This window comes from Hippopotamus amphibius, chromosome 15 (genome assembly GCF_030028045.1).
Source record: "Hippopotamus amphibius kiboko isolate mHipAmp2 chromosome 15, mHipAmp2.hap2, whole genome shotgun sequence".
In the NCBI taxonomy this organism is placed as follows: Eukaryota; Metazoa; Chordata; class Mammalia; order Artiodactyla; family Hippopotamidae; genus Hippopotamus; species Hippopotamus amphibius.
Window position 1 is genome coordinate 15715733 of NC_080200.1, and position 68533 is coordinate 15784265.

The following is a 68533-nucleotide window of genomic DNA, read 5'->3' on the forward strand; positions in this document are numbered from 1 at the left end:
ATTAAGGATCTCAAGATGAAATTTATCCTGGATTTAGGGTGGGCCTAATAAGAGAAAGGAGTGTCCTCATAAAAAAGAAGTGGAAGATTTGAGACAGAGAAAAGCCATGTGATGTCAGAGGCAAAGACTGGAATAAGGTGTTCATAAACCAAGGACTGCAAGGGTTGCTGGGAGAGAGGTGTGGGATGAATCGTGCCTTAGATCCTTCACAAGGAACCCTGCCGACACCTTGATTTCAGACTTCTGGGTCAAGTTTCATGGTTTAAAGCCACCAGTTTGATCACTCTGTTATGACATTCCAAGGAAACTAATACATTTGCCTATTTATTTTGTTTACCGTCTGTGTCCCCAGTGGGCTCCTAAGACTCGGGAGGGCCAGGAGGTTTGTCTGGTTTATTCACGTCTGTGTTTCCAGGAGCAGACCCATAGTAGATGCTCAATAAATATTGCACACCTGTGTAACAAGTGCTCAGTTTGTGCCAGACGCTGTTCTACCTGCTTTCCCATGGCTTAACTCGTTTCCTCCTCACTGCAACCTTCTAGAGCAGACACTATTATCATGCCCATTTTAAAGGGAGGCAAACTGAGGCTCAGAGGGGCACAGCCGGGATTCCAACCTACCAAAAGACGTGCCTTGGATAATGATCAACTGCAATAATGAGAATCAGAAAAGGAGCGGCCCGAAGGGAGACATTAAGTACATGCCAATAACAACCGAGGCGCTTCCATTTCTCCATTTGGAAACTGGAGGCAATAACTGGCTTTGCCCACAGCGCGGAGCCGAGGAGATTCGAGAGGGTTTCTCCTGCGCATGCACCCTTACCCACAAAGCCTCTTGCGCAGGCGCACATCGCTCCGCCCCTTTTGCAGCACTCACGGCGGCACTTTACGACTCTCCCTTACTGCTCTGGAGAGAACACGGCCCGCCCCGCCCCTCGTGCTTAGTAGGCCCCGCCTTTCTCTGCGTGGATTGGCTGTCCTTCCCACGAGCCCTGCTCTGACTGGCTCGCTTCGCTGCCACTCCATTTCAGCCTTGTGGCGCGCAGCAGGGCGGCTACCGGCGGGAACGTGAGCGGCGGCGGCGGTGGCGGAAGTGGCCGGGGAGCCCGGTCCCCGCCGACACCATGGTGAGGGCAAGGCGACGGCGGAGCCGGCCGCCAAGGGCCCTCGGGGCGGGTACTGGGGCAGGGGCGATGCGGAGCGAGCGTGCCATCTGGGCCTCAAGTCCTGCCCCCCGGCCCGAGACGGGGGGAAACTGAGACCGGAGAGGGCAGGGGCTTCTCTCAGGACACTCTGCACGTCGATCTCAGGGGAACTTGGGGTTGGACGAACATGTAATCATAGTATAGCAGCCTAGCCGCAGTCGTCCCATTTTTCAGGTGGGGAAACTGAGGCCCGAGAGAAAGGGGACCCGCCGAAGGGCCCAGTAAATGCAGCAGCGTGACTTTGGGGGCAGGGAAGTTACCCCGAGTGCATCCGACCCAGTGTAACCTAATAGATTGTAAAACTAGAGCGCCAGGAAGTAGGGGGCCGGTGTGCATTCTCAAGTTAATCCAATTTAGGAAATTTGGGGGCTTGTAAGGCCCTTAGAGTGCTAGCCGCACAACCTCCTGTGCTTCTCTTTCTCAGGCTGAAAAACAGACCCAGAGAAGGGTTTGCTTCTCCCTGGGTCACACAGCATGTTGTTTAGAGGGAGCGGGGGGCATTCTGAGCCAAGGATGCACTAACTGCATCCTCCCAGTTCACAGAAAGAAAAACTGAGGCCGTAACCGGAAGCCTCCCGGGGCCATGCTGCTCACAAGTTGTGGAAGTTGTAGATCTGAGCCACAGAGTGCCAAAGACAGGGAAATGGAGGCCCACACAGAGGAATTGAGAGCTGGGAGCCCCTTAGGAGAGCACCCTGCCCTTCAGCATCCGAGTTGCTCTGAGATGGTCGCTGCACATTTTTCAGAGCTGACCATGAGGGCTCACTAAATTCTCCTGGTCAGCATAGGGATGGAGAGAAGGGAGCAGGTTCCTCTCTGTTGGAGGGTAGAGTTGGTCTGAGGGAATGGGCAAAACTGGAAGACTCCATCTTTTAAGCTCCATGGAGATGGGATCTTTGTTTTTTATCCGGAGCCTAGAACAGTGTCTGTGCGAAGTACGGATTCATTCATTCAGCTGGTTCCCACCTTCTGAGGACTGTTCAGGAGAGGACTCGGCACGTGACACACTGCCTGTTCCTTGTGGTCATGGCAGGGCCGGAAGCAGAGGTCTGGGTGGGGGAGTGGGTGGTCTGCAACAGCTTCCTGAATCAGGAGCTTCAGGATACCATTAGGTCTAGTCCTGGATTGGTCCGGGCCTGAGGGCCAGGCCCCAGGCGTTCTGAGAAAGGCCAGAGAAAGGAATTTGCTTGCCTTAAGCTTTTGCAGGATGACTCTGTCTCCCCCTGAACTGGGTGTTCGGCCCTCTCCTATCTGCCCAGCACCTTCAAGCATCTTCCATCCCCCCACCCTTGCCGCCGCCCCTTCCCCTTGGCTTTTGAGTTCAGCAGGATCCTCCCCTTCCCCTCACCTCTGTCTCCAGCACAGTTTGGGGACAAGGACATAGAAGATGGCAAGATGTAACCACTGCTCCAGGCCGTTGCGGTCTTGAAGGGCTGTCTCAATGCCACCTCTCCCTATCTGAGCCTCTCCTTTCCTTGTCTGTGGGGTGGGGCAGGAATCCCCCCTGCCCTAAGTGCCTCCCCGGGTGGTGTGTGCCGTATTTGCTCAGCAAATATTTACTGAGCCCTTCTCGTGTGCCTGGCCCGGTGCTCAGTGGTGGACAAAGTCCACACCCTCTGAATTTTCCAGTCTAGCAGGAGGCTTGGCGTTTCCAGTCTAGCCAGGGAGACATAATAAATAAACAAGTTAATTAGAGACTGGCTACGTCCTATAATAGAAACAGCAGAGGGTGGCCCAGGTGGAAGCCTTGTTCCCTTGAAGGGGTTGTAATGAGAGGCCTGGCTGAGGGAGCCGCCGCCGGCCTGGGGAAGGGCACCCCCGGCAGAGGGAACAAAGGTTGGCCAGCAGCACGGGGCGTGGTGTGTGAGGAGCAGAGTGGGCCAGTTTGCTGGAGCTGTGTCAGGCCCGGCTCTGTGTGGCCCGTCTAGGGAGCGGGTGCGCTGGGGAGGGTTGTGAGCAGGTGCCAGTCCCATCTGTGTTGCAGCTGTACCCCGAGGGCACACTGCCAGCAACAGCTGAGGAGGCTGTGGGTCCTCCAGGGCTGTGCTGCCGGTAGCTAGGACAGGATGGCTGCCCAAGAAGGACCAGTCTAGAGGCTCTGTATGTCAGCAGGGGACATCTGTGGGTCCCCTGCTGGCAGGAATCAGCCTACTTTCCCCGGCTTTACCGGGACCTTGCTCCACGTCCCTGGGCAGGTCCCTCCTGCTCTAGCTGCTGGTGCCTCACCTAGAGGGGCCTTGGCTGTACTGCTGCGGCCTCCCTTCACCTCTCAGCGCTGAGTCTATCTTCATCCTCACTTTCCGGGGCTAACCTGGCCCTGTCCCCTTTCCAGTGACCTGGGAGGAGGACCTAGGTGTGTCATCGCCCTGGTCTGGGTTCCCATTGTGGACACAGGGAACAGCCTTGCCTGGGAAAGCATGAGGCGTCTCCATTGTAAATACCACCTGGGCGTGTGGCTCCCGCATGCGCGTCTGAGCCTCCGGCTCTCCGCAGCCGGGCAGCATCACACAGGTGCATTCCAGAGGAGAGGGCCAGAGCTGCAGGTTGGCCACGTTGGGACCCCAGCCTGCCTGCCCACCCTCCTCGGAGCAGCTGCCTCCTCTCCACGTGGCCCCTTCTTCCTCCTTATCTTGCCCTTCCAGGAAGCCAGTGCAGGAAGTGGGCTTGGGCCTGGCTTCCTGCCACCCCTGGATCTCACCCCCACCCCGGGTGGCTCTTAGGGAAGGCCCGTGGGATGTGAGAGTTCCTCCCCCACCACGCCCTTCTTCAGAGAGCCGTCCTCTGGGGGTGAGGGCCTTTTGTGGCCTCCTGACAGGGAGGCCTCACCGTCTCCACCACCTGGAAAAGCCACTGCCCCCTTTTGGAGTGTGAATTCCAAAGTCACTGGGGCAAGGTATGGTCCTTGCTGAGGCAGTTTCCCGTCTTGCGGGGTCCTAGGTCTAGAACCTTCACCTAGCTGTCCTGGTAGGCTGTCATTGGACCCTGGGCCCAAGCACTGCCACCTGAGTCACCCTCCCGGAGACCCTGAGATGGGCCCCAGCGTATGAGTCAAGATTTGTGTTCCCAAAATGAAAAGAACTGATTTTTTCCCCCAATTACGCTATATGTTTTTTATAAAAAAAGAAATTCAGTAATGATGGGAAAGAACTGTCCTGAAAGTTCACGTTATCTGAGGGAGTTTTTAAATCCCATCCTTTATCTGCTATCACTTGCAGTCACCACAGACTTTTTCTGAAACGTTTCTTCCTCTCACGCGGTGAATTCCTCTCTGAACACCCAGCTCAGATGTGGCCTTCTCATCGGGAGGCCAGTTGCACCTGGGCCAAATCGCTCTTGGTTCAATCAGGGCTGCTGCCTGAGGCGTAGGCTCAGTGTGAGCTGGCTTCGGACAGATGGGGTCAAGCCAGGCTCCGTCTCTCGCTAGCTCTCTGGTGCTGGGCATGTTCCTCATCCTCTAAGCCGCAGTGTCCCCATCTGTAAATTGGGTGTGGTGATAACCGTCTACCATGCTGAAAATGACAGGTCTAGCTAGAGCTGCATGCATTAGCCTGGATGTATCTCAGAAACATCAGTGGAGCAAAAAGATGCGAGCAGCAGCAGGACCGGTGTGCTGCGATGCTGTTGATAAGCACGGAGGGCTGTGCCCGGTCCTGTTAGGGATGTGACTCTGTAGCACGAGCTACAAAGAAATGTCCAGAGTGCTCAGTGCCAAGACCGGAGCGGGCAGCTGCCTCTGGGATGGTGGAGGGTGGCGGAGGTTTTTTGTCTGAGACTTCCCTGTCCTAAACTGGGAGGCAGGCATGTGTCCTGGGGTTGGGCAGAGTTCAGAGGCTGCAGTTCTGTGGAGGGATGTGTGCTCCTGGGGTCCCAGCCCTGTCCAGAGGCCGGGGCTCCACAGTGCTGAGGAAACATAAGTCATGTGTTTTTTGTTGCCTTTCAGCTTCCCTTGTCGCTGCTGAAAACGGCTCAGAATCACCCAATGGTGAGTATGTGCCGGTCTGGGAGGGTGCGTTTCAGCGGGGACCGGCCCCAGGACAGGGACACTGGGCGAAGGGTGAGGTGCCTTCAGCCAAACCCGCCTCCTGCCTGTCCACGAGACAGGGGCTCGTCCTCTTCTCCCTCCCACATGTGGCAGGACCTGTGTCATTTCTGTTTCTGATCAAAGTAATACAGGCTTACTAAAAGGATCAAATACAAGAGATTCAGAGAAAGTGCTCCCCCCCCAAAAAAAATCCCCTCCCCAACCCCTGCCTGTGTCCCGTCTTAGGGACTTTCCTGACGGTCCAGTGGTTAATTCCCCCTGGCCTGGTCTGGGAGCGAAGATCCCACATGCTATGTGGGGCAGGCTCCCTCCCCCCAAAAAAGGGTCCCCTCCCCAGAGAAAGTGGAAGCCCCTCTTCATTAATCTTCCCAACAAGTTAACTATTCTTCAGTGTATACACGTCTAGACTTCTAACGTGTGTGTAAGCATGAATGATTTTTTTAAATGTGGATAGTTTCATGCGCTGTGCCTTCCCTAAGCTGCTTTTGGTCCTTTTGTGATACAGTGTGGTATCTGTCAGTAGGTTCTGTGGTCTTTCCTCTTTTTAATTCAGATATTAATCACATACCATACAGTTCAGCCTTTTCAAAGCGTACGACTTAGGGACATTCAGTACATTCGCGATGTTGTGCAGCCACCACCTCTGTCGTTCCAGAGCAGCCCTGTCGCCCTGAAAGGTGACCCAGTCTCCATTAGCAGCCGCTCCCAGCCTCTGGCAACCACGAATCTGCTTTCTATCTCTGTGGAGTTGCCTGTTCTGGACATTTCCTGTAAATGGCATCACATACCATGTGGCCTTTCGTGTCTGGCTCCTTTCACTCAGCATCATGTTTTTGGGGTCTATCCACAGTGTAGCGTGTGTCAGAGCTTCATTCCTTACGCCCAGGTGATATTCTATTGTGTGGATGTGTCACATTTTATTTATCCATTTGTCCACCGATGACGGACATTTGGGTTGTTTCCACTTTCTGGCTGTTTGTGAAGATTTTGGCCGCCAGGAACATCCGTGTCCACATTTTTCCGTGGATGCATGTCTTCATTTCTCTTGGGCAGATAGCTGAGTTGATTTTTTTTTTTTTTCAAACCAGAAAGTGATAATTGTATAAATCACGTTTTAAATCTTAAAATGGTTGCCCAGGGAAACAGGCAGATTAGCTGGAAGATGTCTGCAAGCCCTGCAGAAGGCAGCGGGAGAGCGCGTGACGTCTGCCGGGTGGCCGTCTGGGGACTCGGCCACATCGTCCTGCAGGCTCACCAGGATCTCACCCTTGCCTACCTCCCTGTCACCCACCAGCAGGAACTTGAGCAGGAAGTTACAGGCACAGACTGGGCCGCCACTGGCGCTCGTGCCGGCACCCATGCACAGCCCGCAGAGCAGAGGTGGGCCCAGTGGAGAGTTATTTTTTATTTTTTTTTCTTTTTTGATTGTGTTGGGTCTTCGTTGCTGTGCGTGGGCTTTCTCTTGTTGTGATGAGTGAGGGCTACTCTTGGTTGCAATCCACTGGCTTCTCAGTGCTGTGGCTTCTCTTTTTGCGGAGCACAGGCTCTAGGCTTGTGGGCTTCGGTAGTTGCAGCACGGGGAGTCAGTAGTTGTGGTTCGCGGGCTCTAGAGCTCAGGCTGAGTAGCTGTGGCGCATGGGCTTAGTTGCTCCGAGGCATGTGGGATCTTCCCAGACCAGGGATCCAACCTGTGTCCTCTGCATTGGCAGGTGGATTCTTAACCACTGCACCACCAGGGAAGTCCCTGATTTTTTTTTTCTTTTAACTTTTTATTTCATATTGGAGTATAGTTGATTAACAATGTGTTAGTTTCAGGTGTACAGCAAAGTGATTCAGTTATATATGTATCTATTCTATTTCAAATTCTTTTCCTATTTAGGTTGTTACATAATATTGAGCAGAGTTCCCTGTGCTATACAGTAGGTGCTTGTTGGTTATCCATTTTAAATATAGCGGGGTGTACATGTCACTCCCACACTCCCTAACTATCCCTTCCCCCCACCCATCCCCTCTGGGAACCATAAGTTCCTTCTCTAAGTTGATTCTTTTTTAAGTCTCAGCCTTTTCCTAGCAAAAGCATGTCTTCCAAATGACGTGCTTTTCCCCAAACACATCAAAATAGACAAGTAATTATCTCAGTGAAAAAACAGTGTTTCCAGACCACCAAAGATCACACGATCACGTGGGTGCCATCACTGGGCACCTGCCCCCTGGGGCGCCCGCCTGGCCTCTGGCCTCCCTGTTACCCTAATTTAAAGATGTGTGTGTGTGTGTGTGGCGGGTTGGGGTGGGTTGTTTGTTGCTTTCTTCCACACATAAGAAAATGGTTTCATCATAGAAATTATACGATGCCCAGCAAAGCATATCGAGAAAGCAGAGTGTGTCTCCTGTAAGATGCGCCACTGGGGGCCTGGGCGCCGTGTGCTGTGGCCACTGGGTCCCAAGAGGAGCCGAGGACGTGTCTGAATGAGGCCCACTGGTGGTGGCCTGCTCTTCGGGGTAAGTCTGCACCTCCCTTGGGGCCTGAGACTGACGGGGGGGACCCGTGTCTCTCCAGTTGGTGGAGCTCAAAAACGGAGAGACGTACAATGGGCACCTGGTGAGCTGTGACAACTGGATGAACATCAACTTGCGTGAGGTGATCTGCACGTCCAGGGTGAGTGTCCCGTGCCCTGAGTCTGCACCTGCTGCCTGGGGGCCTTCCGGCGGCGGCGCCGGTCTGATGGGCATAGCAAGTGGGGGGCCGCGGGGCCAGGAATGCACACTTGGACCTGGGGCTTTACAGAGCCTCAGCGTCCTCACTTCCAGGTGGGGTAAAAGCCCTTCCCTAGGCGTGTGGGAGGAGTGGGAGGGTGCGTACCTCAGCCTGTACCACAGCTCATCCTGCCGGGGCAGGGCCAAGGGACTGGGCAGGATATGGGGGCGGGGCAGACAGACAAGGCTCCTAGTCTCTCTAGTGCCCTGGACTTTGCACCTGTGGGGATGCTGCCCAGCCGGTACTGCGCTGCTCCCCCGTGCCCCACCCCCGGGTGCCATGCCTGACCAGTGAGGACTTGGGCCTGGGGGGTGCTTCTGGCTATAAATCCTAGCTCTGCAGGAAGGCGTGGCCTCCAGGGCAGGCCCAACCCTCCTTGTCAGCCTCTGCTGCTTTTGGTCCTGGCTGTGGACGTTGCCCACCACACGGGCCACGGTGGCGTGACTGTGGGATGTCCAGGCCACCAGGGGGCTTGTTTCCCCTGAGGTCTGAAACCAGGAAGTGCAGGGCCAGGGCTGGGGAGAACGTTCCCCAGGGTCAGAGGCCTTCCCCACCTTGGGATGATCCTCAGCGTGACGAGGACAGTGATGAAGGCAAGACTCTCCCGCCCTAATCCGTACTGGGTTCTGCTGGAGCTTTCCTTTCACCTTGATTGTGGTCTCCATCCCCCTGCCCGAGAGAGCCTCCTGTGTTACAGGGAGGAAGCTGCTGGGGGTGTGCAGGCAGGGCCCGGCTGTCTTGAGCCATGGGCAGTGTGCCCCCAGGGCTCACTGCGCCAGCGTACGGCAGAGCACAAGGCGGCCGCTGTCGCCCCTGGTCTGTCCTCCTAGATGGTTCACACCCCAAAGGGCAGACAGAGGAGCGTGACCCCCTCCCCTCACCTGCTCGGCTCTGTGACCTGCTCCTTGGGACCAAACTCCTGGTGGCAGGTGGCAGCGTTTCCAGTGTGGCTGTGGCAGACGGTGCCGCAGTGCACAGCTGAACACATGTCCTTCTGCACACGGGCGACAGGTCTGTGTCCACTTCTGATACCTAGAACCAATCACTGGGTCTCGGAGCAAGGTCGGCCCGGCCTCCACTGCCAGCCAAGACTGGACACGTGGCTCCCCCTGGGGAGTCCCCCTCTGTGACCTGGCAGTTGGGAGGAGAGGCTGGTGTGAAGTACTGTCTCACGCAGGCCATCCAGCATCCTCATCTGTAAACAGGTGATGGCAGCCCCTCCTTCCCTTGGGCAGCGGGTGGCTGAACACAGAGACCCCCGGGGCTGAGAAAGCACGGGAGAGCAAGGGTCGGGAGGCATTTAGCTGCCCCCATGGAAAGCACAGGAAACCCTGTTCCTACAGGGAGCGTGCCGGGCTCGGCCTGCCCTTGGCTGAGCGGCCGGCTCGGCCCCTGCCCTGAGCTTCCACAGAATCACTGTTTCTGTCTGGCTGTACTTTGCATCCCCACGGACTTGGCCCCTTGCCTGCCCTTTCTGGGAAAGGAATGCTCTGCGGCCTCTTGGGGTTCCTGTGTGGGTCGGGGGCTCGCGTGTGTGTCCTTGGGAAGAGTTGGCCCTCAAACATCCCGCCTGTCCCTGCCGAGCGCTGCCGCTGGGCTGTGCCACATCGGCCCAGGCACTGCTGATGAGTGTCAGGCAGGAGGACTGGGGGTTTCAGGGAGGCTGGAAGCAAGGCCCGTTGAGGGCTGGAGTTAGCCAGACACGAGAAGGTGGGAACAGCGTGTGCAAAGTGCTGGGGGCCAGAAGCCCACTGCGTGTGTTCCAGAAAGTTCCATCTGGAAGGCACATCGAGTGCACCGAGAGAGGGCAGCCAGGGTGGGGCTGGATCTCAGGCTCTCTGGAGCCACACTGAGGAGTTCGGACCTCGTCCTTGAGCCAACGAGGCCCTGATTGGGATCTAAGCAAGGAGATATCTTGCTCTAATGTCTAGGGGTGTGTGGGGGAGGGCTTGCCTAGGCGCTGGAGAACTAATTTGATGGAAGAGGCCCTGGACTCCTGCCCAAGGGCACCAGGAGGTGGGGTGGAGGGAAGGCCTTGTGCTGGTCACAGGTGGGGGGAGACAGCATCCTCAGAACTGCAGGGTCGGCACTGCTCAGCAGTCTGCCATTGTCCAAGCCCCCTTGTCTCTCTAGCTTCCATTAGCTCCCCTGAAAACTGGCATCACTGGGAGCTGCCCCTGGCCCAGACCTGCCTCCCGCCCCACCGCACCCCCCAGGCCCCCGGCCCGGCCCTCTTCACCCAACACACACGGTCTCTATCCTGCTCACCTGTGTCCCATGCCCAGCTCAGACCCTGCCACGAGAAACCTGTGTGAATGAATGAGTCGGGGTGTGTAGAGAGGGCTCCAGAAGGCAAGTTCTGGAAGGCTGGGGTGGGAGAGGAGCGGGGCTGTGGCCGCAGCTGGCACGTGGAACAGCCTCACCCCTCCCTGGGCTTCCGGCTGCCTCCCACACCCGAGGACAGGCTGAGGCTATGGAGGCTTCTGTCATGGGTGAAGCACGGCCGAGGGTCTGGAGAGAGCCTGCCGGGGGGGCGGCCCCTCCCGTGTCCTGTCCGGGACGAAGAACTTCACAGCCTGCAGGGGCGGTGCCAGATGCAGATGGCCTGAGGGCACAGCTGCTGCCCCGGCCATCTGCACCCGCTCTGCAGAAACGGTCACCCCCACCCCCGCCACAGATCTGACGCACACCCCCTCTCTCGCAGGATGGGGACAAATTCTGGCGGATGCCCGAGTGCTACATCCGTGGCAGCACCATCAAGTACCTGCGCATCCCTGACGAGATCATCGACATGGTCAAGGAGGAGGTGGTGGCCAAGGGCCGCGGCCGCGGTGGCCTGCAGCAGCAGAAGCAGCAGAAGGGCCGCGGCATGGGGGGCGCCGGGCGAGGTAGGCCCTCCTCTCCCCCCTCCTTCCCTAGCAGGCTGCCGGGGCCTCCCCACTGGGGGGCTGACTGCAGCATGTGGCATCCGTCCCGGCCCAGTGTTGACATTCTTGGCTGGTGCCGTCATGGGGCCGAGGGCCTGGCTCTGAGCCCCTCCCCCTTGGAGCTGGGGGTCTGTGACTCACGGGGCTCCTCTGTGGAACAGCGGATGCTGCTGGTTGCCACCTGCCCCGCCCCAGGAGCCCAACCTGAGGAGTCCAGCTGAGTCCTGGTGGTCAGCGCTGACCCCTGCCCCCCGGGCCCTCCTGCCCCTCAGTGGCTCTGTGCTCCCTTAGCTCTGGGTCCAGCCCAGTGAACTAACGCAGTGCCCCGTAGACCTGGGACGTGAGCCCTGCCTGTACTTCCTGGCAGGTGTTCCAGGCACCTCGCCCAGGCTCAGTTTCCCCTCTGCAGCGCCCGCCTCACCAAACTGCTGGTGAGAACCCCAGCTCCGGGCCCGGCATGGGACCCTTCCCTGCTGTGACTCCTTTATACAAAGCCAAGGTCACGCCTTTTGGATAGATTCCCCCCACCACCCTGAAATTATAAATCTGGCATAAAATTAAATTATGCAGTCCGCTGGGGCCTGAGCCTAGAGGCCATCTGCAGACCCCGCCCTTCCCTCTCTCCCTGGCCTGGCTCCTGTTCTTGGAGGGACCTGGCTTTGTCTCTTCCATCTGGAAGGGCCTCCTGGGAGCCAGGCCCCGGGGCCCACCTTGGGGACTCACGGGCAGGGCCAGGAAGGACACAGGAGCCAGCCCTGAGCTGAGCCTCCCCTGACAGAAAGGAGCCAGAGGGAAGAGGGCAGGAGGGCACCCCACGCGGAGGGTAGCCTGGGAGGAGGGTAAGCAGGCCGCGAGGGCCCCAGGACCTGTCCCCAGGGCGAGGCTTCTCACACGGCGGCCACCACTGTCGAGTAAACTGCCCGAAGGAGCAGGGAGGGTGGAGAGAGCGGCTCGCTCGGGGCCCTCCATGGCAGGTGGACATCTCAACAGGGGGCCCCGCATGGCCAGGCAAAGCTGGTCTTGCCCCATGAGAGATGAGGTCAGGCAGACCCTGCCGGCATTGGCTTCTGTCCCCCGAGGGGCCCCTGCATGTGTGTGAAGGAAGGGGACCTGTGTGTACATTTCCAGGTCCCCATACTGCCCTGATCCTTCTGGGACCTCCCTGGGTGCAGGCGTGCCCTCCCTCCTACTACTCACCTTCCCCAACAGCAGTGCCGTGTGCTCCATATAAAATGTCTTTTGGAAACAGCCCCACCTCTGGCTGCAGAGGTCAGAGCTCAGGAGGCTCCCCTGCCCCTACGCTGGGCTGGACACACAGAAACCCTCCCCAGTCACTTCTCTGCTGGGCCGGGTGCAGGTGGTGGCAGAGCAAGGAAGGCCCGGGTGCCCTGGGCTGAGTGCAGGCCTGTTCTAGCTCGTGTTCCCCCCCACACACACCCCCTCCTGGAAGCCCTCCGGGCTTTGTCCTATGGTGACCGCCCTCCACCTTGGCCCCCGGCCCTCTCTTCCAGGAAGCCCGCCCCAAGCCCCAATATGACTTGGTGCCAACCTCTGTCCTGCCTGGCATCCTTTGTACCCCAGGGGGGCCTGCTCTGGTCCCTTGTCACACTGAGAATATTCTGGAGCACTACCCATGCCCAGCCCTGTTCAGACACTCCCCCCCAGATTCTCAGCCTGCCCTTCCCACTGGAGGTAGGAGCACTGCCCCCACTTTACAGAGGTGAAAGCTGAGGCTCAGAGGGGTTAAACAACTTGGCCGTAGTCTAAGGGTTCCAGTTCCTGGTCCCAGTCCACAGTGGGTCTCCCAGTCTGGCTCTGCTGAAGCCCCTTTCCTCTTGTCTCATAGGTGTGTTTGGAGGCCGGGGCCGGGGCGGAATCCCAGGCACTGGCAGAGGTCAGCCAGAAAAGAAGCCGGGCAGACAGGCGGGCAAACAGTGAGCCTCCCCTCCGTTCCCCAGAGACGGAGTCGCCACCACCGAGCATCTGCTCCCACTCCGGAGGCTGCATTTCTACTCTCCGTTTTATGAGTCTGTTCAGAACAAAAAGAAGAGGCAGGTGTCGGGGGAGGACCCCCTGCCTGTCATCTTGTGATCCTCCTCTTTTTTTGTTAGCCAGCAGTTCTACAGTTGGAAATGTTATTCTGTGCTTCTGGTTTTGTGAAGTTGCAGCCAACTTGATTCCTGGAAGATTCTGTGTTTAATGCATCTTTAAAGCCCTCACTCTTGTTTTAAGGGCAGGCATTTTCCAAACAGGTTTGTTTTGCATTTTGTGTTAGATCCCTGTGTGGCGAACAGACGGGAGGTTTTTATTTTAAGCTGTTTGCACTGAGACTGACAGGCTGCCTGGAGAGTTTCCTGAAACACGGACCCCAAAATTGCCTTTTCAAAACGAATCCAGGGGAACGTATGCCTCAGAAGCTGTTCTGGGGGACGACGCTGGGCCCTGTTCCTTCGCTCCCTCTCTCCCTCTTTGTGTTACAAAAATAAAAACAAATACAACTACAAACTGTAAATCCAGAATTCCTTTTGAACCACTGGGTGCATCTAGTAGGTAGTGTCCTCAGGAAATCACAGCCCCATGCAAGAAGTTTCCTTTTGCACCCTGTGGCCTCTCACTGAGGGGAAGCATTTCAACGGGACACTGGTTCCCATGTCCCTCAGCAGCCTCTCACAAGAGGTGGAAGGCAAGACTGGGGTCTGGGCAGTAGGGGACTCCCCCCCCCCCTTTGTGGGGGAGGGAAGTTCCAGGTGGGAGCCAGGGGGACACCCACACCGCCTGGCCTTGCCACCAGGGTTCTGCCCTCCGACTCTATTGCAAGCACCATTCACACCAGTGTTCACTGAGAGAGAAGCTGTGACAGGCAGCTGCCTCGAGGAACACATGAGGAAGGCTTCCGTGAACCTTTTACCTCTTCTTCAAGTCAGGGCGCTGCCTGTCCAAAACTCGGTGATTTGCCTGAGACGCTGAGCCAGCACTTGTGAAAATGCTTCCGGTGACCTGGTCTGCTGACCGATATTTCTGGGAACCACAGGGACAGCCTGGTGTTAGGAGGTCGGTTCCTGTGGGTGCGGGTTCAGCATGTCACTGTGTTGAGACCAGTTCTGAAAGGTGATTGGAAGAAAAGGTAAGTGGTGCCTGTAGCACTCCAGTTATCAGATCTGCGAAGCGCAGGCTTAGCTATCTCAAAGATCTCTGAATGTAAGATTTCTCAGCCAGAACCTATCTAGAGAATGCGGTTCCTGCCCGCACCCCCACGCCCATCATTGCTTCTTCCCCCTGACTTCCCTCTAGGGACCTGCTGCTGCCTGAATCCTTGCCTGACCCGGGTCCTGAGAACCCACCTCCCTCGACAAAGATGTGGGCTGTGCAGGGGCCTGGCTGACAGGAAGGGAGAGAAGGAAGGGTGGGGAGGAAAGGGGCTGTTGTTCACAACTCCCCTCCCCCAAGACCCTGGACGCAGAATCCCATAATGGCCTCTGGGGCCTTGGTCTGGGAGGCTGGGTTTCCCCCTTGCTGGGAGCGGGTTGTTTCTGATGAGACTTTGATGAAATACGGGGCGGGGGGGGGGGCGGGGGTTGCTCTGGGTCGGATGTCCTGCGCGGCTGCGAATGGGAAGCCCTTTAGAAGCCCCACCCCTTCCTGCTCTTCGCGGTTTGGTTTTTCTTCCCTTACGCAGCTCTGGACCTAGAATATGTTCAGACGTTCTTAAGGGCCCCTTCGCAGCTCAGGATCTTGGGTCCCCCACGCGCCCCGTCTCGGCGCTGGGGCGCATCCCCGACGTGCGTAATCGCGGCTTCCCGCCCGCGCCGCCAGCCGCGCCAGCCGACCTTGACCTTTCCAGCCGGGCAGCCCGGGCTCACGTCCCAGTTCTCTCCTTGCCCGCTGGTGACGTGAGCCTCCCCTCCCCCCAACCCACCCCCCGGCCCTGGCCGCCTAGGTGCCCTGGGCTTCCGGAAGGCGCTGTCCTCCTGAGCTGGGTGTCAGGACAGCCCCGTTTTCCAGTCTTCTTCCTGGTTGGTTTCAAGAAACCAGCCTCAACTTGCTTCAACAAGAAGAGAAACCAAAAGTGCCCCCCTACTTCCCACAACTCGGCCTCCTTCTTTCTGCCCCTCTGATGGTCTGTCCGCAGGGATCTGAAGCCTCGTCATCTGACTGCTGCGTGACCTGCAGCCTGCGGGCTACCTTAAATGTAGGTGGTTACGTGTAGGTGGTTCCCGTGGAGTTTGCTCCAGCTACTTTAAGTCAGGGAGGCCCACACACCCAGGTGTGACTCATTCTGGGGCCAGCTCCACCTGGCCAGCCTGGATGGCCCTGCTGCCTCCACCTGGGGCCATGAACCCATTTCAGAGATGTGGATGCAGAGAGCAGCCTCAGTCAGCCGCCCTGCAAGGTGGTGGTGGTGGTGGGTGGGAGGGCGTCTTTTGCTTTCCTGTGTCAACCCTGCCTGCACACACTTTCCGCGCTGATTCCTCCTCTGCTGGGCCTCACCTGCTCTCCAAGAGCACCTCCCCTGGGAAGCCCTGCCCCCGGCCTGCTGCCTCCCACTTCCTCCAAGGCAGGCGTGATGGCAGGTGTCCTTCTCGTCCATCCACCTGGACCCTGGGGTCTGCATGTCCTGGCATCAGTGGCATGTGTGTCCTGACTGGCTCAGCACGTGTCCTGGTGTCCTCTGACATCCCTCTGTGGACAAAGGGCCGCTTGGCCTGTGGGAAGTACGGGAGATGGTCTGATGTCCACTCAGATAATCTCAGTGGGAGAAGCTACTTGCCGCAAAGGGAGCAGAGGGCTGGCCGGGGGTGGAGGAACTGGGGTCACAGCCCCATCCCAGGTACTGGATGGAGACTCAGCTGTGATTTAGGCAGAGTGACCACCATGGTGGCCCTTACCTTCCATGGGGGTGAGCTGGTGAAGACATAAATTCAGAGTAGAAAGCAGGGGTGGGGGGGGAGATGGTCAGAGCAGACCAGGGGGTGACATTTGACAAAAGGGTTTGAGGGAGGCAAAGGAGCCTGCCATCTGGGGGAAGAGCTTTCCTGACAGAGAAACAGCCTGTGCAAAGGCCCTGTGCCAAGGGGTGACAGGAGCAGAGTGAGAGGACAGGAAATGGGGCGGCTGCAGGCCCTGCGCGAGATGGGAAGCCACAAAAGGTTCTGGAACAGACTGAGGCAAGGGTGAAAACCGAAAGACAAAGAGGAGGCAGTGGTGGGGGCTCAGCCCCAGGTAGAGGCTGCAGAGGTGGCAGGAGAAGGGACGGGGTGCTGTGAGGGCCCAGGCTTGTTATTTTGCAGGAAGCTCAGGATGCTGGGGTGGGACCTTTGCGAAGAGTAGAAGCAGGACGTGGTCAAACCAATTCCCAAAGGACCAGAAGCCTCTGGCCTCAGGAATAGAGCAGGGAACAACAGGTAGAGGGAACAGCAGGTGCACATTCCCTGAGCGTCCATGGCCTGCTTGGGGAGGGCAGAGAGGATGAACACTCAGGGGCGTGAACTAACAACAGCCTAGCATGTGCCGGGCAGTGCGCATGTGCAGACGCAGAGAGGTTGAGTGACCCTCCCCAGGACACACAGCTCCAGAACCTCCTCTGAGCTCCTCCCTCTGTCCCCTCCTTGAACTTGGAGGATCCGTTTACCTTCTCTCAGGTCAGTTGTGTCAGGTGTAGAATTAGGAACTGGGGCAGGTGAAGTTGGCACCTGCTTTAAAATTTACTCCCTTGACTACGGCCTCAGTTGAGGGGCAGGGTTTGAAGCACACGGCGCGGGCAAGTGTAACCCCACTGCGCTTCAGTTTCCTCGCTGGTCAGCAGGGGCGGCTGGTAGATGCACAGAACCAGTGCTGCACACGTGCTTTTTTTGTTTTTTCCCCAACCAGGGATCGAACCCATGCGCCCAGCAGTGGAAGTGCGGAGTCTTAACCACTGGCCCACCAGGAAAGTCCCTCGTACGTGCCTGAAAACATAGGTGAGGCGTCTCACCGAGCCCTTGTAGAGTGTCTGAAACCTCACCCGGGACTCTCTCCATAAGCCATGGGGTTCGTGTGAGTGGCTCGCTTTCCCGGGGGACCCGGGCATTGGTGCCACGCTGCAGGGAGTGGCCAGACCACTGTCCTCTGTGCCCTGGAGGCCTGGCACCAGATGTCTGGCCCTGGGCCAGGGAGCTGTCACTTTACAGGCCCCGGGTCCTGCCCTGAGAGCCCCCTCCTGGTCTGGGCCCAGCCACCCAGTGGTGACTCACCCCCCCCCCCCCCCACTCCGCCCCCTCTGGAACCAGGCACCGAAATAGTCACCCGTCTCACTCTCGGGAGTGGCCGTGGAAATATTTCAGGGCTGCTCTCAGCGCCTAAAAATACTTGGCGAGTCCTCATGCATCTTCCCCTCCCTCATTCCCGTCTCTGTTCCTTTGAAAACTGTCCCTGGACGCACCCCCGGGGCCGGTCCCTCCATGCCACACCCCTCCAGCCTGTTCAGCGTCTCTGGCCAGCAGGGCTGTGGGATGTCCCCAAGTGCCCAAGTCCATGTGAAGGATGGCGTGGTGGCCTCCCTCCCTCCCTGTTGCCATGGAGAGACTCGACAAGGTTCCCCAGAACTCTCTGGAAGGGCGAAGTCTCCGTTCCTGGAGGGGGGGGCAGCCAGAGCGCAGCAGCACCGTCCAAGGAGATCTTCATTACTCAGCAGTTTTTCTTAGAAATTAGAAAATGGAACTTGCTGTGTGCGTTCATGACACAGTCCCCTAGGACTGGGCCCCCCAGCTGGACTGCATTCCACTGCCCCCCCTGCCCACTTGTTTGGGACCCCATGTAGGTTATAGATCCTTCTCCCTCCCCCAGGGGAGCAGACTGTCCCCTCCAAGGGACCCAGATATCCTTGATGTCATCCCAACCACGCAGCCTCCCAGGCACACTCCATCCTAACCACCAAGCCCGTTGACCTTTCTTGTGGCCACAGGAAGGTGAGGGAAGCAATTGCAGCCAGACTGTGGCTTGGCCCACTGAAGTGTGATCCAGCTTCCCTGTCACCTGAAGCCTCCAGCTAGCGGGAACAGCAGGTGCAAAGGCCCTGGGGAAGGTGTGTGCTGGGTGTCTTGGAGACACAGCAAGTTGACCATTATTGCCTAAAGTCCACACTTTATTCAGATTTCCTTAGTTTTTACCTAATGTCCTTTAAAAAAAAAGTTGAGGTAACTAACATAAAATCCACCGTTTTAAAGGGACCAATTCAATGGCATTTCATATAGTCACAATGTTGTGCAACCACCACCTGTATCTAGTTTCAGAACATTTTCATCACCCCAAAAAGAAACCCCACACCCACTCCCTCCTCCTCAGCCCCTGGCAACCACTAATCTGCTTTCTGTCTCTATGGATTTGCCTGTTCTGGACATTTCACATAAATGGAATCACACACTATGCGGCCTTTTGTGTCTTGCCTCTTTCACTCAGTGTAATATTTTTAAGGTTCATACATGTCATAGGGTGTATCAGTGCTTCATTCCTTTCTTTGGCTGAATAATATTCCGTTGTATGAAAGGATCACATTTTGTTTATCCTTCATCAGCTCCTGGACATTTGAACTGTTTGTTGAGTGTTTAGCGGGCACAGTTCTAAGCACGTAATCTCCACCCTCCACTATAAAGTCATACTGTGATCACCATGCCCATTTCACAGTTGGAAAAATGAAGGCACAGACAGGCAGACAGTCCCCCAAAAGAACCACAGACCATCTCTTAGGTCTATATACTCTGCGGGTAGAGAGATAATCAGGAAACCAAGAATTAAACAAGATAAATAACAGGTGAGGACCCTAAGGGTCTTCTGGGCAGAGAGAGCAGCATGTGCAAAGGCCCTGAGGTAGGAATGAGGTGGTGTGCTGGAGGGTGTATGAACAGAGGAGTGGACAGATGGGTGGGTGGATGGATGGATGGACAGACAGATGGACAGGATGACAGGTGGATGGAGGAAGGAAGAGCTGGCACTCAAGTCAGTGCAGTGAGAACACTGTCCTCCACTTTCTAGCAGGTGACTAGATGGAGGTTGTGGAGGAACTTATCCAGCTGCCACAGGGCCTCACTCACCACTCTCTAGTCTCAGAAGATGAGTGGAGTGGAGTGGAGGCTACAGGGTGGGGGTTGGGGAGGGTGCTGTGAATGCAGAGGCGGGCGGTCGGGTACCAGATGCTGCTACCTGCCTCTGCCTCTGAGTCAGCATCACTATGGCAACGCGGGCCCTGCCGGATGCTCCTCCGGGCACATCCCCCATCACTGTAGCCACTGTCACTGCCGCCTCCTCGCAGGGGGCAGGGCAGAGGGGGCAGCTATTTTCCCCCAGGCTCAAGGACCCTGATGCCCACCTTCTCCCATTTCCATCAGCCTCTCTGTCTCCTAAGCCACCCCCTCCCTGCAGAGCTTGCAGCCAGACTGGGGGTGAGGAGGCTGAGTGAGGGGCCCAGGGGGGTTGGGGAGCCAGCCAAGAGAGAGTCACTGGGCTCTGCTCGGTAGGGGGGCTGCAGAGTGTCTCATGAGGGGGGCACTGGTGAGGGAACAAGGGTTGGGTGGCTCAGTGACAGCAGCGAGCTAAGGGGTGACAGGGAGACAGGCTGAAGCAGGGAGCCACAGAGCGTGTGAGGAGGCCAGGGTGGCATTACAGAGGGCAGAAGATGGATCCCTGTGACCCTGGGCAGCCTCTATGCCCCCTGTGCCGCCCCTGCATCCTCTGGAACGTGGACACTGGTGGGGACATGGAGGCAGGGACGGTAGTCTCGGGCTTCACCTGGGCTGGCAAGGGCTCCAGCTACCCCCCACTCCAGCTGCTGATGACATGGACGCTCCTGTGACATCCCCCCTCCGACCTCTACCTTCTCCCATCTCCCCTTCCTCACCCCACTCCAGGCCTCTTCCCTGATTCTCTCCCCACCTTGCAGTCCCACCTCAGGGCCTTTGCACTTGCTAAGCGAGCTTTCAGGCACATCCTTCCCTGGTGCCGCCTCATGGTGCCCCTCTTTGTCTGCAGGTGTCAAGGACTCTCTGTATTTCCCTCTCCCCTCCTCCCGGTGAGATTTCTTCATAGCTCTTGTCACTGCCAGATATGATATGACCTATGTTTTCACTTCTTCCCACCCCAAGAATGTGGGCCCCTCTCAGAACCTCAGTTTACCCAGCTCAACAATGGCAGTGGCCAGCATGCCCAGGCAAGGGGAAGCCAGGCAGTGAAATACCAGTGTCTGGGGCCTCTCCACTTGACCCAGCGCTGCAGGGACAGGGTGGGGACTTGGAGTGACCTATAGCTCCCTGGGCAGTTCAGGCCACAAAGCCCTGTCAGAGGTCAGGAAGCAGTGGGTGAGGCAGGCTGGGGCCAGATGCCAGGATCAGGGATCCCGCTCCGTGGGCCTCCTGGGACAGTTGGGGCCTTCAGGTCCAGAGGTGGCCTGTGACTCCCTTGTCACCACACAGATTATTCCTAAAGCCACTGCGTCCTCACTAGCTCCAACTGTGCTTGCTGCCCTAGGAGACAGTCACTGTATCTTCCCGGTATGGACTTACAATGTCACCTTCTCTTCATGCCAAGGAGACTGAAGACTGGTTCCAGTCCCCAGCCAAGGGCCGTGCATCCCAGTGAAAAATGTGGCTTGATTTCAAAACAATCATGCGTCTCTTCCCGTCTCCTGCCTTCTCTAGCTGGTTTCTCTTCCCACCTCTTTTCTCTCGGGTCTCTGTCTCTGTCCTTCTCCACCAGACTTTGCCTCCCTCTCTCTCCCTGCATCTCTGCCTTTCTCCCTTTGTTTATTTCACAGTCACTATAACTCCCTTTTTCCCTCCCACTATTTGTCCGCTTCAACCCCGCTGTTAGGAGGCCCTCAAGAAAACGGCCTTGCCCAGAACCTTGGGGCCGGCCCCTTAGCCTCGATCTACCCATTCATCAAATGGGCTTGTCCTAGGACCTGAAGTGCTGGGCGCAGGGGAATTCGGCAGCGGACATTTCCCTCCCTCCCCGGCTGCGACAGCACTTCAGGGCCCGGCAGGGAGGGGTTAACCGCGTGCCGTCCGCCTTCCCCCAGCCCTGCATTTAATTAGCGGCCCCGCGGGGCGGCCAAGCCAGGGCCCGGGTGGGGATGGGGAGGTGGGGGCGGGGCGGGGAAGGGAGGGAGGAGAGGGGGCGGGGGAGAAGTGGAGGGGAGGAGAAGAAACGGAGGGACGAAAGGGGGCTGGAGGTTAAGGAGGGGGACCGGGAGCCAGCCGGGGATTCGAGTCCCGCCCGGCTAGTGTCCCCACCTCGTACCTCGAGGCTCTCGGTTCCCTTCCCCGCCCCTCGAGGTGGGAATCCCCTTCCAAGCCCCTCCCGAAGGCCGAGCCCGGCGCTCCCAGTAAATGTCAGCTCTCTCCCCATTGTCCGGTGGAGGAGACTGAGGCCCACGTAGATGCGGCGACCAGCTAGGACAGAGCCCGGGGCCGCCCAGCGTTGATTTAGGCCGTTTCGTCCGCGTGCTGGAGAACAAAACCAAAATACCAGTTCGTCCCAGCCGAGCCAGGCGACCCCGGGGGCGGTGTCGGCCTGGGAGAGGGTGACCGGGTGGGATGGGGACGGCCGGGGGACGAGGGGCGGGAACCCGGAGCCCGGAGGCGCGGAATTTTCCCAGTTAGGCCACGCCCCTGCCCGTGCCTCAGTTTCCCCTCGTGCGCACTGTCGGGGAACGGGCCCTCCCCACCACCACACCCACGGCCTCCCGCGCGACGGGGGCGCGGGCCGGGGGACCAGAGCATCCGTGTCTACGCTGCTCCGCCTCGCCTTGACGTGGGTGCTGACGCCACCCGCCCCCTTCGCCACTGAGTCCGGTGGCCGCGCGGGGTTAACTCTTGCGCTGCCGCCCGCCGCGCCGAGACCCCCCCAATAACATTTCTCTCCACCACCCTCGCCACAGGAGGGGCCAGGCTGCCGGGACACACGTGGGACAGGTTCTGGGCAGCCCAGCCGCCAGGCGAGGCGGGAGGCCCCGTTCGGCATCCAGATCTTTGTCTGCGCCTGGAATGCGCCTCCCTTCCCAATCCTCGTCCGTGTTTACTGCGACATCCCTCCCTTCGGCCCGGCCCTGACCCCTCCAGGGCTGGGCGTGTCCTTGTCCGGTTGGGTCTCCACGCCCCGGGGCGGTGGGGGGGGCTCGTCAGGCCTGGGGCGGGGACCTGTCAACCAGCAATTCGCTGTTTCAAGGCTGAGTTTCTTGCCCCCGATTTTTCACAAGAGAACCGTCGAAGCCTAGAGAATTTATAAGGCACCCAGCGGCGGGCCGTGCAACCCTGGCCGAGCCCCAGCTCGCGCGGCTCCCCGGCCCCCACCCCCGTGGGGGGCCCTCGGTTCCTGCCGCGGGGGAGGGAACACTGCAGGCCCCGCCCTGCCCCAGGGGAAGTGAGAATGGGGGGCCCTCCCCCGCATCCTCACCACTTCCTCCCGGGGAGAGGCGGCGGCGGAGGGGGCTGGGGGGAAGGGGGGGAGGCGACGGGGGAGGGAGTTCAGGGGAAGAGCCTCCGGTTCAGAGTAGGGGTCTCCCTGCCCCCACGCCGAGGAAGGGCAGGACTGGCTTTAATGTATGCAGCTCCTCCCCTCCCATCTGCTCCTTCCTGGGGGGCCTCTTCCTAAGCGACCCAGACTCTGCCTGCTCCTCCCGACCGTGGGGGCCCCCGCCGCCTGCTCCCTGCTCCTTCGGCTGCCTGCCTCACCCCAATTCGATTTACACCCCTACGGGGTCTGGATCCTGTAGGGCAGCGGACCAGGTGCCAGCCCACGACTCCCCACCCCATAGGCCTGAGGTCCAGCCCCATCTCCTCTCTGCATCAGCCCAGCTCCCTGAGCCTTGTCTGCCTGTAGAGATTCAGCTGGATTCCAGTCTTCCCTCCAAAGATTGGACCCATGCTTTGCTGAGAGCCTCAGTTTGTTCATGTGAAAAATAGGGACAGGTGTCCCTCTTTGTGGTGCTGCTGTGGGGCTTTTAAAGAACACTGTCGAGAGTGGGTTTCGCATTCTGGCAGCATGGAAGCATCTGCTCAGTGCTTCACTAACTCATCCACTTATTCATTTAATTAGTTATTAATGTATCCATTGATTTACACATCCCCCCTCCCCAATCCCAGGCAGCTTGGGAAGGACATCAGGGGCCCACAGGACTGTGGGTGGGGACAGACCCAGGGTCCTGAGGCCTTAACCAACCTGAAGCCTCCTTGGAGAGGTCCCTGGGGTCCCACCCCTAAAAGGCCTCTGCCTGCCACCCCTACCTCCATCTGTCCCCCCAAACAGGTCAGTACCTCGCAGGGCCTTGGGAGGATTCCAGCGGATGCAGGCAAACCCCACACATCCTAAGTGCTCATTACCAAGGCTGGGAACATTATTGAGCTCCTACTGCGTGCTGGGGCCCCTTCCTTGGGGACGAGAATGCTGTGTGGGTCCTTGTCGCCCCTCCTGCTCTCTGGACACACATGCCCCACTCTTCTTGATTTGGGGCTTCCCTGCCTTTAATGCTTCCTGGATACTGGGATATTCGGGGTCCAGGACTGGCCCAGAGTGTCCCTAAGGAGGGAATGCCTGAGTTTTGCTCTCATTTCATCGTTTTTCGGTTTCTTTCTATTTATGGCAAGAGAAACTGGTTTTCCATTCCTGGTGGTGACTCGGAGCTTCCCTTCTGAAATGTATTTACTGAAGTAGAAACAGAAAAGGGGTCGACTTAAAGGAAAAAATCGTGACATTGACCTAAGGCTATGTTATGGGGTGGTGGCTTTCCATCCTCCACGAGGGTCTGGTCAGCTCAGAGGTGATGAGGGATGGCCCCAAACCCTCACGCAGCACCCAGGCCTTGGCATACAGCAGGTTTCAATGGAGGGTGGTAGGAGGGATGACTGATGGTGCTTGAATCTGGTCAAAAGCAAAAAACAAAAACAAATCAACTTCTGAAGTTGGTCTTGTGAAATCAAACTCACCACCCTCTGACCCTCAAATCTCCTGGGTCCCTAACGTCCACCTGTGAAAGGGCCTAACCTGGGCCTGGGTACACATCAAGTGTACATAAAATGTGCACTGGGTGAGTGCAGGAGTCCTGTCTGCCCTGGGGGTGGGGGTCAGGGTGGCAGAAGACGTTATTTTCTTGTCTGATAGCCCTTCCGGGCTCACTCCGGGCCGTCAGTCAACAAATATTGGACCTAGCGGCTCTTGTGAGCCTGCGGGAGCCTGGGGACACCACGACCTCGGGGAACAGTCAACAAGGCGATCGGTCATAAAGTAGGCTCTGCCCGGCGTGCATCTGGTGCCGAAGGGGACTGACGGTGCATCAGTTTCCCCGTCTGTAAAATGGTCTTGTGTGGCTGCAAAGAGCCAGAGGGCGGGGGATGAGTCCTCTCCCAGCGGCCTGATAAACACCTGCACTGAAAGAAGGAGGTGACTGCGGTCCTTGCTCCAGGCGAGGGCGGAAGCAGGGCAGGAGGGGAGGGGTCGTCGCCTGCGTGGGTAACCCGATCCTCAGGAATGCGCCGGGGCCAGCCGCGTCCCCAGCCCCGGCCGGCGCCCTTCCCCCGGCCGACCCGCGGGGTCCTGACACCCAGGGATGGTCTCTGCAAGCTCCAGCCCCACCAGCCCTTGGGTCCTAAGTGCTGGGGGACCATCCTTGGCAAGACTCTCTGCCCCAGGACCCAGCCGCTTAACTCCTTTGGGTTTCCTGCTTAACTGTTTTTCTTTGGGGCTTTCTGTTTTATTAAGTAGATTTTAGGTCTCTGGATCTTCAAATGAAGACTAGAGATTAAATCTAATTGCAGGTTGCAATGAACAAGAAAGCAAATCTCTTCGCGCTGGAGAGAGGGCAGAGCCGCGGAGACTTGACCGCCCGCGTTATGTTCAGCCTCTTTTTGGAAGGCAGGGGTGGGAATGCGGCTGAGGCCTTGGCTGTGTGACCCTGGACAGGTCGCAGGCCCTCTCTGGACGCTGCTCTGGGAAGTGGGATAATGTCGCAAGACCTAAGAAGCTGCAGACATTGTAAAAGCAAAAATGAAGAGCCCAGACCTAGCCCTGTTACCATCTGGTCCCTCAATCCCATCCACCAGTTCTGCTGCCCTTGAGATAAATGCCATCTAGGTTTCAGTGGAGGCATCTCCACTGCCAGCCTTGTCTTCCTTCTCTCCCTCTGGCTCCCCCTGGCTCAGTGAATCCAGCCCCTCTTGCTTCTCTACTGTCTATCAATGTGGCCAGCAGGTTTCTGCCCCTGGGCCTTTGCACTTGCTTTTCTCACTGGGACACTGCCCTGAAATTATCTCATGATTTGCTCCAGCTCCTCCTGTACTCAGCATCACCTCCTGGGGTGACCCTCCTCGAGTACTCAGCTCTAAAACACTCCCCCCTTCATCCTCCATGAAGGAGGTCCCATTTATTCTCCTTGAAGCTGTGCTTGTCAGCTTCCTCCTTCAGACTGTGTGCCTGAGAGGTTGCCGGTGTTTGTGTCATTCATGTGTGTCCCCATTACTAGGCGCACCATTGGTGCTCAATCAATGTGTGTGGAATGAATGAATGAATGGGAGTTATCCCTAGTTCACTGCAAGGGACTGGTTGATGGATTTCACGCCTCCCTTTACCTGCCTGAGGAGCCCCCAATCTGGGAGGAGTAAGCTGGACACAGCTGCCTCCCAGCTCTGTGAGGTCAGCGTTGGTCCAAACAGAGGAGCAGGACTGGGGTGTTCCCGAGGGAAGAAGGAGAGGATGGGGAAGGGCATTGGGTCACAGGGAACAGCAAGTGCACAGCAGAGGAGACTGAGGGGGGTAGGTACTGGATAGTAGGGATGGCAGAGGCTGGTAAGGGCAGTTCCCCACACTTAGAGGCCAAGACAGGTCTTCCCCCCCCCACCTAGCCCCAAGGACCCTCCTCCAGAGAGCCCCACCTAGCCCCAAGGACCCTCCTCCAGAGAGAATCAGACACAGAGAGTGGACAGGGCTAGGGTCTAGAGGAGTCCTTGGAGGCATGGTTAAGGAAGACTTCTTGGAGGAGGGAACACTGGAGGTGGTTTTGAAGGATGAATAGGAGTTTGCCAGGAGGCGAAGGAAGGGCACTCCAGGCTGAGGGTACTCTGAAGAATTGCAGTTAAGTTTGGCTAAATGATAATAAAGCAGGGACTTCCCTGGTGGTCCAGTGGTTAAGAATCTGCCTTCCAATGCAGGGGATGTGGGTTCGATCCCTGGTCAGGTTACTAAGATCCCACGTGCCACAGGGCAACTAAGCCTGGGCACGGCAATGACGAGCCCGAGCACCACAACCAAGATCCCCTGCAGCCAAATAAATAAAATAAATGTATAAAATACTTTAAAAATGGTAAGAAAGCAAAACAATTATAGAAAACATTTATTGAGCCCTATTGAAATACTTCCAGTAATCGTCACAATACCCCATGAAGTAGGTGGATTATTTGCTCCATTTTCATAAGCAGTAAACACAGAGAGGTAATGTGCCTTGGCCTTCCTGTGCCTCCATGTCCCACAGCCTGTCTGCTGGTCAACCTCTGAGCTCAGGCTGGCCCTGCCCACTGTTCACCAGACCATCCCTACCTATCAAAGTTAAGGCCCAAGGTCAGGGTGAAACCCTCCTGCCTTTGGGGAGAAACATGGCCTCATCTCCCATCTCCTTCAACCTAGCCCCACTGCACAGGCCCAGAGAAGGGTCCTAGGGCAGAGCTGGTTACAGGCTGGGGACTGCATCCACTCCATTTAGGGGGTCCCTTTGCCCAGGTTGGGACCCAAGAGGACAGGTCTGGAGAGCACAGAGACCCATATTCTTGGAAACACAGACACATACTTTCACACACACACACACACGCACACGTACACAGATCTATATGCATGGATCTACACGGGCACAGACACCCACTCCCATGTGTGAACACATTCGGGTACACTGACCCACACAGGAACACACACAGACACATGTGGGCACAGACGTGTGTGTACGTAGACACACACCCATACCCCTAACCTTCTGCCAGCCAGGCCAGGCCTCTTGCTCATGGTGACAGCTTCCCTCACGGCCTTCTTGCTCCACAGCCCAGTTAGGGGCAAGGCCAGGTGAGGAAGGGAAATAGAAGAACAGGTGCTCACGTCCACAGGCCAGTCAAACAAACTGAGGCCAGAAACTGCCACGGCAACCCCACCCGTGTTCTCCTTAAACACTGGCTACTGGGTACTAGGCCCCATGCGGGAAGCTGGGGACTCAGCAGGCTCAAGATAGACAAGGTCCCTGCCCTCCTGGGACTTTTGATCCATTCCATCGTTCTGGGTGGTTCTGAAGATATAATGGAAACAAGGTGAGTGGGAGGGGCGTCTCGGGCCACGTGTAGGCATTGGGGCAAGGGAGCACCAGGCTTAAGGCAGGGCACCTGTAAAGGCCTTGCGGCAGCAGGGACTTGGGAAAACAAAGCTAAGAGAAGGTGAGGGTGAAAGGTTAGAGGGGGTCACCAGAAGGAGCAAAGGAAAGTATGGGGCCTCCACCAACTGGTTATGGACTGGGTGCCATGCTGAGTGTGGTGAGAGCCATGGAGGGGTTCCGTGCAGGCGCTGTAGGTCAGATCCAGAAGTCCCAAGGATCCCCAGGGAGTGTGGGGAAGGGCCCCTCCCACCTCCCACCTCCCACCTCCCACCTCCCACCTCCCACCTCCCACCACCCACCTCCCACCTCCCACCTCCCTCATACCCCACCCTCAGCCAGCCTTTATGGAGGCCCATTAAGCCTGACCTAACAGTCATTATAATAGTAAAAAACAGGTAATAATTACCGGCTGGGATTCCTGCCTTAACAGCCCAGTCCGGGAGTCACCGGGGTACCCACAGGAGGGCCTCGCGGACGCAGAGATAAAACGTCGGCGGCTGCCCAGGGGCACGGACGCCCGGGTTCTACCGGATGGATAAGAGTTCAGGCCTGGACACAGCTCTGGCCCCGAGGGCAGGTCATTTCCCCTCGCAGAGCCTTAATTTCCCGTCTGAAAAGTCAGGAAGTCGGACTCCCGCGCTTTAGACCCCACCCCGTGAAAAGGAGCAGGATGAAAACAGTTCAAGCAACTTCTGGCTGGAACCTGCTCTCCCCTCCCCAGTCTTTCTGGGGCAAACACACCACCGGGGACTGAGGTGGGAGTGGGGTGGGGGTGGGTGAGGTGTAAACAGACCTGGCCCACACCCGCATCGCGCCACCGGGCACAGCTGCCTCAAGGCCCGCACAAAGCCCAGCTAGAGGCGCGCTAAGGGAGGCACATTCGGCATAGTAGAGCGGGAGGCGCCTGGGAGTTATTTATCCATCCGGAGCCCCATCCCGCTCCGGTCCCGGGAGGTCGGCCCCGCCCCCGCCCCGCCCCACCCCGCCCCGCCGGGACCCTACGCGCGGACGCGGGGCGGGGCCTCGGAGCGGGCGGGCGCCGGGTGGCCGGGCCCATCACGCCACCCGGGACGTGCCTTGGCGGGAGGCGGCGCTGGGGGCATTGGTTGTACACAGCACTCCTGGGGCGGAGTGACCGGGCCGGGTGCGCTTGCCCGCCCCCATGACGTCAACCCACAAGGCAGCGCGCTGTTGTGCCGTTTACCGCGCGTCACCCGGACAACCGCAGTCGGTGGGGGTTGAGGGGGGCGTCAGTGCCTTGGCCCCGCCCCTCCATGCAAATGAGCGACGTCACTCGTGCCCAATGGCGAGTGGGGACAGTGAGCTCATCGCGCCGGGCCGAGGCTATAAGGGGGCGCGCGGGTTGCGCGGCGCAGGAGCCGCCGCCAGCGGAAGGCCGGGCGCAGCGGCCGCGGCGGGAGCAGGGCCGAGCGGACGGGGGGGCGCGGGCCCCCCGGGCGGCCGCGGCCACTCCCCCCCCCCGGGCCGGCGCGGCGGGGGAGGCGGAGGATGGAAACACCCTTCTACGGCGATGAGGCGCTGAGCGGCCTGGGCGGCGGCGGCGGCAGTGGCAGTGGCAGCTTCGCGTCCCCGGGTCGTCTGTTTCCCGGGGCGCCTCCGACGGCGGCGGCCGGCAGCATGATGAAGAAGGACGCGCTGACGCTGAGCTTGAGCGAGCAGGTGGCGGCAGCGCTCAAGCCCGCGGCCGCGCCGCCCCCGGCCCCCCTGCGCACCGACGGCGCCCCGGGCGCGGCGCCCCCAGACGGTCTGCTTGCCTCGCCCGACCTGGGGCTGCTCAAGCTCGCTTCGCCCGAGCTCGAGCGCCTCATCATCCAGTCCAACGGGCTGGTCACCACCACGCCGACGAGCACGCAGTTCCTCTACCCCAAGGTGGCGGCCAGCGAGGAGCAGGAGTTCGCCGAGGGCTTCGTCAAGGCCCTAGAGGACTTACACAAGCAAAACCAGCTGGGCGCGGGCGCGGCCTCCGCCGCCGCCGCCGCCGGGGGACCCTCTGGCACGGCTGCGGGCGCCGCGCCTCCCAGCGAGCTGGCCCCGGCGGCGGCCACACCCGAGGCGCCTGTCTACGCGAACCTAAGCAGCTACGCGGGCGGCACCGGGGGTGCGGGGGGTGCTGCGACGGTCGCCTTCGCCCCGGAGCCCGTGCCCTTCCCGCCGCCGCCACCCCCAGGCGCGCTGGGACCGCCGCGCCTGGCCGCGCTCAAGGATGAGCCGCAGACGGTGCCCGACGTGCCGAGCTTCGGCGAGAGCCCGCCGCTGTCGCCCATCGACATGGACACGCAGGAGCGAATTAAGGCGGAGCGCAAGCGGCTGCGCAACCGCATCGCCGCCTCCAAGTGCCGCAAGCGCAAGCTGGAGCGCATCTCGCGCCTCGAGGAGAAAGTGAAGACACTCAAGAGCCAGAACACGGAGCTGGCGTCCACGGCGAGCCTGCTGCGCGAGCAGGTGGCACAGCTCAAGCAGAAGGTCCTCAGCCACGTCAACAGCGGCTGCCAGCTGCTGCCCCAGCACCAGGTGCCCGCGTACTGAGCCCGCGCGCGGGGCGCATGCGCGGCCCCCTGCCGGAGGGGCGGGCTCGCGTGGGGGGGGGGGCGTGGGCGCCCCGGACTCGGAGAGGGTGCGGCCCCGGGACTCCCCCCTAGAGGGTGCCAGGACTCGGAGAGGGCGCCTCAGACTCGACAAGCTGGACCCCCTGCTCTCGGGGGGCGAGCGCATGACCCCCCTCCCCCGCCCTCGCGCTGCCTCTGTCCCGGGCGCGCGGCCACCCAGTGTTGCACAAACCCGCGCGTCCTGGCCGCCCCTTTGTACACACCGCCGCCGAAGGAGGCTCCGAGGGGGCGCAGCCTCAAGCCCTGCGTTTCCTTTTCTTTTTACTTTTTTTTTTTCTTTTTTTTTTTTGACTTTGGAAGAGAGAAGAACAGAGTGTTCGATTCTGCCCTATTTATGTTTCTACTCGGGAACAAACGGTTGTGTGTGTGTGTGTTTTCTTGTGTTGGTTTTTTTAAAGAAATGGGAAGAAGAAAAAAAAAACAAAAAAACAAAACCTCCCTCGTCTCCTTTCCTCGCTCTCGCTTCCCCTCCCCTCCCCGTCCATCCCTCCGACACCCCCTCCTCCCGCCCTTTTTCTTCTGTTTGTTTTTTGTTTTGTTTTGTTTTGCTACGAGTCCACATTCCTGTTTGTAATCCTTGGTTCGCCCGGTGTTCTGTTTTCAGTAAAGTCTCGTTACGCCACCTCGGCTCTTCGCCTCCTCCTTCTCTTGCCGGGGCCTGACGGGGTGGGCGGGGCCTGACGGGGTGGGCGGGGCCTGGCCCGGTCCCCTTCACCTCCAGCCTGCTTTGCCTTCTGCCTCCTCCCTTGCTGGGAGGAGGAGGGAGTCGGCGTCCGGCAAAAGCCGGCACATCTGGCGCGCTGCGAGCGCCATCTAGGCTCCTGTCCGGGTTGGGCGGGGGACTTAGGGGTTTCCAACCTGCGTTTGGAACTAGCCATCCCGTGTGTGTCCCCTTTGGGGAGGAGGGACTGCGGGAGAGAAAGGGGACAACTCTAGCACGAGGCAGGGAGGAAAAGGCAGAAACTTTAACTTTACGGGCTTCTGTTTGCCTTTTGTAAAATGGACAGAGCGGTGGTAAACTTGTCCCATAATGTTGTGAGAGTTAAAGAGTTTGTTTACAGAGCAGTTGTTGGCTTACAGGTGGTACTCAGTGTAAACTTGTATTATCGTTTGTTTGGATGGGGAACCTTAGTCTCAGGACCAGAAGGAAGGTTGGCACGGGTTGGATCTGAACCAGGCAGTCTGCCTCCAGGACTGGAGGTGCGGTTAGGTTCTGGGGGGCCTCCCTTTTAGGGCAGTGACTTGGAATCCTGGATTTTTCAAGTACTTTCTGAAATACCCCTCCTCCAACATCCTGTTCTCCCATTTTGAAGAAACTAATGTTCAGAGAGGTTGAATGACTGGCTTGAGGTCACACAGCCTTTTTAGGAGACTGTGCAGGGGCATTTGGACCTTGGGTTTCTCACCTCCAGGGCCTTGACTGCCAGGTTACCCTCTTTCCCTGCCTGCTTTGGCCTTTGCTGTTGTGGGAGCAGAAGAACCTGGACCTTGGGCTTCTGCCTCACTTGGAAGCCAGAGGACATGAGCATTTGTGGCCAAGGACACAGGGCAAGTGAGTTTTGATCTCCAACTGTGTACCCAGCCGTGCTAGGGAAGGTGGGAAAATCATGCCTGTTTTACAGGTGAAGAAACTGAGGTGCAGACAAAAAAATGCCTTGTGCCCAAAGTCCCTTGGCCATCAAAAGAGTGGGGCCTCACCATGTACAAGTTCCCTTTTCTTCCGGATCATCCTGGCTGCCCACTTTTCAAGCTTTCAAGAGCTGCTTTTAACTATACTACCTCTCCTTGGTTCCACCTTCAGGCAGACGTTTCAGGAGAGGGGCCCAGGATGAGAAGAGGGCTGATGTTGAGGTTGGGGTGTCCACACAGAGGAGACCAAGAATCGTGCTTGGGGGGCAGAGCTTCACTCTTCAGGAGACTTGAGTCCCAGCTTGGATGCCTATTTGCCACTGTAACCTCAGCCAAGTTCCCTCCCCGCTCTGGCCTTTACCTCATGTGCTGTGAGAAGGATGTGTTGTTTCCCGGGTCCAGGTAACATGTCTCAGCTCAGAAGTTGGAAGCACTCATGAGATGAACAATAAAGAAATAGCATTCAGGCGAGGGGCACTCTGTGTAGCCCCCGATCTGTAGGGAAGGGGAGGCCCAGAGAGGTTAAGAGATCTGCCCCCCGGATATCCCCTGAAATGTTTTTACTCGCAGCACTTCTTGATACCAAATGAGTGGGTTTTTCCCCCCCACACCAACCAAGTCTTCAACTCCAGACACCAACTGGGTATCCTACAATTCAATCCTGGCACCCCCTACCTGGAGTTAGCACAGACACACAGGTGAAGGGTTCAAGACTGCCCCACTGAAGACTCGGATCATAGGTACTTCCCTGGTGGCGCATTGGTTAAGAATCCATTGGCCAACGCAGGGGACACAGGTTCGATCCCTGATCTGGGAAGATCCCACATGCCATGGAGCAACTAAGCCCGTGCACCACAACTACTGAGCCTGTGCTGTAGTCCTTGTGCTGCAACTACTGAAGCCCAAGCGCTTAGAGCCGGTGCTCCACAACAAGAAGAAGCCACCGCACTGAGAAGCTCTCTCACTGCGATGAGTAGCTCTCCACAACTAGAGAAAAGCTGGCGGACAGCAACAAAATGCGAAACGCAGCCAGAAAATAATAATAGTAATAATAATAAAGTAAAAAATAAAGGGAAACTCCTTAATATATATAAAAAACGACGCTGCTCACAAGTCCCGGATTGTCACCTGTACTTGTTTTTGTGTTTTTTTTAAGTGTTTATTTATTTTCGGCCCCCACCTAGAGTGCGTGTGTTCGAACATGCACATATCACGCAGGGATCTAAGTTTCCTGACCAGAGGTGGAACTCATGCCCCCTGCAGTGGAAGCTCAGAGCCCTAACCACTGGACCACCAGGGAATTTCCCAGCCACCTGTGCTTCTTAACAAGGAGCTATAAACCAGAGGGTTTCCACGACCCCCTCCTTAGGTTCAGTAATTTGCTAGAAGAGTCCACAGAACCCAGGAAAGCATTCAATGCACTATTTCCAGTTTATTATAAAGAATGCAGCTGAGGGACAACCAGATGGAAGAGATGCATGGGGCAAGGTATGGGGGAAGGGCGAGGAGTTTCCGTGCCCTCTCTGGGTACCTCATCTTCCCAGAGCCCCATGTGCTCACCTATGCTTGGGCAGGATTGAGGAAATCACTGGCGTTTGGTGATTAACTCAATATCCAGCCCGTCTTCCCTCCCAGGAGGTCTGGGAGGTGGGACTGAAAGTAAGAACCCTCTAATTATGCCTTGGTCTTTTTTGGAGACCAGCCCCCGTGCTGAAGCTATCTAAGGCTACCGCTCATCTCATGAGCACGTAAAAGACACACCACTCCGGAGTTTACAAAAGTTTTAGGAGCTGTGTGCTAAGAATCGGGGACAGAGATCACGTATGTCTTACTGCAGCAGCCCCCAACCTTTTTGGTATCAAGGACCCGTTTTGTGGAAGACAGTTTTTCCACGGACAGGGGTCGGGGGTGGGGGTGGGGGTGGGGTTGACGGTGTGCGGTTCAGGTGGTACTGTGAGTGATGGCGAGCGATGTGGAGCCTCAGATGAAGGTTCACCTGCTGCTCACCTCCTGCTGTGTGGCCCGGTTCCTAACAGGCTGAGGAACCGGGGGCTCAAACCCAAGCCTTTTACCTGCCTCAAAGGGGTCTTGGGGCTAGGTGGAGGCCCTGTCTTTTCACTAGCGTATGACATGAAGGGCCTTTGGGAAACCGCAGGTCTAGTTCTGGAAAAAAAGGCCTTGACTGCACCTGGCCCTGGGCCAGTGTCTCTTTCCAGGCACCTCCCCACCCAAACTATTGCCCTTCCTTCTGGCCTCAGGACCTTCGCACAGCTGCGAGCCTGATGCACCACTTCCCTCAGCCACCCAGCTGAGCTCCACCTTCCGAGCTTTGCTGCAGATGCTCTTATTAGGCTCCATCAGGGCTCTGTGCTTTCACTTTTATTGACCTGATCACCCTGGGTTTGGCTCATCCAGGTCATGGATGGGAACTGTCCTGGTCACTCCTGAAACAAAGGACATAAGTCTTGTTCAGCTGCCATGTCCCTGGTTTTGCCCAAAACCACACCCACAGCGTGGAGAAGACAGGGGATCTTTGCAGAGGGAGGCTGGGGGTCCCTGCTGGCCTCTTGCTCTGATGCCTGTGCCTCCGGGTGACTCCCCAGGGAAGCCAGCCAGAGGCCCCTGGGCCAGGCTGTGTGGCTTTGGCAGGACCCTGCTGAGCTGAGGCCAAAGTGTGTATCAGCCGTGGCCCAGCAAGCAGTGATTCACACCAGGCCCTGGCCCAGCCCCAGGAGGTGACTGGGGATGGTGACCTCACTTCCCTTCCCAGGACTGTGGCTCAGGGTCAGCGCCCACTTTTGCCAGGCAGTGGGAAGATCCCAAAGGAGCCTGGGCCTGGTGCTACCCTAAGGAGCCTGTAGCCTCAAAGCCAGACACTCTAGGCTTTTTAGGACATAAGTCAGAGCACAAAAGCCTATGCCTCCTTTGCTTTAAACCCTCTCATTGGCTTCCCAGAACCTTCTCAAGAAAACCCAGACTCCTGTACTTCTCTCTGAAGTCCCACCTACACAGTCACCCTCCCGCCCTCTTTTCCCTCCTTCCAACAGCTTTAGCCTCCTCCATGTTCCCTAAACATGCTTAGCTTGTTCCCACCTCAGGACCTTTGCACATGCTCTGCTGTCCACCTGGGATGCCCTTTCCATAGCACACCCACAGCCAACTCTCTCTCTCTCTGTGGGTCTCAGCCCATCCCGCCGCCTCTTTGGTTCCTTCCTAAGAGTTTCACACCCCTAAATTATTTGAATTGTTTGTGTCCCCAGGTCCAGATCAGGTCCCAGCACAAAGTAGGTGCTCAGCAAATGCCCAAGGGATGAGAGACTGAGGCCACCTCCAGACACATGGAGAGGGAGATTTTCGGGTCCCCTCTGTGCTCAGAGCCCTAACTTTCTAATCAGGATAGGCAGGCAAGATGTAGCAACCACCATGCCCCTCAACCCTGACCTGGGTCCTGCCCCCTCCCCCACCCTACTGAGTCAGCCTTCTAAACCCCCCTCCCACCAGGAGCTGGTGGGGATTGGCTGGAACCTGGCTATGAGTCACAAAGCCACCTTGGCACCAGTGCCCCAAGGCCGGCCATTCGGGCTGGTGGGTTCAGCTTCAAGGGCAGGTGAGTGAGGCTGGTGGTGGGTTTGGTGGTGGGGTACATGGAGACCTGGTTATTCTCCCCTGGCCCCCAGTGCCCTCAGAGTCCTCCTGGGCCCTCCAGGCTGCTTTGAGAGGTGGGACAGTTCCGCAGCCCCTCACAGCAGGAGTGCTAGGGGCCCCCAAAGGCCTGATGGTATGTTTGTCCGCCTTGGGGGCCCAGCCTGGAGAGCTTATCATGTCTTCTGGGGAAGTGGTCTTAGCTCATGTGACACATAGGGAAGGCTCAGAGGGGTTTACTCAAAATTGCCTGATGCCTCCTAGTCCTTCTTCTCGTTTCCCACCATCCTGTTTCTCTCACCTTGTCCTTCCTTTGTCCCCTTATTGTGATTGAGTTTATCGAAAGGGCTGAACCATGTGGTGGAGGAAACCTCAGAACCTGGGATGGACCAATTCGGATCCTGAAGCTTCATCTCCAAGTTATGAATCTTGGGCCACATCCATCCATCCATCCATCCATCCATCCATCCATCCATCCATCCATTTATCTGTCCTTCTGTTCATCCTTCCATGTATCCATAAAGATCTCTTGAGCACCTACTATGTGTACTGTTCTAGGCACTGGAACTCAAAGGCAAACAAAGTGTTCTTCCCGGTGGGCGGCTCACAGTCTACTGGGGGAAGCAAAAAAAGAAACCATATAAAGAAGTAAGACACAGTATGTTGGGACTTCCCTGGTGGTCCAGTGGTTAAAACTCTGTGCTCCCAATGCAGGGGGCCTGGGTTTGATCCCTGGTCAGGGAACTAGATCCTGCATGCTGCAACTAAGACCCAGTGCAACCAACTTAATTAATTAATTAATTTTTAAAAAAAGACACAGTATGTTGGCTTTTCTGGGCCTCAGATTCCTCCTCTGATGTGGGGACAGTGACGGTGCCCACCTCCAGGGGAGCCGGCCTCAGGCCAGTATGCAGTTATGATTCAGTTCACATTGATGCCCAACGTGCCTGGGTCTGGACCCGGCCCATCTTGGAGGGGGGCATCACACAGGTGAAGCCAGAATGTCCAACACAAAAGGAGGCGGTACGTGGGTCTTTGAAAACAAATTGACTGTGATCAACTCTGTTTTGAGGTGTTTAGTCCATTATCATATCAATGATTGATATGATTGAATTTAAATCTGCCATGTTACTAGTTTTCTTTCTGTGGTCTCTGAATTTTGTTCCTCTATTCCCCTTCTTCTGCCTTCTTTTGGGTTATTTGAATCTTTTTTAGAATTCTATTTTAAATTAACTACTGCCTTTTAAAAAATTTTTTTTATTTTTCCTTTTTAGGGGCTGGTCAAGGAATTGTAATCCTTCACATATATCCTTAAGTCACAATTGACTTAGAGCTACTATTGTTCTACTTCATCCAAAATGTAAAACTCTGCCAACTGTATGGGTGCCTTTACCCTCACCTTTGTCCTTTATTCTCTATTTGTCTTGTGAATGAAATCGACGTAGATTATACACGCCACAAGACAATGTTTTAATTTTTGCTTATCACATGTGTTTTTTTAATCTTTTTTTTTTTTCTTGGCGCACGGGCTTAGTTGCTCTGCGGCACGTGGGATCTTCCTGGAGCAGGGCTTGAACCCGTGTCCCCTGCATTGGCAGGCAGATTCTTAACCACTGCGCCACCTAGGAAGCCCGCACATGTGTTTTTTTAAAAGAGGAAAATAATAGTCTTTGCTATTTATGCAAATATTTATCATCTCTTATGTGTTCTTCATTTCTCCCCAAAGATCTGTTTCCCTTGAGGGTAAATCTCTTTCAGCTTGAAGAACTTTCTTAGCATTTATTATAATGCCGGTGAACAGGTGACAAATTCTTTCAGTTTTTCTTTCTCTTCCTGTGCCAGGTCTTCGTTGTGGCATGCGGGCTCCAGCTCCCTGACCAGGGATCGAATCTGGGCCCCTTGCATTGGGAGCTTGGAGTCCTAACCACTGGACTTTATTTTTTAACTTTATATTTTAACTTTATTCTCAAAGGATATTTTCACTGGGTATAGAATTATTGGTTGGCAGGTTTTTTTTGTTCTTTCAGCATTTTACTTATGTGCATGTCTTTCCTCAATTTACTACCTCTTGCCTCCAAATGTACCTTTCAACATGTACAGTACCCTGTAATAAACAAAGGAGTTCCTTTCATTGTCTCCTTTCAGGTGAGTGTGATGTTCATCTTTCTCAGTAGAGGGTGCTGGTGAGACATTGCAGGAAGTGTCAGTGGTAGAGGTGTGAAGATTCCTGGTGAACCTGCCCAACTCGTGGGTCTAGAATGTCACCCCTCTGTGACTTTGCAGGCTTGACCTGGTGGAAACTTTTCTGTAGCCTTCCTGACCCCCAAACCAAAGCCCCCGCAGTAGCCCACACACTCTGCAGGCCTTCTGCCCCCACCAGCAACTGGACTCCTGATGCATGCTCACCTCACCAGTTACTGATCACCTCTTCCTCCACCTGAACTTCAGACAGTGGCCTTTTGCTCGCCTGGCAACTCCAGACCTGCTTCAGCCTGGCCTAACCAGCAAATATCTCTGCCATCTGGTGGGTCAAACCACATCTCCAAGGAGGTCTGAACCTCCTCCAAATTTGCCTTTCCTTGGGGACACTCCCTCAGCTCTAGGAAACCACATTAGAGTTTCCTTTTACCTTACAGTTACTGTTTTATCATCATAAACGATTCTTTATTTTAAACTTGCCTAGTTTAATCTATGGTGTGGTTTCAGTCTCCTGTTTGGGCCCAGACAGCTTCAATGTCTTCCAGATGCAAAGTTGGCTGAATCGTGGCTCTACTGTGTGTTATATATTATTTGTCTCTGACTGATTTCAAGATTTGATCTTGGTTTTTCAGGATGTTGACTGTATTGGGCCAGTGTGTATTTCTTTGTGCTTATCTTTTTGTTGTTGTTTTGTTTTGTGGACGCGTTGGGTCTTCATTGCTGTGCATGGGCCTTCTCTAGTTGTGATGAACAGGGGCTACTCTTCGTTGTGGTGTGTGGGCTTCTCAGTGCAGCGGTTTCTCTTGTTGCAGAGCATGGGCTTCAGTAGTTGCAGCATGTGGGCTCAGTAGATGTGGCTCATGGGCTCAGTAGTTGTGGTGCATGGGCTTAGTTGCTCCATGGCATGTGGGATCTTTCCAGACAAGGGATTGAATCCGTGTCCCCTGAATTGGCAGGTGGATTCTTAACCACTGCACCATCAGGGAAGTCCCGTTATTTCTTTACATATTTTTTCTACCCTCCTTTTTTTTTCTGGGACCCCCAATTACATCTACGTTAGACCTTTTGATATTGTCCTACAGGTACCTAAGGCTTGCTCTACGGCTCATTCTTTATCCCCTCTGTGTTCGATAATTTCTATCTATTTACATTCAAACTCATTGACTCTTCTGTCATCTGCATGTTGCTGTTTAGCCCCATCTAGAGAATTTTTGCATTCCAGTTATTGTATATTTTCTTTTTTTTATAAATTTGTTTGTTTGTTTATTTTATTGGCTGTGTTGGGTCTTCTTTGCTGCATACGGGCTTTCTCTAATTGCGGCGAGTGGGGGCTACTCTTTCTTGTGGTGCGAAGGCTTCTCATTGTGGTGGCCTCTTTTGTTGCAGAGCACAGGCTCCAGGCGCATGGGCTTCAGTAGTTGCGGCACATGGACTCAATAGTTGTGGCTCACGGGCTCTAGAGCACAGGCTCAACAGTTGTGGCGCACGGGCTTAGTTGCTCCGTGGCATGTGGTATCTTCCTGGAGCAGGGATCGAACCCGTGTCCCCTGCATTGGCAGGTGGATTCTTACCCACTGCACCACCTAGAAAGTCCAGTTATTGTATATTTTCAATTTTAGAATTTCCACTTGGTTCTTTCTAATATTTTTATTTTTCTATTTCTCTACTGAGATGCCCTACCTCTTCACTCACTGTGAGCATATTTTCCTATTTAGCATAATTATAATAGCTGCTCTAAAATCCTTGTCTGATAATTCCCACATTTGGGGCATCCTGAGGTCAGACTCCATTGATAAGTTTTTCTCAGGAGACTGAGTTACACTTTTTGGAGTTTATTCATATTTCAAGTCATTTTGGATTATATCCTAGAAGTCGTGAATGTTAAGTTGCAGGGACTGGATGCTGGCATAGTCTTCCAAAAGTATGGGTATTTTTGTTTTAGCAGGCAATTAACTTGAACGCTTTATCACATTCACTGCAAATATTTCCCGCAGTCTTTTGTACTTTGGGCTTATTTATGGCATAATTAGCCATAGAATTTTTTTTTGTCTTTATGATGTCAGACATGTTTATCTTTTCCAAAGCCTCTGGGTTTCCTGTTTAGTTTTTTGAGAGCTCACTGATTTACGGGTTATACATACATACTAATAAATGTTCTTATAAGTTTTCAATCCATCTGGAATTTTTTAGAATATAGTATGAGAGGTCCAAACTTATGTTCTTCCAGATAGATTGCCTTGTACCGCTTGTTTAAATACAGAATTTTCCCCTCCTGAATTGAAATACAATGTATCATTGGTACATTGGTATTAATTTCTGCTTTCACTTTTCTGTCACACTGGCCTATTTGGCTAGTCCTGGATGGGAACTATACTGTGATTATGATGGCTTTTTTTTTTTCCTGGCTGTGTTGGGTCTTCGTTGCTGCATGTGGGCTTTTCTCTAGTTGTGGTGAGCGGGGGCTACTCTTCTTTATGGTGCGTGGGCTTCTCATTGTGGTGGGTTCTCTTGTTGAGGAGCATGGGCTCTAGCTGTCTGGGCTTCAGTAATTGCAGCATGTGGGCTCAATAGTTGTGGCACGTGGACTCTAGGGCTTGTGGGATTCAGTAGTTGTGGCTTGTGGGCTCTAGAACACAGGCTCCGTAGTTGTGGTGCATGGGCTTAGTTGCTCTGCAGCATGTGGGATCTTTCCACACCAGGGATCGAACCTGTGTCCCTGCATAGGCAGGCAGATTCTTAACCACCAGGAAAGTCCAGAATTTACTCTCTTAACACCTTTCATACAACTTACAGCAGTGTTAATTATTTTAATCATGTCGTACATTACATCCCTAATACTTATTTATCTCATAGCTGGAAGTGGGTTGCCTTCATCCAATTCGCTCTCCCCTTACCCCACCCCATCCAATAACAACAAATCTGATCTCTTTTTCTATGAGTTTGTTTTTGAAGTATAATTGACCTACAACATTATGTTAGTTCTTGGTGTACAATGTAGCGATTTGATATTTCTATACATTAAAAAATGATCACCATGTGGTAACATTGTTTTAAAATAGTCTGTTATGTCTATGTTTGAGTGAAGGGGGGTCAGGTCCCCACATCACATCATGTTGCCACCTTGACTAAAAGGCCAAACTCTGTAATGTTTTAAATTGAAATTTTGTTTATTAATGTCTCCCATGAGCCCACCCCTCTCTTTCTCCCCCCCTGCCCCTCCACACACACACACACACACACACACACACACACACACACACAATCACTTGTCAATTGAATGTTTATGCTTCCAGATTTTTCTATGCATGTTCCTGTATGTGTTTGTACAGGCTATTTTTTTAAAAAGTCAAGTCCTACGGTGCCTGTGGTTTGCAACTTGCATTTTTCATTTAAGACTATGCCCTGATTATTTGCTTACCTCATTACATATTCAACATCAATTACAAATATTTTGGCCTCTACATGAAGGTAATGAAGAAAGAAAAGCCCCTAGGTCAGATTTTCACAATCCAAAGAAACCCACGTGACTGGCCTCCCAAGCCCCCTTATGTCTCTTCCCAGTCACCCCGCCACAAAGGTAATCCCACTTTTAGGCTTTTAATAGCAGACCTTAATTTCTTCTGTTCGTTTTTAAATGTACTATAATTGGAATAACCAATCTGTTCTCTTTTACGTTCAGCTTCTTTCACTCAAAACAATGTATGTGAGACTTCTCTATAGTGTTGACCTCATTCTCATTATGTGTCAAATGGTATTCACTGATTCATAAATAAGTCAATATTTCTATTTCTTTATATTAATATATCGATGAATATACAGTTGACATTCATTATTCTGTTGATGGGCATTTGATGGTTTTTGGTTTGGGGTGAGTATAAACACAGGGACCTCAAAAACACAGAGTATGCTTTCAGGGTAGAACTGATGAGTTGTCTTCAAGATACAGATCGTTTCCCCAAGTGGTTGTTGACATGTTCACCTTTTAAATTTTAGCCATTCTTGTGGATCTGCACACTGTTTTCCTTTCTTTCTTTCTTTCTTTCTTTCTCTCTTCCTTTCTTCCTTCCTTCCTTTCTTTCTTATTTTTGGCTCTGCTGTGCACAGGCTTTCTCTAGTTGCGGAGAGCGGGGGCTGCTCTTTGTTGCGGTGCACGGGCCTCTCACTTGCGGAGCATGGGCTCTAGGCGTGCAAGCTTCAATAGTTGCAGTACGTGGGCTCAGTAGTTGTGGCGCACGGGCTTAGTTGCTCCATGGCATGTGGGATCTTCCCGGACCAGGAATTGAACCCGTGTCCCCTGGATTGGCAGGCAGATTCTTAACCACTGCGCCACCAAGGAAGTCCCTGGACACCATTTCTAATGGCTGGATAGCATACCACTGTATGAATGTTCAACTGATTAACTTAAGTCATCTTCTGCTGATAAGCATTTGGGTTGTTTTCAGTTTTGACTCTTCTAAACAATACAGTGATGAGCATCCTTGAGTACCTTTCTTTATGCACTTATAACTGCCCCTTAGCAATCCCCCTTTTTGGTTATTTCCAGTTTTGATTTTAGGTACAAAATAAAACTGGATGTATATAAAATAGATAACCAACAAGGACCTACAGTATACCACAGGGAACTATACTCAATATCTTGTAATAACCTACAATGAAAGAGAGTGTAAAAGAATATATATGTATATATATTTATGTATGTATAACCAAATCACTTTGCTATACACCTGAAACTAACACAACATTGTAAATCAGCTATATTTCAATAAAAAATTTTAAAAAAACACTGGAATACACTTCCTTGCACGTTCGTCTCTTTGGACTTAAAAGTTTTTGTTTTTTATTCTTTGTTTTTTTTTTAATCCAAAGATATACATGTGGAGGAGATTCACCAACCATTGTAGCAGAAGTGCCAATTTTTTAAAAATTATTTATTTGTTTATTTATTTATTTTGTTGGCTGTCTTGAGTCTTTTTTTTGCTGTGCGTGGGCTTTCTTTTTAGTTGCCATGAGTGGGGGCTACTCTTCGTTGTGGTGTGCAGGCTCCTCATTGCTGTGGCTTCCCTTGTTGTGGAGCACGGGCTTTAGGTGAGTGGGCTTCAGTAGTTGCAGCACATGGGCTCAATAGTTGTGGCTCACGGGCTCTAAAGCACAGGCTCCATAGTTGTGGCGCAGGGGCTTCGTTGCTCCGCAGCATGTGGGATCTTCCTGGAGCAGGGATCGAACCCGTGTCCCCTGCAGTGGCAGGCGGATTCTTACCCACTGCGCCACCTAGGAAGCCCAGAAGTGCCCATTTTTGATGGTGGCTTTACCCTGCCTTTTGGCCTGACTGGTATTTCTCTAGTTTTACCTTTGAATAAGTGAGCTTTGCAAAGAAACACAAAAAAAGTTTTTTTGTTTGTTTGTTTTTCTTTTTAAGGAGGAGTTAGTTTTTTTCCTTTTAACAGCTCTTTAGGTGTGTGGGCTTCAGTAGTTGCAGCACATGGGCTCAATAGTTGTGGCTCATGGGCTCTAAAGCACAGGCTCAATAGTTGTGGCGCAGGGGCTTCGTTGCTCCGCAGCATGTGGGATCTTCCTGGAGCAGGGATCGAACCCGTGTCCCCTGCAGTGGCAGGCGGATTCTCACCCACTGCGCCACCTAGGAAGCCCAGAAGTGCCCATTTTTGATGGTGGCTTTACCCTGCCTTTTGGCCTGACTGGTATTCCTCTAGTTTTACCTTTGAATAAGTGACTCTTTTCATTTTGGTCTTGGGGACAGAGCCAGCCCAGGGCAGTGTTGCTGCACATTGCGTGGGATGAAGGTCTGAAGGCTGCTTCCTCTTGCAAGCTGGCTTCTGAGATTACACCGTCTCCTCCTGCTCCTCCTCCAACTCTATGACCCTCCAAGGTATGAAGTCTGGCTGGTCTACCCAGAAGGGGGGATTTCTGCAAAGTGAGTGTGCTCTGCTCCAGGTTATACGTCAGGGCTGCTTGCCAATGTCTGAACTCGCTCTGCATCAAGGTACTTCTGAAAGCCAGTCATCCCCTCATTCTTCTCTCTACCCATCCTTCCATCTCCCATTGATCTATCCATCATCTGTGTTATCCGCCATTCATTCACTGATCCATCCAGCCCTTCATCAATCCACCTCCTATTCATTGATCTCTTTACCAGTTCCTTCAGCTTTCTTTATTCACACACTCAGTTATCGACTCAGATTTCATCCATCCATCTGCTCACTCATCTATCCTCCCTCCCTCCACCTATCCATAAATCCCGCCACCCACCCATCCATTCATCCATCCACTCATTTATCCATCCATCCATCCATCCATCCATCTATCCGTGTCCATTTCCTTATTTACATATCTGTTCAATTCATTCATCAACTTCATTTCCTCATCCATTTGCAACCCTACTCTTCATCCATTTCTCCAACCCATCCAACATTCATTTGTCCACTGATGTATCCACTCAGTATCTAGTCATGCGACCATCTATCCATCCAACTTTCAATCCACTCACCTACTCATTTATGAGTCAAGCTAGCCACCCAGCCAACTCCTACCTGTTCACAACCTGGAGCCAGGCCCTATGACTGAGATGAGGCCACAGAAGTGACTCAGACTTGGTCCCTGCCCTCTAGGAATTCACAGTCGATGGGGAAAAGCAAATAATAACACCACGCACACGCGTGCATGCACAAACAGGATATTTCCAAAACAGTGTGATCAGTACTGTACTCACAGTATGTTCCAGATACAGAGGCAGGTTGGAAAGCAGGTAGGTGATCGGACATTCAGGTGAGAATGTGCCCTGTGTGCCGATGTCGAAGTAGCCACAGGACGATGAGGGAGATGTGGGTACCAAAGGCCACCTGGGTGTGTAGCTGGGAGAGACAGGGCCTGCAAAGGAGAGGAGGAAGATTGCAAAGTGCCAGAAACAAGAAGATGTAGGTTCTGGGGTGAGGACCCGCCAGCCAGGAGGCCTCGTGTCTGCACCACACTGCTCCCTGACCACCTCGCTACTGCCCCCCACAGGCAGAGCTGACCCGCCTAGGAACCAAAATGATGCAGCAGGCAACACAGCTACAGGTGTCACCCAATGGGCAGAGCTCCTACCAGCCCATCCCCAACCTCCCAGACAAAGCAGGGATACTGCGTCCACAGCTACAGATGTCACCCAGTGGACAGAGCTCCTACCAGCCCGTCCCCAGCCTCCCAGACAAAGCAGGGACACTGCGTCCACAGCTACAGATGTCACCCAGTGGACAGAGCTCCTACCAGCCCGTCCCCAACCTCCAAGACAAAGCGGGGACACTGCGTCCACAGCTACAGATGTCACCCAGTGGACAGAGCTCCTACCAGCCCGTCCCCAACCTCCAAGACAAAGCGGGGACACTGCGTCCACAGCTACAGATGTCACCCAGTGGACAGAGCTCCTACCAGCCCGTCCCCAACCTCCAAGACAAAGCGGGGACACTGCGTCCACAGCTACAGATGTCACCCAGTGGAAAGAGCTCCTACCAGCCCGTCCCCAACCTCCAAGTCAAAGCAGGGACACTGCGTGCACAGCCCACGCATGAGCCACCTGCATCCAAGGAGACCCTTCTGCAACAGCCGGACAAGGACGAGACAGTGGCTCGCCGTGTCCCACGCCTCCGGGCTGTGGTGGAGAGCCAGGCCTTCAAGAATGTCCTGGTGGACGAAATGGACATGATGCTGTCCCGCGCAGCCACCCTCATCCAAGCCAACTGGAGGGGCTACCAGCTCCGGCAGAAGCTAATCTCTCAGATGATGGCGGCCAAGGCCATCCAGGAGGCCTGGCGACGCTTCAACACCAGGCGCCTCCTCCGGTCTGGCAAGACGATGGAAAAAAAAGCGAAGGCGGAGGAGGGAGACATCCCTTACCACCCGCCCCAGCTGGTACGGTTCCTGCATCCGGAAGAGGGCAGGTCCCTTCTGACCCATCCCACCATGGTGAGCAAGGAGACCCAGTTCCCTTCCTCGGACAGCCTGGCCACTTATACCCACCAGCTGGCCCTGCAGCAGTCCCAGGGCGTGTCACAGCCTGGTACGTGCTCTGTCGGAGGCCCCAGCGTCCCCTTCCTGCCACACCAGACGGTGGCCATCAGACTTCCGTGTCCTGTGAGTCCAGATGCGAAGGGCCGCCCATGCCTGTTCACAAGAACCATCAGAAGTGCCTGCCTTGTCCACGCAGAAGGGCACACGAAGACCAGGCCAGTAACTGCCAGAGCCAACAAGGCAGGAACCCCGGGGCCACCACCGTCTGGAAGGTGCGCCCAGGCAGTTCAAGGGCAACTCAAGATCCAGACCCAGACCCACATGGAAGCAGAGGTCCTCAAAGTGCCACCGGCAGGCCCAGCACATGTCATAACCAAGACCCCACTCCAGCCTTGCCCAGGGTCCACGGTAACAACCAAGACCCCACCCCAGATATACCTGGCAGCTCCAGTGACCAAGATGCCACCCCAAATGTACCCAGCAGTCCCGATGACTAAGACCCCAGCCCAGACGTGCCCAGCAGCCACAATGGCCAAGACCCCACCCCAGGTGTACCCCCCAGCCCCAGCCACTAAGACCCCACCCCAGACGTGCCCACCGGCCACGGTGACCAAGACCCCACTCCAGGCGTGCCTGGCGGCCATGGTGAACAAGATCCAACGCCAGCCATGCCCAGGGCCCGCCATAACCATAACCAAGACCCCTCCCCAACCCTGCCCGGCGACCCCAGTGACCAAGACCCCAGCCCAAATGCGGCCATCAGGCTCAATGACCAACACTTCACCCCAGACACGACCGGCAGCCACGATGACCAAGGCCTCGCCCCAGTTATTCCTGTTGGCCTCCATGATCAGGTCTCCAACCCAGACACAGCCGGCGGCCACAATGACCAAGGCCCCGCCCCAGATGTGGGCAGGGCCCGCGATGGCCAAAGCCCCGCCCCAGACGTGGGCAGGGCCCGTGATGGCCAAGGCCCCGCCGCAGGTGCGCCCGGCGGCCACAGTGGCCAAGACCCCACTGCAGACATCTCAGGCGGCCACGATGGCCAAGACCCCATCTCATCAGAGGTTCCAAGGAGCCTCGGTGAATAAAACTCCTCCTCCCCAGACACGCCTGGCGGCCATGATCACCAAGACCCCAGCTCAGTTACGCTCGGTCGCCACCATCCTCAGGACCCTGTGCCTGCCCCCTCCAGCAGCTGGACATCTCAAGCCTCCATTTTCAGCAGCGGCGGCCGCTGGCACCCCCGACTCCTCATCCCACACGTGTCTAAGTGGACCAAAGGCCAAGGCTGTGGTGAACGCCAGGCAGGCGGCAGGGGTGGTCAAGGTCTCATCCCGCTCGTACTTGACTGAGGGAAAAGTGAAGTGCCTCCCCCCGTCACATCTGGGGGCTGGGGCTCCCAAGGCCCCAGCCAGGCCTCCTTTGGAAGTTGAGAAAATCAAGGCCTTCTCCCAGAAGCAGATGAAAACGGAAACAGTATCTGACAGCAGTATGGCCGTGGAAATGCCTGGGGCTTTGTCCTGGGCAAAAGTGGCTGAGGACAGAAATAAGCAGGCACGCCTGAGGATGGATGTTGTGAAGGGCCAGTCCCAGGTGTGTGTGCCCGTAGGAACAGCTGGGGCACATCTGGGTACAGGTCTGCTTCAGGCACAACCGGCCCCATGCACAACTACAGGCTCACCCCAAGCACACCTGCTGGCCGAGCTGACCAAGGCCCTGCCCCAGGCACATGTGTCTACCAAGCCGACCAAGGACCCGTCCCGAGGACATCCACCTGCCGAGCTGGCCGCAGCTCCGGCCCAATCACATCTGGGCATGTGTCTGTCTAAGGCGCAGTCCCAGGCACATCTGGCCACAGAAGCGATAAAGGTACAGTCCCAAGTGCATCTACGCACAGGGCTGACTAAGGCGCGGTCCCAGGCTCAACTGGTCACAGAAACAGCCAAGAGCCTCTATGCGACCCACCAGGCTGCTGAGCTCAGCAGCAAGACCCAGTCCCAGCCACTCCTAGTTGGGTTCCAGGCCTCCACCCAGCCCTGTCAGCACGTCGGCACACTGCCCCGAGCCAAGCCAGAGGACAGACTGACCCAGCTCCCAGCCCACAGCTTCCTGCAGGGCAAGGTCATCCAGGGCCCATGCCAGGGGGCCTCTGAGACCCAGAACATGCTGGTGCCTCTGCTGGCATCTGCTGGACACACCACGTGCAATGTCGAATCCTGGGGGGACAGTGGGGCCACCCGGGCCCAGCCATCAACGACCAGCCCAGCCCCGCCCTGCCAGGAGGAGCTGGCAGCCTCCCAGCTCGCTTCGCTGTGTGTGGAGCTGGCCACCTTGCTGGGTTCCCAGGAGGACCTCCGCGCCCTGCTGGCCAAAGCCCTGTCCCACGGGGAAGTGAGGGCGGCCCTGAACCAGGCCCTGTCCAAAGAAGTCTTAGGAGCCTCGATGGCCAAGGCCCTGCCCCAGGGCATCCTGGGCGCAGCGCTGGCGAAGGCGCTACCCTGGGGTGAACTGGGCACCACCCTGGCCCGTGCCCTGTCCCGGGGCGAGCTGTGGTCCGAACTCACTAAGGCCATTCAGGGCAGACTGGCGGAAGTGCTCAGCAAGGCCCTGACGGAGGAGGAGCTGGCCACCTTGAACCAGGCCCTGTGTCAGGGTGAGCTGGGTGCAGTCCTCAGCCAGTCTTTGTCTCAGGCGGGCCTGAGGTCTGGAGTCGTCCTCCCCAAGGCTGCCGCGAAAACGGCGGGACGCGGGATGCCTGTGATGCCTACCCCAGTGGAGGTGGACTGCAGGGGGCGCCCGTCGGCCGCATGGCGACCCACCCTGGGCCCCATGAGACTACAGCCCAGCAAGGTCAGGGTTCCCTGGGGCGGGGCCTGGGACGGTTTCATCACAAGCTGGCCCTCTGGGCTCCTGGAAGAGATGGGGGAGGGGGCCATGTTCGGGGGGTCACCCTGCTCATCGGTGGTCTCTGAGGGCACCTCCTTGACTGCGAGGGTGATCACCACCGTTCATCAGGATCCCCCAGTTGCTACCCCGGGCCCCACTCTGTCATGGGAGATGGAACCCAGCAGAGACTCCCTAAATCTGCCCCTGACCTCCAAGGTCCGTGAGGAAAATGTGTGCCTGCACCCAAGGGCTAGTGCATTGGCATCAGATCTCAGTCCCATGGGGAGTGATGTGGACCGCAATTGGCCCAACTGGCCCCGCCAGCAGCCATCCCCCAGTCTGTGGCAGCCACTCGTGGCCAGTGGCGTGGGCCCCAGCACGAGCCGGCTGTCATTGGCCGGTGGCAGCACGCCCCCAAGCACTCACAGCCCACACGAGGTCAGCAGGGTGGCCCCACGTTCGTGGGCATCGTTGGGGGAGGGCAGGGTGGCGCCGGGTAGCATTCCCAGCACTACGGGTCGTGGGAGGGGCACCCCCTCCCACCAGTGCGCTGCCACCTATGGGGGGTCTGCTTGCTGGTGTCAGTCCCCCAGGGTCAGTAGGGTACCTCCTGGTGCGTGTCGACCCTCAGGGGCCAAAGGTTTGCAACAGCCCTCTATGGTCCCTGCGGAGACCATGCAGGGAACTTGGTCCCCAAATCATAAGCGAGCCTCCAAGGCCATTAGGGAGATGACCAACAAGGTGACCCCAAGTCCATCACATGGCGCCACAGTGAGCAAAGCGCAACCACAGTCCCCCAAGGCACGTGTCATAACCCAAGGTCTCCGGCCTGGCTCCCTGGCTCCTGGTCATCGCTGGGCACTTAAGACTCAGGCTGATCCCTCTCTGTTCCAAGCCTCCCCGGGCAATAGGCTGGCACCCACCCTTCCCCGTACAGCCATCCCTGGGCAGGAGAAGAATCAAACACGGGGTACCGTTTCCAGTGTGCACTGCCCACAGGAGCTGATGACTAACCATATACTTAGTGAACTGGTGGCCACTTTGCCACAGGGTCCAGACAGCGACCTGGCCAGAAGCTTCTCCCAGGGCTCCACAGGCTATGGCCCCAATATGAGCGATTCCCAGAGCTCACTGCGCAGCTGCAGTTCACTCAGCCTTTCCACCATGTCTGTGCCCAGCATGACCGCTGCTGACCTGGTGGAGGAGGAGTCCTGGGAAGCCAGCTTTGACCAGGACCTTCATCTAGATGCTCTCCTCTCTGGGGAGGCCGTGGAGAGGTCCCAGGGACCTGGGAATATGGAAGAGACTGAGAGAGCAGACCATAGGCACATGAGCCCAAACCTCCATGGCCAGTCTTCTACAGCCTCAAAACTGATCCCCACTCTGCATCACCGCTCAGTGGCCAGTCGCATGACCTTGAGTGTCCACTGGGGCTCAGATGATGAGACAGATATGTCCTCAGGCCAAAGTTCCGTGAATCTGAAGAAGAGCTTGTCCCAGAAACCCTCTAGGACTGGGTTGACCAGAAGTCTGTCTTTGAGTAATGTGGTCCTTACTGTCTGTCAGCAGCCATCTGTGGCCAGTAGGTTGACCCCATGCCTATCCCAGCCTACAGTAGCCAGTAAGGTGTTGCCAAACCCAGGCCAGCTCTCTATGGCCAGTAGAGTGACCTCCAGCCTATCTGAGCCATCTGTGGCCAGTAAAATGACTCCCAGCCTAAGCCTGCCATCTAAGGCCAGTAACAAAACCCCCAGCCTAAGCCAGACATCCAGGACCAATAGGGTGGACCTCTGCCTAGGCTGGCCACCTAGCATCAGTGGGGTGGCCCTCAATTTAGGCCAGACATCAATGACTGGTGGAGTGGTCCCCAGCCTAGCTCAGCCATCGATGGCCTATGGGGTGGCCCCCAGCCTAGCTCAGCCATCGCTGACTGATGGGGTGGTCCCCAGCCTAGCTCAGCCATCGATGGCCTATGGGGTGGCCCCCAGCCTAGCTCAGCCATCGCTGACTGATGGGGTGGTCCCCAGCTTTACACAACCGTTGATGGCCCGTAGGGTGGCCCTCAGCCTAGCCCAGCCACCTGTGGCCAGTGAGGTAGCTCCCAGCTTAGCCCAATCACCTGTGACCGGTGGGGTGGCCCTGAGCCTAGCTCAGCCATCTATGACCACTGGGGTGGCCCCCAGCCTTGTCCAGCTACCTGTGACTGGTGGGGTGGCCCCCAGGCTAGGCCAACCATCAGTGGCTTGTGGCATGGCTCCAAGCATAGTCCAGCCACCTATGACAGATGGGATGACCCCCAGCCTAGGCCAGGCATCTAGGGTTGGTGGGGCGGCCCCCAGTCTAGCCCAGTCATCTGTGACCTATGGGGTGGCCCCTAACCTAGGCCAACCATCTTTGACCATTGGGGTGGCCCCTAGCCTAGGCCAACCATCTTTGACCATTGGAGTAACCCCTGTCCTAGTCCAGCCAGCCTTTGCCAGTGGGATGTCTCCTAGCTTAGGCCAACCGGCTCTGGCGTGTGTGGTAGCCCCCAGCCTGGCCCAGCCATCTGTGATCGGTGGTACGGGTTGTGCACTCAGTCAGCCAAGTTGGGCCCCTAGGATGGGTTCAAATCTACTGTCATCAAGGGTGAATGCGATGGCTCCCAGTCAGCATCCTCCATCTTTTGCCATTGAAGTCACCTCGTGCGCACCACATCCAGCAGTGTCTAACAGCATGGGCCAGGGTCTGAGTCAGCCAACTGTGTCTACTAGGGGGGACCCATGTCAAGATCTACGGATGGTTAGTGGGGTGGCCCCAGATCCCCAGGCCGCTGAGTTCAGCGAGGTGGCCCTTGGGTTTCATCAGCCACCCAGTATCAGTGGGAGGCACCCAGGCGTAACTGAACAACCTGCTGTCACGGTTTCAGCTCCAAACCTCTACCAGGCATCTGTGGCCAGTGGAGAGGACTCTTGTCTGGGCCAGGGAACCAGTATAGCTCAGGGGATTCTCTTCAGGGGCATGGCTACAAGCCTGTCCCAGGGTACCACAGCTGCGGACACGCTCCCAAATGCATCTCGGGGGACTCTGGCTACTGGCATGTTCTTAGGTACGTCTCAGGTACCTAAATCTCCTGACACATCACGGTGTATGGACCGCAGAAGTGTGGCGACTGGTTTGGACCCCAGCCAATCTCTGGTGGCCAGGGGGATGGCGTCCATTACCTCTCAGGCCTCTGTGGCTGGTGCCCCTTTGATTTGTGAACCAGCCTCCAGGGCAGGACCTGGCTTCTCTCCGGCTTCAGTGCCCGCGGGACTGGGGGTGAGTTCGTCCAAGTTTTCCCTGACCAGCGTGGGCCCCAGCATATCTCAGGGCAGTGTCAATCTCCCGATATCTTTGGCCCAACAGTGTCCTTCTGTGTCCACAGTCTCCACATCCAGTTACCAACAAGCAGGTGCTGTCAGCCACGCGCCTGGGGGGGGCGTGGCCAGTGGTGTGATGCCAGGGTCTACAGCCAGTAGGATGACCACAGCTGTGGCCCCAGGTACCATGGCCGGTGGCGTGGCCCCTAGTCTTTCCCCAGGGTCCGTGTTCAGGGGCATGGCCCAGCGCCTTCCTCCAGAGTCCACGATAAGTTGCGTGGCCCCCGGCCTTCCACTAGGTTATGAGCTCAATAGTGTGATTCAGACCGCTCCCCCAGGGTCCGTGATCAGTGGCTTTGGCCAGGGCCTTCCTCCAGGGTCTACGACTGGAGGCATGGACCAGGGCCTTCCCTCAGATCCCGTGACCAGCACTGTTGCCCAGGGCCTCCCTCCAGGTTCTGGGGCCAGTGGCATGGCCACAACCCTGCCTCTGAGTTCTGTGGCGACTGCGGTGTCCCCCAGTGTGATTGCAGCATCCAGGGCTGGTGGGAAGAGACAAGGGCTCTCTGTAAGACCCTCAGCGCGTCTAATTGCTCCAAGCCTGCTGCTCGGTTCAATGACAAGTGGGGTGGGCTCGAGTCTCCCTCCTTGTCCTGTGGCCTCTAGTGGGGACCCAGCATCTATGCCTGGGGGACTGGGTCAGAACCTAGTTCTGGGGTCCATGGCTAGTACAGCTGGTCCACCCTACACAGTTGCAGGCGTGGCCCCGAGCCTTCCCCAGGGGTCCTTGCTGATTGGGATCTCTCCTCGTCCATATCACGGAGCCCTGGCAGGGGAAGCGTCCATGCCCTCCTTCCAGGTGTCCCATACCCCTGGCCTGGCTCAAGCGCATCTCCAGGAAGCTAATGGCACAGCCAAGGGAGTGTACCAGGTCCCTACGGTTCTGCAAAAGGCCTCACAGTTGAGGGAAGCTCTTGGGATGATGCCGTTTGAGACCACAGGCTCCCAGACTGTGATGAAGCCAGAGGACCCGGACAAGGCTTTGCCCCAGGGGTCCTTATCCAGGAGGGAGTCTGAGGTCCTTGAGGCAACCCCGTGGATGTACCATAGTCCCCTGGCAAAGGACATCGACTACAGCCAAGAGTTCCCTACAGAGGATAAGAGTCTGGGTCCCAAAGACCAAAGGCCGCTCTTGGAGGAGGTGACTCCCAGGCATACCATGTCTGTGACCAGAGGCATGGCCTCTGTCCCTCCCCAGTCCCCGAGCTTTGCCAAGCACTCCATGGCCAGGGTTGGCACCCCGACTCTGCAGCAGAGGTCAGCAACCAATTGGGGGACCCCTACTTCCCCTTTTGTGGCTGTTAGCGGGGTCCCTGGTGTGCAGACGGAATCTGTCAAGGGCGTTGGGGCCCCTTCGGCTCATCCACAGACGCCAGTGTCTCACCCTGGACCCCGGAGCCCCTCAGTGGCTCATGTGTTGCCCCGGGGCCACGCACATGGGTTGATGGCTTCTCCTGTAGTCCCAGGGTCATCCAAGCTGGCCCATGGCAGTCCTATGACAACCAGTTTGCACCCAGTATCTGTGGCTGGGATGGGGACCCCAAGCACTTCCTGGAAGTCAGGGGCCACCAGAGGGACCACACATGTGCCACTTTACCCACCCCTGGTTAAGCGGGGAGTGTCCGGTGGGTCCCAGAAGGAAGCCGTCCCCAGCGCACTCCAGAAGCCAGTGTCTGGGGATCTGATTCAGAACGGCCATGAGTCCCTTGGCCCTAGAAGATCCTTCAGGTCCATGCACGATACTGCTTTGCCACCAACGCCAGACAGTTCTGTGGCTGGGACTGTGCCGTCCCATCAGCAGCAGGAGGATGCCCCCAGGCCCCCCCAGGAAGTTCCTAAACCATCCACGGGCGTGCTGCCACCGGCCATCAGGCCAATAATACGCACCAGTGAGGTGGCACATGGCACAGCCATCCCTAGGCTGAATCTGGGGGTTCGGAGGGTGTCTCTGGGCTATGAGTCTTCACCGAGCGGTTCTCAGCGGCCCCTTTTTAACCAGGAGTCGCCGAAGGAGTCTCGGAATTCCCTTAGCTCCGTGGCTCCTGCAGGCAGTCACGGGGCACCCCTGACTCCCGCTGTACTCCAGGGCCCTGAGGACGCGGGCGTGTCTGGTGGCCAAGCGTGGAACTCCGCCGTCCCCAGTGTAGCGGTCAGGCCCCCGAACAGCACCGTGGCCCCTGGCGGCGCGTGGGAGCCAGCCAGGGGGACTGTGCCATGGGATGTCGTGGGCAGCAAGGCGGCGGTGGACCCCAGACGGCCGGGGGAGCTGGTGGCATCGGTGCAGGCCGTCGAAAAGATAATCATCCGCGCCGTGGTCATCATCCAGGCATGTACACGTGGCTTCCTAGTGCGCCGTACCATCAAGGTGTGGCACCAGTGGGCCATCGTCATCCAGGCCGCCTGGCGTGGCTACTGTGTGCGGCGGGACCTGGCCCGGCTCTGCAGAGCCGCCACGATCATCCAGGCTGCGTGGCGAGGCTTCCGCATTCGCCAGAGCCACGCCCAGCAAGTACTGCTCCCAGGCATGTGGGCTGAGATGGGCAGCGGGGCCAGGACGACGTCTGACCACCGCTGCTTCCAGTCCTGCCAGCCACACGCCTGTAGCCTCTGCCAGTCACTGAGCTCCGGGCTGGGGAGTCCACCCAGCGTGGTGATGCTTGTGGGTTCCAGCCCCCGCACATGCCACACGTGCGGCCACACCCTGCCCACCCGGGTGGTGCATGGCACGGGCCGGGGTGCTGCGGGCCAGGCCAGCAGGCCGCGGGGCTGCATCAGCCAGTCAACCCCCCGGAGCCCCCGGCAACCCAATCGCCAGAACAAGGCAGCCACGGCCATCCAGTCAGCCTGGAGGGGCTTCACTGTACGCCGCCAGCTGCGGCAGCAGCAGTTAGCAGCCAAGATGCTTCAAGCCACCTGGCGCGGCCACAGCACCCGGGCCTCGCTCACCACGGATGCGCTCTTGGGACCAGCGATGTGGGACAACTCGCGGCACACACAGTGGCCAGGCGTCTAGCACCTTGGCTTACCGGTGGGGGGACCCCAGGGGAGGGGCCATGTGGCTCTCTGGATCAAATGAATAAAGCCCTCCACAGCCTGGGTCTTGGTCTGCCTGTGCTCATGGGGGCATCTCGGGCATGGTGTGAGGGGAAATTAGGGCGATTCGGAACATTGAGGAGAGGAGGGGCCCAGAACTTCCAACCATGCAGTTGGCACCCAGGGTCTATGGCTGGGATGGGGACCCGAAGCCTTTCCTGGAGGTCGGGGCTGCCAGCGTGGCCTCACGTGTAATATCACATTCATCCAAGGCTAGCGGGGCAGCATCCAGTCAGTTCCAGCTGGAAGTACTCCGGAAGCCAGTGTCTGGGGGCCTGGCCTAGAATGGCCACCACGAGTCCCTTGGCCCTAAAAATCCTACAGGGGGTGCATGGGTGCCTCATTCAGGAAGTACTAGAGGGTTCCAGCCACATCCTGATTAGGGGGGATGCTGGGCCCACCCCGAAGGGGCCCCGATCTGGGTGAGAGAGAGCCGGACGCAGACATCCCCAGCCAGTGGGATGAAGGACAGGGCAGAGGGGGAGAGGGGGGCTCGGGGCACCCAGAGGAGAAAGCCTGGCCAAGACGAGGGGCAGAGGGGGGTGACGTCGTGGGTTTGGGGCAGCCATAGAGGGGGCTCAGAGTGGTGGGAGTTCCCCTGGGGCTCCAGGGCGATCTAGAAGGGGCAGGGGTGTCCTCAGGGGAAAGGCAGAGTGTGAAGGCTTCAGGGTCATGAACCAGGAGGGTCTGTCAGGAGAGGTGGAGGGGTCCAGGTGGAGAGGGGGGGTCAGGGATGTTCCCGCTGGTGAACAGGAGCGCCCCTCAGAGGCCCGGCGTCCGGAAGCCCCGCCTCCGCCTCGCGCCTGAGCGGCCCGCGCGCCGCCAGCAGGGGGCGCGCAGGGGTAAAGAGCAGGCACCTGGCCACGCACCTGGCCACACACCTGTCCGGAGCCCGCCGCCCCCCTTCTCGACACAAGAATGGCGGGCTCCCAGCTGCCGCCGGCACTTCTATTGCTGGCTCTGGTGCTACTGCTGCTGCTGAAACCTGGTTCCGGAAATTCCACGGTCACCTCTATAGGTAAGAACAGCTTCCAGGAAGCTGGGAGGGGGCATATGGCCTAGCCACACATCTGGGATCTGGACGCCTCCCTCAGGCCACGCTGCTCGACCACTCCCCTCTTCCCCCTAAAAGGGCTGCTCCTCCCAGAAGCAAGCTGGGCAGGTCCTGGGAATAGTGGGAGCACCACCACCCCTCCACCCCCCATCCCAGCCCTGAGGCTGCCAGTCTGCGGCCCCAGCATAACCTGAACCAGCGAGCTGCTGTTGCGTGCCTCATACACAGTTTGAGGTTCCGTTTCAAAGCTCAGTTTCTCTTAGCCAGACCGCAAAGGGAGAAGGGTGAGGCCCCCAGGACCATGAGGGGTGGGGGCGGGAGAAGGGCTCACTTCCTGGTCACTGAGCATCTGTGGCTGCCAGAAGTTCTTGGTGCCTGACAATTTCTTTCTGCTGCCCTATAAGACGGTTCCCAGCGTGGAGAAGCCATCACTCTCTCTGACCCATGTCCCAGCCCCAAACCTGGAATATCAGAGTGGAGGCCACCACGCATGAGACTCCTAGCAGACAAGGGCCTCACTCAGAGGGCACCACATTTATTCCCATTTCATAGCTCTGGAAACTGAGGCTCAGGCAAGCCAAGTCTCCCAGCCTGTACCAGACCCAGATTAGAACCAGTTGATTTGGCTCGTGCAATCCTCCTGGTCTAGGAGTCTCTGGGCAAAACAAACTCCTGGTACAGTGCATAGAAACAGCCCCATTTTACCTTCTGGTCAACTTTCCAGCTGCTCATGAGTGCCTGCTCTGTGCCAGGCACTCAGCAGAGCTTATGTCCTCCACAACCTCCTCTTTCTAGGCCCACTAGTTTTCCTTAGTTTGCTTTAGAAGTTCAACTCCTCACAGGTCTAGCTTGGCTTGGGGTCCACTGTGGCCCCTGAGTCATCTTCATTTCAACAGAAACCTCCTGTCATCTGGATTCCTCCTCAAATAATGGTGGGAGGCAGTTTGGGGAAGCTGGACTCTTAGTCCTTGACTCCTTGGAGGTCTTTGAGGGGTCTTCTTAACACTTCCCAGTCAACTGGAGCTAGAGACTACCATTCTGAGCCTCAGTTCCCCACCTGTAAAATAGGGATGAAATCAGGCCAGTGTACCATGCCTCTTCTAGACTCACCTGCCATCCCTGCAGGGCCTGGGAAACTGGACAGAGAAATGGGGTTTGCATGTGGACCCTGCCCCCTCCTGGGGTCAGTACTGGATATTATTTCCGCATTTCTGCTGATCGGGGTGAGGCAGGGGAGGAAGCACAGAGATTGGCCCAGGGCAGAGTGGATGGGGTGGGGCAGGGAGTGGTTGATGAATGAACTTGCAAGCAGTTAAGGTGCCCAGCAGCCTGGAACGGGGAAGAAAGTAATTGTGGGAGGTGCCCCATGAAATCTTAACCCACCCTCAACCTGGCCCCTGGGCTCGATGTCTAGGATGGGGTAGAAGCTAGGGAGCAGCTGAAACAAGGTATCAGGGGTTCCAGAGTCTTGATCCTCTGACAGTTCTGAGAGCCCAGGCCTCTGTGCCCCCAATAAAACTCTGTGTTTAGCCATGGGGACCTTCCAGGTACCTGGGGAAGAAGATTAGGGCTGATCCTCCCTGGGAGCTCAGAGGTAGATCTCTGCCATCAAGCATCACTGTGTACCAGACCTGCGTGAGCTCTCAGAGACTCTGACTTCCTGCGATGTCCATTTTGTAGACAAGGAAACTGAGTCCCAGAAGGTTTAAAAGAGTTGTCCAGTGTGCTGCTTGGGTTGCTGCCATTCCCTATATCCAGAGGATTTCTAGACCCTGAAGCAAGAGTAGGGGACAGGCAAGGTCCATCCTGAACCAGAACCCTGGCTGCGGGAATTCAGATGAGGAACTTCAGACGAGGGTACCTCAGTTTCCCACTGAGCACTCACATGGTGCCCTAAATCCTCCAAGTCTCCCTAAGTGGTGGGTGTGGTCCATCTGACATAACAGGGAAAGAGGCATCCAAGGGGGTATTGGGCCAGGGTCACACACCCTTGTTCCTAATCATCTCCTCCCTGTACCCCAATGATGTTTTCTTCCCAGGGGTTACAACCTCAGAGATGGAGAACTTGACTTCCAAACCTCCGCCTTCTCCCTCCAGCCACAGCTCCCTTAGTTCAGTGGAAAACCACACCAGCCAAGAGAGCCCAAAGACAGATTTCACCCCGCATCCTAGCACCCCCAGTTCAGAGGAACATCCCACAACCATCCACAGCCTCTCAAATTCAGAGGCAACCTCCACCATCCAGCCCACCGCCTCACAACCAGAGACAGTCACCCACCCCAGCTCCGGCTCCCCCAGTTCAGAGCACACCCTCACCTCCCACTCCAGCCCCCTGAGTTCCATCTCCTTGACCACCCTGCATCAGAGCCCCACTCACCCCAACCCCAGCACAGTGCCTTCCTCTGTGTCCTCGGCCACCATTAATGGGATATCTGTGTCCTCTGGCCTTGGTGAGTATTGAGACATTTGGGGAGGTGGGGGCGGATGGTTGTGGATACCAGGGTGCAGTTCTGGGATTGGCCACCAGGGAGAGACACAGTCCTAAGAATATGCTGGGAAGGGCCTCTTTCCCTCACGCCCCCACCCCAGCATCACCTAAACCTCTTCAGACCTTCTTCCTTCCAAGCACATTTTATTAAGCACTTATCATGTGTCAGACATAGTTATGTTGGGAGACAGGTTATAAGTAAATTATATATTTTTTAAATAAAAGAAAAAAGTAGAGCAGGATAAGAGGTTGAAATGTGAGTGCAAAGGATTTGAAATTTTTAAAGGCTGTTTGGCCAAGATCTAGGTTTGATGGAGGTGAAGGAGGCAGCCACCCAGGTACCTAGGGGGAGAACAGCCCAAGCAGTGAGCACAGCAAGTGCAAAGGCCCTGAGGTAGGACTGTGACTGGTGCTTCTAGGGAAGAGTGAGATGGATGGAACAGGGTGAGTGGGTTACTAGTGGGGGGCAGTGAGGGTGGGGAAGTTGCAGGTTGCAATCATACAGGGACCCAGGGGTCCAATAGAGGCCTAGCATTTTCAGGGGTCTAGAAAAACCTGTCATTCACAATAATACGTTGTCTCCAAAACACGCAAAGAACAGTACAAACACAAAGCATAATAACATTTTGTTTAAAGTCACAAGATATAAACCATCTTTACAAAGTGTCAAATTTTGCATGTATCCTCTGCAAGTCACTGCATTTGGGAACAGATTTCTAGGTTGGATTTTTTTTTTTCACTTTGCAAGAACTCCTGGGAGTGGCCAACAATGGCAGTGGGAACAGCGATCAAAATGAATTCCTTGTAGACAAATATATTCAAAAGAAAAAGAAAGAAAAGAAAAGAAAGAAAAGCAAAAGTTAGAGGATAAACATGTGCTTGAAAAAATGGTTACAGCAGTGACTGGAGAGGGAAGTAAGCACAGCTTCCTGAGAAGGGACTTAAAAGGCTCTGGGAAAGGGAACTCTCCTGCACTGTTGGTGGGACTGTAAGTTGGTACAGCCACTATGGAAAACAGTTTGGAGGTTCCTTAAAAAACTACAAATAGAACTACCATATGATCCAGTAATCCCACTCCTGGGCATATACCCAAAGAAAACCATAATCCCAAAAGAAACTTGTACCATAATGTTTATTGCAGCACTATTTACAATAGCCAGGACATGGAAGCAACCTAAATGCCCATCAACAAATGAGTGGATACAGAAGATGTGACATATATATACAATGGAATATTAGTCAGCTATAAAAAGGGATGAGATGGAGCTATATGTAATGAGATGGATAGAATTACAATCTGTCATACATAGTGAAGTAAGTCAGAAAGAGAAGGACAAATATTGTATGCTAACTCACATATACGGAATCTAAAAATGGTGCTGATGAACTCAGTGACAAGAACAAGGATGTAGATACAGAGAATGGACTGGAGAACTCGAGGTATGGGAGGGGGCGGGGGGTGAAGGGGAAACTGAGACGAAGCGAGAGAGTAGCACAGACATATATATACTACCAACTGTAAAATAGTCAGTGGGAAGTTGTTGTATAACAAAGGGAGTCCAACTCGAGGATGGAAGATGCCTTAGAGGACTGGGGCAGGGAGGGTGGGGGGGACTCGAGGTGGGGGGAGTCAAGGAAGGGAGGGAATACGGGGATATGTGTATAAAAACAGATGATTGAACCTGGTATACCCCCAAAAAAATAAAAAATTAAAAAATAAATAAAAAATAAAATAAAAAATAAAAAAAGGCTCTGGGCCCTGGTGGGTGTCTCAGCCTTAGAAGGGGTGGGGTCCAGGGCTGACTCAGGGCTCCCCTCCAGGTGACACCAGGGCCCCTGAGTTGCACAGGAATCCAGGTGTGGTGGTGGCCGTGTGTCTGCTGGTATCTGTTTTGCTCATCGGATGTGTGATAATGGCCGTGAGGCGCTGCCACAAAGGCGTGTCTGAGTTCCAGAAGCTGGATGAGGTATCCATGGGGGCAGGGAGTGGCTAGGCTGGGGGGTTGCCCTCCCAAGCAGGGCAGGTCCCTGATGCAAAGCCTCACTAGTGCCTGACTACCCTCTTGTATGTTTTCTTCCTTCAGGAGCTTGTGAGCCGAAGGTCATCTTCTGCCCATCACACACTGGAGTAATCCTCAAGAGGCTGATGGCTGTGGGGTGGGGGCTTGGATGGGGCTGGGGTGTCTGGAGAGGGGCAAGGCTGCAGAAATAAAGCCCCTGCTATTCCTCTGAGTCGTCCTGAGTCATGGATTCATTTGACAAATATTTCTGAGTGCGTACTATGTGCTGGGGTCATGGTGGGGACCGTGTCTCCACCCTTATGGAGCTAAGAGTCTCAAGGGGGAAGACTGATGGGGATCAAATGACATAATTTCAGAGGGCTGAGGGCCCAACATCACAGATTGGGCTGTGGCTGGATCCCAGTGTCCCATGTGTCCAGGTTTGTGGAGAGGGTAGGGAGGTCTCTCTGGAAGGTGATTTTTTTTTTCCTGGGTGCACCGCACAGCTTGTGGGATCTTAGTTCCCCAGCCAGGGGTTGAACCCAGGCCTTTGGCAGTGAAAGCACAGAGTCCTAACCACGGGACCACCAGGGAATTCCCTGGAAAGTGATATTTGTGCTGAGACCTGAAAGGGATGAAGGAGCCACTCTGGGGAAAACCAGGGAACGTGTCCCAGGAAGCAGGCACAGTAAGTGCAAAGGCCCTGTGGTAGGAAAAAACTTGGGGCATTTGGGAAACAACAAAGAAGTGAGCAGGGTCAGAGCTGGGTGAGAGAGGGATCCTTGGGGTACTGGGTGGGCTATGGGAAAGAGTTTGAGTTTTAGCCAGAGCACCATGGGGGAGTTTCTAGCCAGCAAGTTCCAGAATCTGACTGGTCTTCCTTCAAGTCTTTAGGAAGGCAGATCAGCAGGGGAAGAGGCTCTGCAGGAGGCAGGGACAGCCTGTACAAAGGCTTGGAGGCTGGAAAGGGCCAGAAGCATGCAGAGAACAGGGAGTCAAAATACATCCCCCCCCCCCAACCCCCATTGTTTCAGTCCTGCTTTCCAGGGTCTAAGCTTGAACATCCACTCTCTTCCCTCCCATTGTACAGGAGGGAAAACTGAGTTCGGGGAGGGGCAGATCAGGGGATGGGGACCCGCACTTCCGTCTACCCACCCCACCCCCAGGGACCTTCCAGGCTTCTCTAGCAGAGTGGGACATGGAGGCTTCAGGCTGGGTCTCAGCCGTGTTCCTTGGCCATGACTCAGGCCTGGAGCTGCCCCCTCAGGGCTGACTTTACCCCACAGTGAGTTGGGTGGTCAGAGAGGCTGGGGGTCAAGGTCACCCAGCACATGGAGGTGAAGCCCGCCCAGGGGAGGGTCATGCTCTAATGATTCTTGGGGGCAGAGGAGACAGCAGGGCCTCCCAGGCAGGCAGCGAGTCTGGTGAAACATTAACTTGTGGCAGCTTGGGAGGTGGCGATACCACACAAACCCCTTTCCCCTGGCCACATCCTCCCTCACAGCACAGCCCCTCCTGGGGGCCCCCTGTTCCTGCCGCAGGTCCAGCCCCCACTGTTTGTGGAGTGGGTGTTGACCAGAGGACCAGAGAGGGTCATCGATCTGCCTGGGGCAGCAGAGCGTGGTGGGCAACTTTCCGGGAGCCTCCAGGGACCCCCCGAGGGCCATCCTCAAATTCCTGAAGCCATGCCTCACGGGCTTGGCTGAGCTGTGAAGCCCATGTCCCAGGCCCCCAGCTGGTAAAATCCTCCCATTCTGACCTCAAAACTGCACCTGTCTCTGCCTCTCTGTCTGTCTTCTCTCTGTTTCTCTTTCTCTGTCTCTGTCTCCATGTTTCCGTCTGTCTCCGCCTCTCTCCCTGTCTCTCTCTCCTCTCCTCTCTCTGACTCCCTCCCTCTCTCATAAGCAAACACAAGAACAATTCAACTTAACACCTGCCCACTCTGGGCCCACCCGTCCCCTCCACCCTCACTCCCCCCACAAGCACACATGATCATCTCTAGCTCTGCCCACCACCTCCCGGCTGGGTCCTCAGGGTAGTATGTGGGTGTGTCCTGCTCAGGCCTGGCACTCAGATAGTCAAGGGGCTCCACTGGGGTGGGGACCCTGGGCCGCCTCTTGGGCAGGCTTAGTACCACCCCTCCCCCACCCCCGCCGCTCCCTGAGAGATCACAGGACTCAGGCTGGACTCACTGGTGGCAGTGAGCTTCAGGCCTACGCAGGACTCAAAGAGCTTGTGTGAGTTTGGGGGGTCCTCAAGCGGTGGGCTGGGGTCCCTGCACCCTCCGGAGCTGGGCTGGGAGCCAAATGGATCCTCCATGGGGACAGGAGACTTCTTCCCAAGCGTCCTGATGCTGCAAGGCTGCTGACTCGAATAGGGAGTTGGGAGGGGGCTTGGGGAGTCTGTGTGGGCTCCGGGCCCGCTGCCCCTGGACAGAGGCCCCTGCAGAGGGCCGGGTGGGTGTCCCACACTGGTGCCTGTGGTCTGGCCCGGGCTACCTTGATTGAATATCTATGGGCTCCAGGAGAGAGTGAAGGGTGTGGGAGTGGGCTCCCTGTCTAAGGGGGTCTCACAGGGGTAGAGCGGGGCTCTTAGAGCCCAGAGGTCTCACGTCCATCTCCCCAGGTTCAGAGACACCTCATGCTGCCACGAGGTGCAGCAGAACAGCGCTCTCCTTCCTGCTGAGCGAGGTGAGCCATAGGGGACGGGTTGTGACTGAAGTGCGGTGGCCTTGCCCAGGCCATGCGGGAGGGGGAGCTCCCAGTACTTGGAAACACTCAGAGCTGCCTGGAAGCCCACTTACAGATGGGGAAACTGAGGCCTGGAAAGGCCACTAAGATTCGATCCAAGTATCCAGCCCAGGGCTGCAGCCATTGCTTTTGGGAGCAGGGGATGAGTGGGGGGAACCAGTGGGGGAGGGAGGGCAGTAGAGACCCCTTGGGTCTGGATGCAAGGGTTTTGATTGCCCAAGGAAAGGGGTGCTTGGATGCCCTCAGTCCAGGGAGGGGAGGGAGTGAAGCCAGACCTTTGGGGCAGGGAAACTGAGGCAGGAGAAAAAGATAATAGTGAGTGGGGAGCTGGGCAGGAGCTGGATTTGAATCCCAGGCTGATGCCTGAGTGGCTGGTAACCTCCCTGGGACTCTATACGCTTGTGTTAAAAAAAAGGGGGGGTGCTAAAATTGTGTAGCTGGAGAGAAGTCAGGCTGAGATGGTCCCAGCAGCAGGCAAGGTCCTACAGGCTTTAACACATTTAGCCACGCCCCAGCTGTCTGCGGGAGGAGAAGAGAGATAAGGGTAGCCCCAGTTTATAGATAAGGTGAGTAACTGAGTGAGGTTTGAACCTGAGTCTTCAAGACCCTTGTCTGTACTCTGAACCCCTGCCGTTGAGCTGAGCCCCCAACTGCTCCAACCGCCCAGGACACTCCCTGGCAATCCCCTTTAATGTGGTGTGTGATCAGGCAGCCCTAGTGAACCCTGGCAGCTGGCTCCCTCTCCAAGTCGCACCTTCCTCTTCTGCAAAGTGGGGATCCCCTGATGTTCCCCCAAACACTCAGTTTACAGCATCGGTCATTCCACTTGATGTGGAGTGCCTACTATGCTGGGCCTGGGGACAGAGGCTTACAGGCTGGGCAGAAAGATATTAAACCAAGAAAAAAGGATAACTTCTGGAGGTGGGTGAGTGTGAGTGAGGCTGCCCAGGCTGGGCAATGAGGGCTTCTCTAAGGAAGTGACATCTGAGCTGAAGAATGGATGAAAACAAGTAGCCAGCCATGGGGAGGGCTGGGGGAAGGGAATTTCCTACAGAGGGCACAGCCTGTGCAAAGGCCCTGAGGCAGGTTTAAGGAGCAGCTACGACTAGGGTGGTGGAGCTGGGGCAGGTTGAGTGAGGGGAGATGGAGGAAGGTGAAAGGCAGTGGAGTGCAGAGCACGTGGGGCTTCAGGGACTGTGGTGAGAAGTGTGGATTGTGATCTAGGGATGTTGGAAACCATGGGAGGGTTGGGAGCAGGCAAGGGACAGATTTAGGTTTTGTCTCAGAGGCAGGACTTGGGGTTGCAGCCAGAGCTAGCTGATAACAGGATTTCAGAGACGGGAGAGATAAACCAATCAAAAGACAGCTTCTCAGCCTCCCTGCAATCCCTTCCCCACCCAGGGCCCACCCGCCAGGCCTTCTGTCCTCACTCTAGCCTCTCAATGAGGAAAGCAATTAGTCTGGAGTGGCAGGTTGATTAACACTGCAGCTGAGAGGCCCGGAGGACCCTCCCCTCCCCCACCTGCAGCTCTGGGAGCCCCCATCCTTTCCCTATCCTCACTCTGGATGGGGGAGGAGCACCCGGGATGGATCCTGGGAGTCAGGGATTGCCGAAGAACCCACCACCCAACCCACTGCCGGTACTGTCGGCTGCTCCCCCGCCAGGGCCTGTCTTGTCTGTTTCACCCCAAAACCAGCCAGGGTCCCCACAAGCCCAGACCCAAACATCAAGCTGCCTCCTCTGGCTCCCCCTGGGGGACATGTGATGCTCAAAAGGAGCCTGAATTCACCAGACCTTGGTGCTTCCTCCCAAATCTTCCCCATCTAGGTCGTGGTGGCCCCACCCACCAGAATCAGCAGCTACCCTTGAATCTCCTTGAATATGCTACGGCCATGGCCCATCTCTCAGCCACCAAAACATGTCCCGCCTCCACTCATGGGCCCCACCCTGGCCACGCCCCACCCAGATGCTGCCTGAGCCTCTGTCCTCCCTCAGTGGTCCCTGCTCCCTGATGTAGGCAACTGGAGGCTTCTTAAAAGCATAAAGCACGTGGCATCCCTGGAAAGCTCTCAATCCATTCCCAGAACCAACACTTAATGCAAGACCCCACCCCTGAGACCCCACATCAATTCCCCACCAACTCACCTCCCCGCACTCCACTCCGGCCTCCCCTTGCTGTTCATCAAACCCCCCAGTTTGTTCCCACCTTGGGGCCTTTGCACATTCTGTTCCCTCTGCCTGGTAGGCTATTTTCCTAGCTCTCTCCTGGCCAGCTCCTTCTCCTCTTTCCAGTCTCGGTTCAAAGTCATCTCAGACAGGCCCCTAACTACACCTGAGTGACATTACTGGCCCCTCCCCCAATCACTCTCCAGGCCCCCTCACACGGTTTAATTTTCTTTCTAGCACCATATGAACTACATTTTTTTTGTATTGAATAAATGAATGAATGAATGTAAATGTGAGCAAGTGGTTTTCCCATCTGGAACTCAGTTTCCTCAAAAAGAAAACAGGCAGCTGACATCTCAGTGAGCCTCCTGTTCTGGGAGGGGCCCACTGTTTCCATGCACCCCACCCTCAGCTTTCCCTGCACATCCTCCCAGCTGCCAGGAATCCTCCCTGGGGAGGCCTAGGTTGGAACATTTCGATTTCTGCGGTATAATTCAGGTGCCCCTGGGAGAGGGTGGTGATGGTAGCGCTCAAATGGTTGTCTGTGTGGGAACAGTCAGGTATCCTGGGTCCTAGGAGGATCAGATCTGTGCAAAGAGCTGAAGGGAAAGGGAGAGGGTTAACCTGCCCCCAGCCGTGTGACCCTCAGCAGATTATTTCCTCTCTGAGATTTAAAATCCTCCTCTGTGACATGGGAATAAGAAGACCCACCTCATAAGGAAGGAAATGAACATAGTGAAGGTTCAGCTGATGCCCCCTTTTCTCACCTTCTTCCCCACCCTTGCCCTGTCTCTGGCCTTCATTAGCCTTGTGGTCTTGGACTTCAGTTTCCCCATCTGAATGTTGAGTCTGATGGTGGAGACAGACTCACTTGTGAGGTGCAGGGACAGAGCAGGAGACGGCTGGCTGTGAGCTCTGTCTCTCCCACCTTTGTTCCTTTGGCTCCCACCCCTACCCCCACTGCTGTAGGTTCCGGTTTTGGCGGCACTTCCTGGGGTCAGCACTGCGGACAGCTCCCAGCCTATGACTAGGCGCAAGCCGGCCGAATTCTTTTAGTATCAACAACCCCAAGGAATCTGTATGGATTTCATCACTGGTTCACAGATGGGGAAACTGAGACATGCTTGGTCTAGACCACATGGCATGGATTGAATCCAGATCAGTTGGGCTGGAGAACACACACTCCCTACTCATCAATTCATCCTGATTCCGTTTGATTTTTTAAAAATTAATTAATTAATTAATTAATTGGCTACATTGGGTCTTCCTTGTTGTGTGCGGGCTTTCTTCTAGTTGTCGAGGAGTGGGGGCTACTATTTATTGCGGCGCATGGGCTTCTCATTGCGGTGGTGTCTCTTGTTGAGGAGCATGGGCTCTAGGCTCGCAGGCTTCAATGATTGTGGCTCACGGGCTTAGCTGCTCCGTGTTATGTGGGATCTTCCCGGACTAGGGCTCGAACTCGTGTCTTCTGCACTGGCAGCTGGATTCTTAACCACTGCTCCACCAGGGAAGCCCCCGTTTTGCTTTTTAAATGTCCTAAGTGTTTACCCAGAGCACGCTTGCAAACACTATCTCATTTGATTTTTTCTGTTCAGCCCTTCCTTCAAGAAATGAGTCACCAAAGCTCAGAATCCAGAATTCCATCTCCACCATTTACTTACCAACTGCAACCTCGGGCAAGTTACTTAACCTCTGAGCTTCAGTTTTCTTGTTTGTACAATGACGATAATTGTATAGAATGGCCTCACGATGCTCTTGTGAGCTAACCCACGAGGGACCCTTAGAACACCACCTATGTGGAGTGAGTATGCAAGAAAGATTAGCTATTGGTACTGTCACTATTCACTTGTTTACTTCTTGCAGGTCTTATTTTTATATTTTAATAAATAATATAATATGCAATAATACCATTAGTGCATATTATAATAAATAGCAATATATTATATAATTTTATAAACAATGAATATGGGACTTCCCTGATGGCGCAGTGGTTAAGAATCCGCCTGCCAATGCAGGGGACACGGGTTCGATCCCTAGTCCAGGAAGATCCCACATGCCGCAGAGCAACTAAGCCCGGGGGCCAGAGCTACTGAGCCTGAGCTCTAGAGCCTGCGAGCCACAACTACTGAGCCTGCGTGCTGCAACTACTGAAACCTACTGAAGTCTATGCTTCACAATGAGAAGCCACTGCACTGAGAAGCCTGCGCACCGCAACGAAGAGTAGCCCCCGCTCGCCACAACTAGAGGAAGCCTGTGTGCAGCAACAAAGACCCAACATAGCCAAAAATAAATAAATAAATACTAGTACTGTGGGTCGGGCCCTGTTCATATCCCGCAAGGTTGAGATCCACATCCTCATTTCATAGATGAAGAAACTGAGGCTCGAAGAAGGAAGTTCACTCAGGGAAAAAGTAGGACTGAGATACAGCTCTCTGGGTTAGTCCAGGAGTCTGGGTGAGGGCATCCCAGATCTCATGGTCCCCAGAGTCCCAGAGAGGCCCCAGGCCTGGGAACTTGCTAATGTTTTGCTGCTGTCTTCCCAGGCAGTCCAGGAGTCAGCAGACTCTGGCTTGGCTCCTATGAACACCCTTGGCAGTGGTGTCATCCGGAGATGCTTCTCAGGGACCCCATTGCTGCCACCGCTGTCGAGCCGCCTTGGGACAGCTGGAGATCTGGAGCCCAGTGCCTGTGTGGTGTTCAACATCGAGGCTGGAGGGAACGGGCAAAGCCATGGCCTGGCCCCAGGCAGGTGAGAAGGTACATGGGGATCAAGGAGGCCTCCCAGGAGAGGAAGAGTATCTTGTCTAGCTGAACGTTTCTTTAACTTGTTCAGCAAGCATTAATTAAGCACCTACTGTGTGCCAGGCCCTGTAGTGGGAACACAGCCATGGGCAAGTAGGTGTTCACAGGGTGATGATGGGGATAGAGTCATACTAGCTGGAGAGATCAGGGCAATATGGGAGCCCAGAGGAGGCTTCTGACTCAGCCCTGGGGAGGGGGTGGTGAGGAAGGACTGCTTGGAAGAAGTGACATCTAAGCTTAGCCTATAGGATGAAGAGAAGTCAGCCAGGAGGAGCACAGGGAAGTACATGCCAATTAGAAGAAACAGAATGTGCAAAGTCTTGGACTCAAGAGGCTCGGGTGCACGAGGAGCTGAACATAGGTCAGCGTAGCTGGAGGGTGGGAGAGGAGCCTGAGGAGGTGGGCAGGGGCTTGACCACAGAATTCCTTATGGGGTGTAATGCGGAGCCACGGGGGGGTTTTCAAGGGAGTGAGTTGACCAGATTGGCATTTTAAA

At 55.8% G+C, this 68533-nt stretch overlaps 4 protein-coding genes across 5 annotated transcripts; all 4 read left to right on the top strand.

Annotated features, from left to right (window-relative positions):
• The first annotated feature begins 1027 nt into the window (after positions 1-1027).
• On the top strand, positions 1028-13434 carry LSM4 (LSM4 homolog, U6 small nuclear RNA and mRNA degradation associated). Its single transcript, XM_057709627.1, has 5 exons — positions 1028-1127; positions 5146-5187; positions 7805-7903; positions 10707-10890; positions 12776-13434. The coding sequence occupies exons 1-5, from the start codon at positions 1125-1127 to the stop codon at positions 12865-12867; spliced, it is 420 nt and encodes a 139-aa protein (XP_057565610.1). The 5' UTR covers positions 1028-1124; the 3' UTR covers positions 12868-13434.
• Positions 13435-28652: 15218 nt separating this feature from the next.
• Positions 28653-30549, top strand: JUND (JunD proto-oncogene, AP-1 transcription factor subunit). The gene has a single exon (XM_057709612.1). It carries the CDS (start codon positions 28805-28807, stop codon positions 29840-29842), a length of 1038 nt encoding a protein of 345 aa, XP_057565595.1. The 5' UTR covers positions 28653-28804; the 3' UTR covers positions 29843-30549.
• Positions 30550-44217: 13668 nt separating this feature from the next.
• On the top strand, positions 44218-54696 carry IQCN (IQ motif containing N). Its single transcript, XM_057708338.1, has 3 exons — positions 44218-44232; positions 44410-48246; positions 53770-54696. Exons 1-3 carry the CDS (start codon positions 44218-44220, stop codon positions 54694-54696), a joined length of 4779 nt encoding a protein of 1592 aa, XP_057564321.1.
• A 925-nt stretch (positions 54697-55621) lies between these two features.
• On the top strand, positions 55622-60543 carry CIST1 (colon, intestine and stomach enriched 1). 2 transcript variants are annotated; one of them, XM_057709617.1, is made up of 4 exons: positions 55622-55794; positions 57870-58280; positions 60140-60285; positions 60403-60543. In XM_057709617.1, exons 1-4 carry the CDS (start codon positions 55695-55697, stop codon positions 60448-60450), a joined length of 705 nt encoding a protein of 234 aa, XP_057565600.1. In that variant the 5' UTR covers positions 55622-55694; the 3' UTR covers positions 60451-60543. The 2 variants fall into 2 exon arrangements, with proteins under 2 accessions (XP_057565600.1, XP_057565601.1); XM_057709618.1 differs by lacking the exon at positions 60140-60285.
• The last annotated feature ends 7990 nt before the right edge of the window (positions 60544-68533 follow it).

Excerpts from the sequence above, each read along its gene's own strand:
- IQCN (XM_057708338.1), top strand. Across the intron at positions 48,247-53,769 it reads TGAGACTACAGCCCAGCAAG|GGCCCTGAGGACGCGGGCGT; the intron begins GTCAGGGTTCCC and ends GCTGTACTCCAG.
- LSM4 (XM_057709627.1), top strand. Across the intron at positions 5,188-7,804 it reads CGGCTCAGAATCACCCAATG|TTGGTGGAGCTCAAAAACGG; the intron begins GTGAGTATGTGC and ends GTGTCTCTCCAG. Across the intron at positions 7,904-10,706 it reads AGGTGATCTGCACGTCCAGG|GATGGGGACAAATTCTGGCG; the intron begins GTGAGTGTCCCG and ends CCTCTCTCGCAG.
- JUND (XM_057709612.1), top strand. The coding sequence starts at position 28,805 with ATGGAAACACCCTTCTACGGCGATGAGGCGCTGAGCGGCCTGGGCGGC.
- CIST1 (XM_057709617.1), top strand. The coding sequence starts at position 55,695 with ATGGCGGGCTCCCAGCTGCCGCCGGCACTTCTATTGCTGGCTCTGGTG. Across the intron at positions 55,795-57,869 it reads TTCCACGGTCACCTCTATAG|GGGTTACAACCTCAGAGATG; the intron begins GTAAGAACAGCT and ends TTTTCTTCCCAG. Across the intron at positions 58,281-60,139 it reads ATCTGTGTCCTCTGGCCTTG|GTGACACCAGGGCCCCTGAG; the intron begins GTGAGTATTGAG and ends GCTCCCCTCCAG.